The sequence below is a fragment of the Trichechus manatus genome, unplaced genomic scaffold (assembly GCF_000243295.1).
Source record: "Trichechus manatus latirostris isolate Lorelei unplaced genomic scaffold, TriManLat1.0 scaffold00001, whole genome shotgun sequence".
NCBI classification, from domain to species: domain Eukaryota; kingdom Metazoa; phylum Chordata; class Mammalia; order Sirenia; family Trichechidae; genus Trichechus; species Trichechus manatus.
Genome location: NW_004443937.1, coordinates 29,391,084 through 29,452,144, shown reverse-complemented (window position 1 = coordinate 29,452,144; position 61,061 = coordinate 29,391,084). Strand labels below are relative to the sequence as shown.

General features: G+C 54.3%; 2 protein-coding genes across 4 annotated transcripts; one reads left to right on the top strand and one right to left on the bottom strand.

Annotated features, from left to right (window-relative positions):
* Positions 1–9,137: 9,137 nt before the first annotated feature.
* Positions 9,138–42,633, bottom strand: MAPKAPK3 (MAPK activated protein kinase 3). 2 transcript variants are annotated; one of them, XM_004368575.3, is made up of 11 exons: positions 42,501–42,633; positions 41,957–42,233; positions 17,576–17,715; positions 16,882–16,946; positions 16,370–16,449; positions 14,513–14,636; positions 13,264–13,339; positions 12,813–12,937; positions 11,778–11,863; positions 11,415–11,495; positions 9,139–10,748 (listed from the first exon to the last, which is right to left on the bottom strand). In XM_004368575.3, exons 2-11 carry the CDS (start codon positions 42,179–42,181, stop codon positions 10,596–10,598), a joined length of 1,155 nt encoding a protein of 384 aa, XP_004368632.1. In that variant the 5' UTR covers positions 42,182–42,233; positions 42,501–42,633; the 3' UTR covers positions 9,139–10,595. The 2 variants fall into 2 exon arrangements, with proteins under 2 accessions (XP_023582830.1, XP_004368632.1); XM_023727062.1 differs by lacking the exons at positions 12,813–12,937; positions 13,264–13,339 and having other exon boundaries at positions 9,138–10,748.
* A 5,903-nt stretch (positions 42,634–48,536) lies between these two features.
* On the top strand, positions 48,537–53,262 carry CISH (cytokine inducible SH2 containing protein). Of its 2 annotated transcripts, XM_004368574.2 has the most exons (3): positions 48,537–48,637; positions 52,193–52,416; positions 52,624–53,262. In XM_004368574.2, the coding sequence occupies exons 1-3, from the start codon at positions 48,618–48,620 to the stop codon at positions 53,154–53,156; spliced, it is 777 nt and encodes a 258-aa protein (XP_004368631.1). In that variant the 5' UTR covers positions 48,537–48,617; the 3' UTR covers positions 53,157–53,262. The 2 variants fall into 2 exon arrangements, with proteins under 2 accessions (XP_004368631.1, XP_004368630.1); XM_004368573.2 differs by lacking the exon at positions 48,537–48,637 and having other exon boundaries at positions 52,155–52,416.
* The last annotated feature ends 7,799 nt before the right edge of the window (positions 53,263–61,061 follow it).

Here is a 61,061-nt window from a genome sequence, read left to right as displayed (position 1 = left end):
GGACTTTGGGCCCTTGTCAAAGATCAGGTGACCGTAGGTGGATGGATTTACATCTGGGTTCTCAATTCTGTTCCATTGGTCAATGTATCTGTCGTTGTACTCAACTGATTTTTTATAACGGTGCCATGGCAATTCATTGTGGAAAGAAAGGCTTATTTTTCTTTAAGAATGGTGCTGGAACTACCAGATATCCACATGTAAAAATATGAACCTCAACACTGTACTTTTGCCATACACAAAAATCAATTACTTTTCTGGAGATCACCTTTCAGCCTAATTATTAAAAAGCCTATAAAATAAACAATAACACTCATGAGGAAAGTGCTCTTTAGAACAATCATGTATATGAGATCAAAAGAGAAACATGTGTCCAAAAGCAAAGATGGGCAAGCAGGAAGGGGCAGGAAAACTGGACATATGGAAATGCGGAACTCAGGGTGGTAATGGGGAGAGTGCTGATACATTGCGGGGATTGCAACCAATGTCACAGAACTATTTGTGTATAAACTATTGAATGGGAAACTAATTTGCTCTATAACCTTCCTCCTAAAGTACAATAAAAAGAAAAAAAAAATTACAGATGGATCATGACCCTAAATGTGAAAGCTAAAATTATACAGATCCTAGGGGAAAAAAAAAATAGAAGGATATCTTTGTGCTCTTGGAATAAGTAAAAATTCCTTAGAGAGGATGTAGGAAGTACTAACCATAAAAGAAAAAAATTATAAATTAGAGATCATAAAAACTCCTGCTCATCAAAAGCATCATCAGGAAAATGAACAGACAAGCCACAGCGTAAGAGAAAATATTTGCGATACATATCTATGGTGATGCATGTGTATACAGAATATATAAAGAACTCCCACAATTCAATAACAAAAAGGCAAAGGGCTCAATTTTTTAAAATGGGCTAAGGACTTGAACAGAGACATGAATGGCTAATAATCATGTGAAAAACTGCCCAGCCTCATTAGTCATCCACTACAATGAGATACCGCTACACAACATTAACAATTAGAATCAGAATGGCTAAAATAAAAAAGACTGACAACATCAAGTGTTGGTGAGGATGTGGAGCAAGCAGAAGCCTCATAAATTGCTGGTAGGAATGTAAAATGGTACAATCACTTTTAAAATCCAGCAGTTTTTAAATAAATTAAACATATCCTTAATGTATGTCCCAGCAATTTCACCTCTAGGTATTTAATAGCTATTTCACGCCTAGGCATTTACCCAAAAGAAGTGAAAGTATATGTCTACAGAAGCATTTGTACATGAATGTTCATAGCAGTTTTATTTATGATACCCAAAAACTGGGAACCCAATAACCATCAAATTGTGGTATATTCATAAAATAGAATGCTACTCAGCACTGGAAAAGGGACAATAAAAAAGGAAAGAACTACTAATAACCATAACAACCTGCGTGAATCTCAAAAGGAAGCAAAAGAAGCCAAACACAAAAGGCTACGTACTTCCATACTATACAATTCCATTTACCTGAACTTCTAGCACAGGTATAACATACCTATAGTAATAGAAATCAGATCAGTGGTTGTTACAGTGCAGGTGATTGCGGAGCAGCATGAGAAAACTTTCTGAGGTGATGGAAATGTTCTATGTCCTGATTGGGATCCTGCTTATGTAGGTATATCCATTAGTTAAAGATTGCCTAACTCCACGCTTAAGATTTCACTTCATGTAAATTATACCTCAAAAACAAAGTTTGGAAGCTACTTGTTTGACCGTAATAGTGGTCAATGGACAAATCTGTGGGCTATTCCTAGAACAGATCCAGACTGCTGAATGCTGTCCCCTGTGGGAGCTGAAACATGGATGTTTCTGGAGTAACCTCCAGGCTCTGCAGGCTCCCATGGCTCAGCAGCCCCAGCCCCAGCCTCCCTCAGCCTGCCCTTCTCTCCATGCCATGGCAGAGCCCTTTTGCCTGCTCCCAGTGCCAACCACTGACATTTTTCTTACCCCAAGGCCTGTGGAAAGGAAGCCCAGAGACCTAGTTAAGAGCCACAGAGGCCCCAAGCACAGTCTTCAATAAAGTCCTGCTTGGGAAAAAGCAAAAATGGAAAACAGCTCTGCAGAAGGAGAAGGAGGATCTCAGAGGGAACCCTGAGGTCAGGGAAGGGAAGGCAGGCAAACCAGCAGAGAGGCTGCATATGTGGGCAGAGGCAGTCTAGGCTAAGAGGCTAGCTTGTGAGTCTTAGTTTTCTCATTTGTAAAATGGGAATTAAATGTAATAAGGCACTTTCCAGCTCTGACCTTCTTGGATTCTATCTAGAACCATCCATCCATTACAGCTCTCAAGGCCATATCTGGACCATGCCTGTGTCAACTCGATCCACTCCCATCCTTGAAGGGCTGGGTTTCAACAGTCCAGGACAAAACATATAGAAGCAAGAAAGGGCAGAAGCCCAGGAGGCACCACTTTTTCCTCTAGGTAATTGGACTCTGAGGAGGAATCATCAGAAGCCCTGAAGCTGGAACCCACAAGCTCTCCTAGGCCCTTCCGGTTCTGATGTCCTACCTACCCCCAAATGTACGGCCATCTCCAGACAGCCTTCTCTTTTTCACAGCACCAGCTACTAACCTTCTGTGTGCCTTGGACAAGTCAACTGACCTCTGACCACCTTCCTCCAAGAAGGCAGAACAAGATGATATGTGTACCTGGCAGAGTCCCCAGCAAGTGTGAACCAGCCAGGCCGGTTCCCAGCCCCAGCCTGGGCACTCAGGTCAGGCTGGCCTGGCTGCCTGCTCTTCTTCTGAGTCCCTTCCCACCCACTGCATCCTTCCCTCCTCCAGGCAGCCCTCCTAGCCTCAGGTGGTCAGAATTTATTCCATAGAACTGGTTCTCTGAGGAAACCCTCTTGAGTTCCAGAGCAGCAAGGGGAGATCCTTCTGAAAGGCAGGCATGGGAGGAGGGGTGCCTGTCCTGGGAGGAACACCTTGGTGTCCCCTCATTCCTTGGCATTGCAACCAGCCCGGGCACCTGGCCTGCATTGACCCATGGGCTACAGAGAGGAGGGTCTGGGCCTTGTCTTCTGCTGGCTCATTCCCACTCCAGAGTCTCCCACCCAAGCATTCACATAACTCCAGTAAGATCAAACTCCAGTTACAGGAGTTCACTCAGAGGAACCATTTCCTTCCCTCCCGGGCCCAGAGGGCAGGGTCTTGTCTCCACAGAATTTGTCTCCTGAGGTGAGTTATATCTTATTGCATCTTCTCAGTGTGGAAATAGACACGGGGCACTGGCTTTGCTGATGTTAACAGCCCCAGAGAGCTTCATATCCACGATTTAGTGGGTTCAATTTATTGCCAACGATTAGCTATCAAAGCCATTTTAGGAGCTGCTGTTCCATCTGTAGAATCGAGGGCCAGGTGAGGGCTGATCCACACCTGGCCAAGTCATTCCAAGTCCTGGGCCAGACCCTGCTTTGGGTGGTCAGTGGCAGAGCCTGGAGAAAGGCACCTCCAAACAGCCCAACTTCCTGGGGCCCTGTAAGGCTGCCCACACGCTCACCTTGTCCAGGGGAGGCTGGACTAGACCACCTCTCCCTGTACATATTGGCCTCATTTTTGTTCCTCAGATACTCTGAGGTCTTCTAAGCCCCAAACCTTTTGCATTTGCTGTTCTCTCTGCCTAGGATGCCCTTCATCTTGCTCTCCATATAGCCACTCCTTCTTGTCATTCATTCTCAGCTGAAGTAGCCCCTCCTCAAAGGCCCTCCCTGACACCTCTGCCCCACTGTCATTCCACTTCGGCTATGGGCTCTGCCGTTGGAGAAGGAGTCCCATCTGCTTGGCCCACTGCAGCCAACAGCCCAGGGAGATCTGCACATAGTAGTCCAGCCCATCCCCTCATCCAGCTGGTGCAGTGCCCAGCCTTTGCCCCACAGTCCCCGGCTCCCTTCATGACCCTGCGAAGAAGGCTTCTCTGGACCTGCCTGGCTGGCGTTGGGCAGAGCCTCCTCAGCCTTGCCTGCCTTTCCCAGCAGCCAGCTAGCCCCACTGCCCAGCCCATAAACCCTGGCCTGGCAGGGACCTGCAGGGAGAGGTCCTAAGGGCAGGTGAGCAGCTCAGTCAGACAAGAGCTCTGACTGCAGCCTCTCCCAGGAAGACAACCTCCTTCCTGAGGGCTTTTAACCTGCGACTCAACACTTCCCTGCACGCCATTATGCCCCACACAGTCTCTTGTGGGAGGTGACATTTTTTGGGAGCTATAGGATTGCTATGAGTCAGGAACAACTCGACAGCAATGGGTTTTTTTGTTTGTTTGTTTGTTTTTGTTTACAGGGCCGCTGTGAGTTGGAATCGATTCGACAGCAATGAGTTTGCCTCACAGCCCAAAGGGAATACATTGCTGTCCACGTGTTCTAATGAAGAAACAGGGTTCAGAGAGGTTAAGGGAGTTATCCAAGGTCAGAGAGCAGAACTGGGAGGGGATGCTGGGCTGCATGACCTGGGCCCAATGTCTGTCTCGTCCGCAGGGAAGTGCCCTGACTTTAAACCATTCTGAGAGGTGCCCAGCACTCTTGCCCAGGCTCAGGGACCGGAGGGCCTGGGAGGTTGCCCCAAGAGCCCTTCCTCCATCTGCCAGGGGCACAGAAGAGCAGGGCAAGCCAGGGGCAGATTTGTGATGCATCCAGCAAGGTTAGGTCAGGGCAGGGGTCTGATGGGGTTGGGACTCATTAAAGCAGGGACAATGTTCCTATTATGCAGGGGATTGCGGAACCCCAGGCTCCAGACCCTGGCTGTGCCATGCACCATCTGTACAAACCTGGGTACTTTACCTACTTGGTGCCATTTGAGCCTTGGTGCCTTCGTCTGCAATATGGGCATAACCCCTGCCTAGGAGGGCTATTGGAAGAACAGAAATGTAAAAGAGGTCAAGTATGACATAAGTCTGACGTACAGCAGGTACAGAACCTGATGGTGCTGAGGGGACTGTCTGTCCTAGAGGCTCCAAGGGGCAGTTGGGGCAGGCCAGGCCCAGAGTTAAGTAGCCCAGCCCCTCACTTACATGGCTTTTCTTTGATGGGCCCTGTGGCTCAAGAAATAGAACCCTGATCGGACTTACTGGTCTAACAGACTGGAGAAACTCCGAGAGTATGGCCCCCAAACACCCTTTTAACTCAGTACTGAAGTCTCTCCTGAGGTTCACCCTTCAGCCAAAGATTAGACAGGCCCATAAAACAAAATGGGAATTAACGGGCATACCAGACCAGGGACAAGGACGAGCAGGCATGAGGAGACAGAAAAGCTGGTAATAGGGAATCCAAGGTCAAGAAAGGGAGACTGTTGACATGTCATGGGGTTGGCAACCGATGTTACAAAACAATATATGCATTAATTGTTTAATGAGAAACTAATTTGCTCTGTAAACCTTTATCTAAAGCACAACAAAAAAAGAAATAACAATCTGGTCACCTGTGTACAGAAAAACTGGCTGTGCTGGATTATTCACACACACCATCCACTGCTAAAAAAAAAAAAAAGAACCCTAACGGCCTCCAAGGGATGCTTCCATTCAGCCCCAGCAGCCTAGGTGGGGAGACATGGCCCCTGAGTCAAGGTCCCATCACCTGGAAGTGAGGCTAGGCTGGGGAGGGTCTCTGTACCGGAAGGCTGCTCTACAGGGTATCTGAAAGGGCCTGCCTCATTTCTGCATGGACAGTCCCTGCCAGATCTGAGGACTGATTGCTCCTTGGCTTGCTGTGAACACAGATGAATGCTGGAGGTGGAGGCATAATCTGCTTCATCCACATGGCCCCTGCAGCAGAAAACGAGACAACTTTTGCCCATGACCACCTCTCGTCTATTAAATAGACTTGTTCTCCGTTCGTACCTGTACATGCCATTCCTGCCTCCTCACCTGCCTCACCCTGTATCTGCTAGCTGGAATGCCCTTTCCCCAAATCTTTCTCTATCCAAATCTGGCTTTCCCTTTGTGTTCACAAGTCACCACCTCTGGGAAGCCTTCTATGATTGTCTCCAGCCAAAAATAGCATTTCCTTCCTCTGGCCTCCTCCAGCAGTGTCTAAGAGCTTGGGTCTCAGTTTCTCTGCCTGTAAGATGGGACTGTGAGGACTAAGGGAGATGATCCATGTGCAGTCCCAGAACAGTCCCAGTGCATAGCAGGCACTTAGCAAATGGCAGCTGTTCATTATGATGTTGCAGTCCTCTCCCCTCCTCCCGACCTCCCCCCAGGCAGGACCACAGCTTCCTCAGGCTCTGGCACATAGTTGGCGTCCACTGAATACTCACCCAGATGACCAACAGGCGGCCCCACACCCCAATTAACCTGCCCTGTCCTCCAACCCCTAGTTGCTCTGAGTCCCTTGAGTCGCCCACTGCCTTCTGGTCAGGGGAGATGGAGAAAGGACAGAACAGAGTCCTGGGCAGCTTGGCACACCACCTAACAGACACTTGGGTCTCGCTGGTGACCAAAGCCTTCAGGTCTGGCTGCCCCTCTTCCCTTCTCTACCCCAGCCCTGCCCCACCATTGTCAAGGTTACTCCTGTTTAACAGGTAAGAAAACTAAGGCCCAGGGAGGTGCATGATCTGCTTGAGACCACAGAGTGTCCCTTACAACCCATCAACCAGTGACGACACATCTGCTGAGGATGCTGGCAAGCATCTAGTCCTGATTGTCAGTGCCTTATTTCACTAATAGAGAACCTCAGAAAGGGAAACCATCTTGCCCAAGGCCTAGTGTTACCTGAAGCTCAGGTCTCCTGGCTCTAAACGACTCCATCCTACCCCACACATAGGATAGAAGATAAAATTCCCAGACCTTTCCCTGCCTGTCAGCCTCAATGGTTCCAAGGGGTGGGCATGCTGGCTGCCTAGCCAGACAAGAGAAAGAATTTGACACTGCTGGGCTTGGGGGCAGCTGTGAGGCCCCACCAGGGATGCAAAGGCTCAGCCCAAGGCAGTCAGGCCCAAAGACAGCCACCAGGGCCTGATGCCCCCTCCCCATGCCTGCCAGAGAGTTTCAAACAGGCCCAGAAGCACTGAGACCCCTGCAGAGGCTGCATTTTGAGGCTCAACTCTGACGCTGCACTGACGGTGCTGAATTGAGGGCTGCAAGGGGCTGGCATGGAATCGTAATGAGGCGGGCGGCTGAAAGCTGGCCAGCACCGGGTTCACAGGACAGGCAGGGTAGGAGAGCACCCCTGGGAAGAAACACCCCCCACCCCACACACACGTGCACTCACACACGCACATGTGTGCACTGCACACACTACTCAAGGGATTCCTTATTGAAAGCTCCCAGGGAAGCCACCCCAGAGCCAGTAAAAATGCCTGTGTGCCTGGACAGGCTGATGTGAACGTGTCACCACTTGGCTTAGCTTACCTGATTCCAGCTGCTTATCAAGGATTTGCTCCCATTTCACAGACAGCCACACTGAGGCCCAAGGAGGAGTGTGACTCGGTCAGGCATGCAGTCTCCCAGCCCTGGCGTGTGAGAGCTGCACTTGATTCTGGAGAGTGGGGGCCAGGCCCTGAGCTGGGCTTGTCTCTGCACCAGGTTCCTTACAGGCTCTTGGAGAAGACCAAGCAGACACGGGAGATAAGGAGGGCTGTTCTGCCATCCTCTCCTCTGCTAATTGTTGCTTGCTGCCCACTCCTACCCCCCAGTCACAGAAGGGGCATGCTCCTCCCTCCTATCCTCCAGGCTGCCTGCAATAGCAACAGGCTAAGTATGACCAATCAGAATCCTTCCCTGGGACCGGCATGCAGATACCTCAGCAGATGCCCTCCCAGCTGGGACTACTGCAGCCATGGCCTTACACATGCAGAAGGCCAGCGTGGGTGAAGGATCAAGGCCAACCACAGAGAGAAGCACTGACAAGCAGAGCTGAGGGGCAGATGGAGCCAAGCACTCTTCCCAGTCACTGGGGTGCATCAATTCCCCCTTTGGCTTATGCTGCCCCATGACACTCCTTCCCCCACGTCCTTCCTTCATAGACAGCATCAAGGTCGTGTTCAACATGTGTTTTGTGATGTTTTGTCCTTCTCTCTCATAAGTGTAAACTCCCTGACGTGAGGCCCATCTGAAGCTTTCACTGCTGTACCTCCCCTGCACCCAGCATGGGGCCTAGGGCACAGTGGGTGCTTGGTAGACAAATGAGGGAGTCCATCAGTGCCTCAGCAACTTTGTTGCTACATGGACTATATCTGCCTTTGCTTTTGGTGAAAAACAAGTATGCTAGGAGGGTTGGCCTGAACGGCAGGCCCCATGGGGCTGCCAGAATTCACGCAGGGAGCTCAAGGGCCCCTCAGAGGGGTGGACTGGCCTTCTTAACGCCCAAGATTGGAACTGAGGTCCAGGAGGCCCAAGGGATGCTGCTCTGGAGAGCAGGCCCTTGGGAGTTAAGACCCCATGGGCAGAGAAGGCCTGATTTCCTGGTAGGAAAGTCCCAGAGGTAGATTTGGAGCTGAGTAGCTTCTCCCTTGGACAACTCTAGGTACTTCTCCAAGGATGCAGGGGGGCGCTGATGGACGCTGCGCATGAGCACTCACCACAAACCCTACTGAGTACTTTACACACACCATCTGCCTGAATCCCCAGATGACTCTCCAAGGCGGGCATGCTTATCATCCCCACTATACAATCGAGGAAACTAGGACCAGAGAGGCTGGGGTAGTTGCCCAAGGTCACCAGGCTAGGAAGCAGCGGAACATTTCAGGAATACTCGCCTATCCCCCACCTGCTACCATCTTGGCACCCTCCCCCATGCCTTGAGGGAAAGGGGGCGGGGGAGGGAGTGCTGCGGTTGCCAGAAGAGCTCTTAGAAGACTGGAAGGTTTTGAGAGAGGAGCAGGGGAAAAATGCCACAGTCAGAGCCCCCTTGAGGCTGCCTGCGAGGGCCCCCGAGGGCTGAGGGTTCTCTGTTGCTGGAGTAGTCAAAAGAGTCTTCCAGCGTCCCGCCCCCTCCCCTCCCCGACACTCTCGCTGCCAAATGAAATCTGGCAGCTTCTGAAAATAGCTCAGTGCTGCAGCAGGCACTCCGCCCGCCCGGCCTTCAGCAGGCTGGCACGCAGCTGGGGGTGGCCGATGTGGGCAGACGCTGGTGCACACGGGGCCGGAGGTGGGTGTCACACACACAGTGCCTTGGGGGTGGTGCAGAGATGGTGGCATGCAGCTGCCATCCTGCAGCTCCTCTGACCTTTCCAAGCCTGTCTGGGCCACGGTGACCTTAGAGTCAGCCTGATGTGTTTACCAGGTCTGAGGCACCCTCTCCAGCCAGGACGAAATCCAGTGGGTGGGAGCAGCTGCCCTTGGGCCAGTTGTGTCGGCCCATTGAGAAAAACAGAAACCCAGGAACCAGTGGGAAGTGCCAAAATGGTATTTATTAATATCCAGATATAAAATCCAGCAGTGTTGTCCTATCTGACGTGGTCTGGAGTTTCCCAGCCATTAAGAGAGGGGCCAGGAAGCAGGCTGGGTGTCAGGCACTTGTCAGGCCCATATCAGGCACTTGGTACTCTGAGGCTGCTCTGGAAAGGGTGGGGCTCGGTAAACGGGGACCCAGAGGGAAGGTGCCTCTGCCCCAACGCGGGCCAAAGCCAGGACCAGACCTTCTGAGCATTGCTCAGCAGCCCTCCACCACCTCAGGCCTTATCCGGAGTGTAGAAAGAGACCTTGATTAAAGGGGAGTCTCTTGACCCTGCCCCCAGGCACCCACAGTCGTGAACACTCCCACGAGAGTACACCAAGAGGCAGCCCCTGCCATCTCCTAGGACAGGGCAGAGGATGAGCCCTCACATGGAGGTACCAAGAGGGGCTTGCCTGCCTGGGATCCGGTAAGCAAGTGGCTTCTGTCACAGTGGCATTTTCCAAAGTGGAAAAGGGTTAAAAGCACCCCACCCCACAATTCTCAGCTGAGATGAGAGATCACCCTTCAGGCAAGGGGCAGTGACAGGATGGCTGGGCCCGGAGACTCCATGGGGGGAGACCTCTGAGGGCCATCTGGAAGGGGAGTGCGGCAAGGCAGGGCTGGACTACCGAGGGATGCCAAAGAGGGGCGAGCCTAAGAGGGGAGACCCAGTGTGAAAGAGATCAGCCTCCCAAGAAGACAGGTACGGACCCTTGATTGCCCCTCTCCCTCCCTCCTTCACTCAGCATTCACAGACAGCAACACTATCCCCGGTCACCATGGCAACCAGTGGCCGATGCCCTTCCCAAGGCCAGGCAGGTCTACACACCCCTTGGGGGTACTCTATGGAATATGAGAGGCCTAGCCACAACTCCTAGTGGTCTAGAAGGCTGAGGTCATGCTCCAGGATGGGACAGAGCCAAGGTGCCACTAAGGCCACCCTGGCCAAAGGCACTGCAACTGCAGCAGGTGACTCTCCAGCCCCTAGGCTCTGGCCCTTTCCTAGGGCCTGGGCTGAGACTAGCGCTCTGAAGGAGGTTTGGGTCAGGGCCCCCACCCTGAAATTCCAAGTGAAAAATTACAACACAGCAAAATAGTCCTTTTTTTAAAAAAATAACCCTGGGCCCTCTGGCCAGGGCCTCAGCACGCTCCAGTTTGTCCCCCAGGCTGAGAGGCCTGGCTCTTCCATGACCTCGTGAGCTACTGGTTGTTGCAGCCCTGTGAGGCCAAGGAGCCGCCTGCCTGTTTTTTCCTCCGCTTGTTGAGGAGACGATTGTTAGAGGTCTTCAGGTCCTTGATCTTCACCTGGTCATAGTCCACCCGCATGGTGGCCAGGGCACTGGTCATCTCCTCCTAGGGACAGACAGGGAGCTCAGAGCTCAGGATATAATGGCCTCAAGAGCCACCACATTCCTGCAATGACAGCTTGCACTGTCCAAATGCCCAGTGTATGCCTGGCCCTGAGTCAAGCCCTTTGTATCACAGAATCCTCACAACGGTTCTTTGTGGTGGGCATGTGCTTATCCACTAAGGCACAGAAAGGAGAGTGACTCCCTGGGATCACACAGAGGGTAAGCAGGGCTGGGACCTGGGGGCGCCATCATGATAGGTACTCAGGGCACTGGGGCCTAGAGATTGTGCACTGGGTGCCCCAGGGCTCTGAGCTATTGCCCTATATAGTCAAACCCAGGCCTTGCTGGGTCTAAAACCAGGCTGACCACCCTCCCAAATGTTGGTTATAAAAGGAGGTATGGCAAAAGCTTGGGGTCAAAGCCCCTTCACAAAGACCCTAGTCCAAAGCCTCCCTTCATTGAGGGAGTGAGCCAGGAGCACCACCCTGAATGGGCAGTGTGACCCTGTGCTCTGAGAGCTGTGGTTGGGCCACTGGGCAGTCATAGACACCCTGTGCTCCAGGTACGGAGAGGAGCCAAAAGCCCAGACACTGGGTAGCCACTGCCTTGGAGTCTCTCTTCCAAAAGCCCTGGAACCTATGGGAAGACTGAGGCAGGGCCCACCTACCTTGACTTCATCCCAGTGGTCTTTGTCCTCCTGCAGCACTCGGGCTGTGTGAAGTGGGGTCTGAGGCACCACCATCGATTGCTGGAAAGAGTCCCGAGCCCAAGGGTTAGAACTTGGAGGCACTGGAGACAGTATGGGCCCCCCCTACCACCCACCTCTTCTCCTCATCTCAGATAGGGAAACTGAGGCTCGAGGAGGTGAAGGGCAGTGGGACAGCCAGGTTGTAGGTGGGATGCTACTATACTTGCGTGCACACAGACTCATTCCAGCCCCATGCCAGGATCTCCAGGTCTGGACGTCAATGCCCTGGTAGCCCCACTCCTGCTCACCACCCTGCCCACTGCAGGACAAGGAAGCGCTCACATTGATCCAAGGATGGTTCATGAACTGTGTGATGGTCAGCCTCTCTGTGGGGTCTGTCTTCAGCAGAAGGCGAATCAGCTGCTTGGCTAGGGAGGCCAGGGAGGAGAGGGGAGAGATAAGGTTGCAGTATTCCTCAGAGCCAGTGGCCCGACCACAGGCTCTGTAGGGGCAGGAGCTGCATGTGCCTCATCTCACTACTGCATCCCCTGTGGCCAGCACATAACCGAGTAACTGGGAGCGAGTGGGGAAATGTGTAGGCAGAGATCAGAGAAGAATCCCAGGGAGGGGGAGGAATGTGATAGTTGACAGGCTGTCATAGGAAAGGAGGGCTGTGGTCATCAGCCTCCACGAAGGTCCCCAAAGATCCCCACCTCCTGGTATTCAGGCTTTGTGTAGTCCCATCCCATGTGACATTAGGGTTGGTCTGTGACCAACAGAGTATGGCAGAAGCAGTGGTACATTCCTCCTTGTTCTCCTTGGATTGCTGGCTCTAGGGAAAGCCAGCTGCCATGTTGTGAGGACACTCAACCAGCCTACTGGGCCATGGGAGTGAGTCACCTTGGCAGTGAATCCTCTAGCCCCCCCTCAAATCTTCAGACGTTTGCAGCACCAGCTGATACCTTGACTGCAATCTCACAAGAGACCCTGATTCGGAAACACCCAGCTAAGCTGCCCCCAAATTCCTGACCCAGAGAAACAGTGAGCTAACAGATGTTTATTGTTTTAAGCCACCAGTGTTCGGGGTAATTTGTTAAGCAGCAACAGATACTAACATGGGGCAGACCTGTCTGTGGTCCCCAGAGGGGAAAATATGAATGACAGATGAGAGTTAGAGGGGGTTTTGAGGAGGCAAGTTTTGTGTCCATTTGGCAGATATAGAAACTGAGGCTCAAAAGGTTAGATGACTTGCCTAGTCACACAGCTGGGAAGTAGGGAGCTAGGATTTGAACACAGGCCAGTTTGACGCCAAAATGGCGTCTCTCAGATTGGAGGCCAAGGGGGCCAGGTGGGCAGACTGGGCAGAGGTTTACTCACCATCGTCAGAGACCTCCGACCACTCAGGGTTGGGAAAGCTGTACTGACCCAGGCGGATTCTCCTTTTCATCCCTGGGGAGATGGCCTGGCCCGTGTTGGAATAGAAGGGCGGGAAGCCGCACAGGCTAGGGGAAGGTGGAGGTCGTTTGGCACAGTAGAGGGGAACAGTGCCAGGGCAGACCCTTTCTCCTCCCCAAGCCCTTGACCAGGGAGACAGGCAGACGGACACCCTGGCAATAATCCCAGCTCTTGGGACTCCCAGACACATCCCAGAAACACCATCTGCCTTTAGCAGGGGGAGCCCCTTGATAGGCAGCCTGAAAGGGGGGGTCCTGTGACCAGAGAAGGGTAGGCAAAACAAGGAATGACTCACTCAAGCCCCTCACCAAGAGTGTGTGGGGGCAGGTACTGAGGGTGTAGGGTGGGGGGGTGGGGCAGGGGTGGCACTCACAGAATGTACATGATGACCCCCAGGGACCACATGTCGCATGACTTGTCGTACTTCTCTGGACCCAGGACCTCAGGGGCTGCCAGAGCAGGGGGCAGAGAAAGGTTCTCAGTCCCAGGGGTCCTGGAGCCCAGGCAGAAGCCTGAGGCCTGGGCAAGGTAGGGAGCAGGTGCCCTGACTGGGGGATGGGGCCGAGCAGACTGGCGTCTGGCACCTTCTGGGAAGGCAGCATGTGTGTGAAGTGGAGGGAGGAAAAACAGCTCCCGCAAAAAACGAGCCCGCTTCCAGGCTAGGCTGTAAGGAGTGACAGCCCCCTAGCTCCTTTGGGCCCTCAGCTCCCCTGCCAGTCTCAGCCTTGTCACAGGAGGAGAGGAGGAGGCCACTCCAGGGTAAAGGTGGGGTCCTGCCAGAGGTGAGAAGGCAGCAGCCTAACAGCTGCCCCACCCTTGCTTCCCTGGGTCTCAAGAATGGAAGGGCAGGGGGCGGGGCTCCGAATTCCACTACAGAGCCACGAGGCCTTGGTCTTCCCATCTGAGCAATGAGCTGGGTAGGCTAGAAGATTTCTAAGTTAAAATACTACAAAATACACCCTGGCAAGCAAGATGCCATCTGAGCTGCCTCAGAGGCCTTCCTGCCCAATAAACAATCCTCAGGGAAGGCTTCCCCTGCAGGAGAAGAGTCCTCTGTAAAGCAAGTCATGGCCCCCGCCCCCCTAGGTAAGGGCACTTTCAGCAAGGACTTTTCCAGATCTGGGGGCTGCCCACTCGCAGGGGAGCAGGGAGCTTTTCCAGGAAGCGTGAGTATGTGCACACCCCAGACCCCATTCGTGTCCTGGCCTAAGGGACCCTGTCCCACAGGGCAGGTGGCTGGTGCCCTGTGTCCCTCTGATGTAGCAGGAAAGGCCTGCCCGCTTCCTGAATATGAATCCCAGGAAGATAAAAGCCAGAGAAAAACAACCGCAGTTGGGCTCCGTCCGAGCTGATGGCAGCCTTTTATCACGTATATATTTAGAGCTGCTGTGATGTCATTCAGCACACAGGCCACAGCCAGAATTTTCCTGGATCTATTTTCAAAAGCATAAGCTGAAGTTTGGGAGAATATTTTTGCAGCCTCCAGCCCCCCACCTCCGTGCAGAAAGAACTTCCCCCTCCCTCCTTGCTGGGCTTTAACCCTTTGGATTCTACAACCCACCAGCTGTCCCATACCACAGTGGTGTACAGCAGGGGTGGGGGAGTAGAAACCAAGGACTCACCCACATAATAGGGAGTGTAGCAGGGTGTCTGCAGGGCATTCTGGGTGGTTTCCTTGGCAAAGCCAAAGTCGGTGAGCTTGAGCACTGCGTCTGTCTCCTTGGATGTGTAGAGCAGGTTTTCGGGCTAGGCCAGGGAGAGAAAATGTTGGTTTGGAGTCAGGCACAGGGTGAAGGCAGAGGCCCAAGCTGATCTTCAGCTGGACTCCTCTACCACTGAATTCGGGAAGGTGCCAGGTTTATCTCTGGGGCTTGGCTGCCAACAGCGTGGGCCAAATATAGAAAAGACCACAGCGGCTAGGGGGTGATACCCCCATTCACAGAGGGGAAAGAAAGGCAGGTGTTCAGCCAAGGCTGTGCATGACTGAGTGCCACAGAGAGCCCAGGGGCAGGAACTTTTGATCCAGAGCTCATAAAGTTCCAGTGAAATGTCAGAATGAGGATGCTGGGAGAAGGCCAACTGCTCGTGAGCCTGTGTTGCCAAGCACATATCCTGCACCCAGCCCACGGATCTGCACGAGGTTGCTCGGGGAGAAGGCCTCCCTGCTCAAACTCCAGGAGCCATATAGAGCGGTTCTTCCTGGTCGCAGAACACAGAGAGGCCTAGGCCAAGAGGGTAGTTGGGAGGGCTGCGTGGAGGAGGCAGCCTTTAATGAATGGGTAGGACCTAGGACAATGGAGAGGAGCAGGAGGGACCCCCAAGCAGAGCTGGGGCGATAGGACGGGCATTGGCGGGAGCTCTGGTTTAGAGCCAGTGGAAGGTATTTATCAGGTCCTGTTCGAGATGGTCTGACCTTGGATTGGGAGGAAAACAGGGAAGTGGGTTTAGTCTATATAAGGGTCTCTCCTCTGCAGAAGATTTTTCTCCCCTTGGAGAAAAAAAGCCAAGGCCAAGGTAAAGCAAGAGTTCCAAAGATGAGTGTCTGATATCAAAGGATAGTTATGCAGGTTGGCAGTACTCAGCCAGAGGAAGGGCCTGATGCAGCAGCTGGGCCCCCAGCTCCCCTCTGCCCAGGTCTCAGAAGGAAAGAAGCCAAGGTAGGCGATGCTCCAGGCCTGGGGCAAAGGGCCCGGGAGGAACAGATTCTGCTCTGATGGTAGCTCACACACACACATGTGCGTGCACGTGCATGTGTACATGTAGATGTGTGGGGCTATCTCGGTTTGCATTTTATCCACCTGATCCTGATGACCCCTAAGGCCCATCCTGCCAGGATATAAAATTTGGAGAGCTGAGCCATCAGAACATCCCAAAAGCCCATCCACTGGAAGGGCAATCAACCCAGCAACTGGAACTGCCTCTGTTCCTTCCTCCAGTGCCCAGCAAGTGTCTTCTTTCCCTTAAAATGCTGGTATTAGGGGGTCTAATCTGTCAAAACTATAGCTGCTACTTCACAGAAGCCCCATGAGTGTCAGGCCTGACAAGCGCATGTACACAAAAATCCTTGCTGAAAGAATGAACAAACGAATGAATGAATCCCATTACAGTGTCTTACTAGCTGCACAGTCTTGGGCAAGTCACTTCGTCTCTCCAATTCCTCACCTGTAAAATGGGTAATGGCACCTAGCTCACAGGACCGGGTGAGGGTTAAGTGAGGTGCTCATCAGGGCATCTATTGGCTTGAGGTAGGCACTCAGTTAATCTTATTGCTGTTGAGACTACACAGTGTTTGAAGGAAACAAAGAGACTCACTTGGCTAGAACAGAATGAGTCCGCTGGAACCATGGGAGATGCGACTGCGAAGAGTTGTCTGAGCCAGGGGGCAGAGGTCTTGAATGCCAACCAAGGAACCTGGCCTTCATCCAGTGGGTGCTGGGAGCCATTAAGGGTTTTGGAGTGGGATGGTGCCAGCACCTTACCTTGACATCCCGGTGGGCAATGTTCCGGCTGTGCAGGAACTGGATGGCGGTTCCGATGTCCCGCATGATCCCTGCAGCCTCTGCAGAGGTGAAGCAGGGAGGGGGTCAGTGAGGCCAGTCAAAGGTCCGGCAGCCTGGGGTCCCCACGCTCCTATCACCCACCTTGGGCACACACTAGTGGGCCAGCACAAGTGGTGACAGCATTCCTGTCATCCAGGACTCCTGTCCTAGACCCCTATCTCAGTCACCCCCGTTTCCTCCAGGGTTGCTTCCAGCCCACCCAGACCTCCTTCCTCAGACCTGGGCTAACTGATCAGCACCAAGAGGCTTTGAGGCCTCCATCTCAAGGGAGTCCATCTCTGACAGTGTCACAGGCACACAGAACCCTCTCTTGTTCAGATGGGGAGACTGAGCTACAGAGAAGGACAGGCCTTGCTCAGCATCACTCAGTAACTCTGGTCCATCCCCCTCACCCCAAATCCCCCCACCCCGGTCCAGCTGCATGCACATACCTCTCTCAGTGAAAGCCTGGTCACCACGCTCCTGGATCCTGCTGAACAACTCTCCGCCTTCCATGCTGTGACAGAAGGTGATGGCAAGTGAGCAGGGTGGGGAGGTATCAGATATCCCTCGGGGAAAAGCCACAATCACCTTCCCTGGGTCTTGCAGAGCCTGGCACATGGTGGGCCCTCAGCTTAGGTGCATTGAAGGAACTCTTAGAACTGGGGGAGGGTGGGTGGGTTCAGGTGTTGAGGAAGACCGGAACTGAGAGCCACAGTGGTAGTAAGAGAAGCCCAGGGAGGAGGAGACCAGGCTCCTGGCTCCAGCCTCCAATCACCCAGCATCTGGCAAGGCCTGGGAGTGCAGACCCAGGCAGGAAGGAGAGGGGCTGTGTTGTGTCCCACTCTTCCCCAAATCTCCCCATCCTCAACATTCAGGGCTTGGTGGCCTTCCCTGATGGCTCTTCCAGTCACTCTTCACTAAGTGGAGATCACACCCAGGGAGACCATACTAGAGCCCTTGAGGGAATGCCTGTGGTCGGACCTACCATCCCAAGGCAGACTTTGAGTCACCCCTCTGTGACCTCAGGGTCTGGAGTGGCACCCAGAGCTGCTATCTCAAGAATAGAGAAGGCCTCTAGAAGGATGCTGGGAGCCTGGGGCCGCAGGGGCACCATGGGCGCTGCGGCAGGGCAGGCTGGCATACCATTCCATGACGATGAGGAGACAGCGCTTGCCATGATGCATGTTCTCGTACACGTCCAGAATGCGCACGATGTGCGGGCCGCCCGACGCCTGCCAGTGGTGGTCCACCTCCTGCCGGGCTTTGGGGCTGTCATACAGGAGCTATGGGTGGGTGGGCACAGAGAGACTCAGGCCCACAGCCCACCTCCCTGGCAGCCACTCAGACAGGGCCACTGTCCTGATTTTGCAGACGAGGATGCAGAAGCTCAGAGAGGCCTGTAACCTGCCCAAGGTTACACGGCTTATGAGGGAAAGAATGAGGATTCGCATCCAGGTTCCCCTGACTCATGGTCCAAGGGGCCTCTGGACCTGAGGGTCAGCCCCGGGCTCAAGCAACTTAGCAAGGCTCAGGGAGGCCCTGGGACGGGGCTGACAGCCTAGAAGGGCTCAGAGATCAAAGAAGCCCCTGCCTCTCTTCTGGGGGGCAGCAAGTGAAGTGAAAATTGAGTGGGTTTTACAGTCAAATCACACATCAGCTGTGGGACCCCTGGCCAGGGGCTGCATCCCTTGAGTCTCAGTTTCCTCATCTTTACAACGGGATGACATGGTTGTGACCAATATTGGAAGTCATGTGTATAAAGTACACAGGATGGCACCTGGCATATAGCAGGTCCTCAGCACCTCCCCTGTTACCCTCATACAGCGCCTCTGTGTGAAACAAAGCGGGGGGTACCAGAAAAGGCTACGGAAAGGGGTGGGACGTGCTGATGTGGAAATCTGCCCTATAGACGTCCCACTGGGACAGGAGAGCCGGAGCCTCGGGGAAGGCTTCCGGCAGGAGGGGTTGAGGCCTGCTGGGCCGCCTGCCCTGTACCCCTCAGTTCATCCCTCAACAGCTCATGGCTTCGAGGAACCCAGCCCAGAGTGGAGACAGTGCCGGCTGCACCCCTGAAGGAGCAAGGGTAATTAAGACTTCAGATTCTCTGACAGGGAGTGCAGGAATGAAACCGCTGCTGTGGAGAGAAGTGCTTCTAAAATGAGTTGCTTGGTCGTCACCTCTTGTGAGGCCCAATTAGTCCCCGAACTCCAAGGCAACTCCGCAGCCTCCCTGGGAACCACTGTATAGAGCTGGAACAACAATGCCATGCTCACTGCCAGGTGACCCAGCTGCCCAGGCTTGGTCCTCTTCCCATGCCTGCAGACCCTGGCACGCAGGGTGTAGACCCAGAGGTAGGGTCTGGAAGCAGGGAAAACCCTGGTCTAAAGGAAGATCTGGGTTTGGAACTGAATTACTACAATGACTCGGTGAGAGCTCAGGCAAACCCCTACCCCCACCCAAGGCCCAGGCACATTCTGTTTGCCAGGCGAGGAGGGCTGAGGACCGGGGTTGATGGCCAAGACCAGGGCTCTGATTAGCCCCATGCTCTCAGTAGCCACGGGACCCTGGGTTGCCTCTGGCCTTGGGTTTCCTCCTCTTCAGGATGGGGAGAACTGAGCCACTTCACTCAGGGCGCTGTGTGAAACAGACTCTGGGACCAAGCTCTCTAGGCAAAGGTGAACTGGGATGGTGTCTAAGAGAGGGGAGAAGAAAGCATGGCTTCTCCATGTCTGCTGTCCCCAGCTTTTCCTCCATCTCTGAAGCTTCTCGCCTCAGCTCTAGCCCGGGAGTTGGGGAGTGCAGGGAGCCAGAGGCGAAGTGAGCCCCTCTACCAGCTCTGGGGCAGGCCCCTGCTCCATTACCCAGGCCAGGATGTAGGGTGTGTGAAGGCTACTATGAGCAGACACTCCCCGCCTGAACACCACAGAGCCCTTGCTCATGCTGCCCCTGCCTCCCAGAACGCCTTTCAGTTCCATGCCCACAAAGCTCTCCAGTACCACCAGCTGCTTGTCCCACAGTGCTGGGGCAGGGGGCTCAGTCACCCTACTCAGCCCACCCAGACAACGTCCCAAGGTGGCTCTAGCCAGGAGTGCCCTAGTCCTCAGCCCACAAGACCCGAAGATACACCCTCCTCCCTCCCTGCTCTGCCTTCTCTGCACCCCTTCCCTGCTTTGCCTCCTAGGTCTCCCCCCACCTTCACTACCTCCGCCCCAGCCTGACCTGACCATCTCCTGTCAGGGCCCCAGCTGGCTCCTGGAGCGCCCCCATCCTACAGCCCCTGGTGTCTCACCCCCATGCCAGCATCCTCTCTCTTGTCTCATAAAACCCCAAGCACGTAGCCAGAATGCTTTTAGTGGTGTCCTCAGCCCCCACCTCTCCCGCTCTGAGCCTCATCCAGGTACGGCCACAGACCACCCCCTCCCCGACTCGGAAGATCTCCCCACTATCTTCCAGATAAAGGCCACCTCCACCTCCCTGGGCTAGAGGCCTGTCTTCCTCTCTCGCCTCATTTCCAACTACTCCTGGCCCCCAAAACCTTTTCATTCTGGCCAGAATGATCTACCTGTTATTCCCAAACAGGCCTTGTTCTCACAAGACCCTTTGCCAAGGCCTGTGCTTGTCTCTCTGCCACATGCACTCTTGTCCCGAATCTCTGGGCTCAGTTCAAATGTCTCCTCCTCTGGAAAGTCCTCCCAGCACCTCCTCCAAGTCGGCTTTCGTCTCTGTCCCTCCCACCAGGCTGGGAGCATCGCAAAGCAGGTGGAGCTGACCTGAGTTGGAGCCTCTCGCTGCCTCCCGCCCCAATCAGCCCATATTTAGGAACTCATTTTCCACAGAGATTAAAATAGTCCTTCCCCAAGTGCCAAGGCCCTAAAATAGGCAGAGGGGCAGGGAGAGGGCTGTCCCCAGAAAACAAGATAAATGTCCCACTGACCTCACTGCAGGGGAGACCACAGGGGCCAGAGCCCAGCTAAGGAGCAAGATCCCCAACCTTGCCCTGGCCTAGCTGCCAAGGAAATGCCCTGGGCCATCACCCCTGACTCCTAAGGTTAACCTCGGATATAGCCCCAAACCTGTCAGAGCCTCAGTTTCCTCATCCTTCTTCCCAGTGGCTATAGCCTTCTCATCCTCCAGGACTCCCCTCGATGTTACCTCCTCTCAAAGCCTTCCCAGACCACCCATCTAAAGTGGACCTCAGGGGTCCCTCGCTCACCCCCCTTTATTCTTCCTTATCTGCATGCTTTGTCTACTGAGGTATAATTTACATACAGTAAAATGCACAGGTCTCAAGAGTCCAGTTCAATGGGTATTGACAACCACACCCACCCCGTGACAACCCACACCCCCATCAAGACCCAGAACGTTTCCAGCTCCCCAAAGCTCCCCTGTCATCTCCCTTTTTACATCCTATGCAGCACTTGCTTACAACCTACAATTAGCTTGTTCCTTTGATAACTCTTAGAACAGACACACCCACGGCTACTGCACTTACAGTGTGCCCAGCTCCGTTCTCAGCACTTTACAACTATCGGGAGGAAGGGAATTCATTATTGCCATTTTTCAGATGACAAACCGAGGCACAGAGAGGGAAGTAACTGGCCCCCGACCCAAGAGCAGATTATCCAGTAGCCAAGGTAAGCACGGTGCTTACCTTGCTTACCAGATCATCTGCAGTGAACAATTTCACATTTTTTCTCCACATCAAAGATTCTGCTTCTAGGTATGGCTGGCATCTGCCTCTCTTCTAATCCCATAGCACCTTCCTACAGAATCAAACTCTTTTCAAATCTGCAACCCCTGACAGGGGCGGACGACTCAGTAACCAAGGTAAGCACGGGTTTACCTTGCTTACTGGGTAATCCAACCCTGCCCAGACCACACAGCTGTTCTCCAGCCAGGCCAGCACCACGCTGTCTCCCTTATCAGACTGTGGGCCCACCAGGGCAGGGCCAAGTCTCCCTGGTCACTGCTGGGTCCCAGTGTCTACACGGGGCCTGGCACAGAGCACTGGCTCGGTGATATTTACAGATTTAATGAACAAATCTATAAAGTGGGGGTGAGGGGAAGAACTCTCCATAAGTCATTATGAGGACAAAATAAGATTAAATTGAAGAGGCCCCAAAGAGGCTCAACAAATGGAAGGCATGACAACCTGGCCAAACTTGCTCCCCACTGCCCAGGGGCAGACTGCACCTTACCCACCCTCTGTGGTGAACCAGATTTTACCTCCTCTTCCAGGAAGCCCATCCTGACTGCTCCAGCCATGAGGCTACTGCTACAAGCTGGCCTAACTCATGTAGGTACATGACACTTGACACTACACTGTGTCCCCTGAACATGAGCCCCATCTTCCCAGGCATGGGAATGAGCACAGGGTCAGGAGGCAGGAGGCCCAGATTCTAATCTCATTCTCAGTACAACCTTGGGCCAGTCCCTTTGCCTTTCTGGGCCTCTGTTTCCCGAAGGTTAAGCTTCAGGTCGTGGGCTAGAAGGAGGCAGGCACATAACCGGGACCCCTGGACAGGGGCTCCTTGCTCCTAGCCCCACTCCCACATTACCTCCCTACAAGAAGAAGCCAATGGGTCTCCACGAACCTGCATCTGCATGCCTGTGCCCACTGGGGGCTACTTGGAATGGGCAATGGTGTCTCAGTCCCCAGTAACAGCTGAGAGGATAGGGAGATGGGGGGGCCTTCTGCCAACCCAACAGACCCCCACCCTTGCTTCATTTCCATCCTGTGTTCTCTTGGCCCCCCTAAGGTCCACCAAAGCTGAAGGGTCTGTGATGGCACTTGGGCAGCTCCACGGCTCCAGCCTATGCCTAACAGATACCCCCCCCAACACACACATCCATGGGGTGGGACTCTGGCCCTTGTGAGAGGGGCTCCCGGCTATACTTAAGGTGTGGGGCCCAACTGAAGCTCAACAAGCACGGAATTTGAGATGACATTTCCTTGAACAAACGACTCTTCTTTGGCCTCAGGCTTTGTTGGGGTGGTTTCCACCTCTCCCTTCTCCCCTCACTGTCCTTTGTCAAATTCCCCTAGAGCCAGCAACTAGACGGCTAAGGCTCGTGCTGATTCCACCAGCCAGTGAGCCCCAGCAAAGGCTGAGGGTGGAGGGGCCTGTACCCCTCACAGATACCTGCACGGGACCCTCCAGCATCACCAGGTGGAATGGAGGCCTCAAACCAAACCAGATCTCCCTGGCCACCTCCATGCTGTGTCCCTTCTGTCCCAGGCTTTGTCCCTCAGGTGTAAACCCAAGGACAGGGTTTCCACGTGGGTGGAGGAATTCTTAGTTCCAGAGTTGGGAAAACAATGAAAGCATCTGCTTATATGGAAAACAATTTGCTGTTTACAAAACACTCTCCTCTTCCTTATCTCATGGGAATGCTAGGTGCCACCCTGTGAGGCAAGCAGGGCAGGACCATCAGCGCCAATTTACAGATGAGGAAACAGAGGCTCAAGGGGATGAAGTCATTGCCCTGGGGCAACGGGCTAGAGTATGGCAAGGCTGGTACAGAGAGAAGAACCGGGGTTTTGAGAGAACAACCAGACAACCCCTCCATGAGGGGAAGTGAGAAGCGGGCTGGCCCCAAGCCAGAAAGGCGCTGGCCAAAACCACAGCTTACACAAGACTCGGGAAACTTGTTCTGAAATAAATGTGTGCATGGGTGCATGGGTGCGTGCATGTGAAGAGATATGTGGGTGTGGGAGGGTGTAGGGGTGTGGGGATGTGTAGGAGTGCATGGGAGTGTGCACGGATGTGGGGGTGGGGAATAAAGGTGAAGGACTGGGGGAGAGGTGGGCACATGGGTGTGCACGTGTCTAAAGTCTCTATGATATGGACTCTGAACTCGCAGAGAACGGGACCCATCCATCTATCTATTCATTCATTCAATAGTTCTTATTTCTCCAACATGCCTAGTAGAAAGCTAGGAACAGAGACATGCCCAAGAAAGACTGAAGGCTTGCTGCCACAACTCAACCTGTGATAGCCTTGGCCAAGCAGGGGACCAAGCCTGGACACTTCCTCTCCCACTGAGGCCTCATCTCTGCTGCAGGGCCCAACACCTCTCATTGCCCAGAGCTGGAAATGCATTCTGTCTTCATTCCTAGAGCACCACACAGGGCTGGGATGTCTGCAGAGACTCTGTAAAGACACAGCCTTAGGAACCAGCCCCAGTACCCTTTTCCAGCCACCTCCCAGTCCAAAAAAGGCCACCTATCCAGGCTGTATGCCCACCCACACATCCAGGGTCCATGTCTAGGCTCTTCTCAAGTAAGTGTTCACAGGATCCCCTATCTGTCTCTCGCACACAGGAGGGACAAAGGTCACCAGCCTGGACAAGCAGCCTTCCCCAGTGCCATTCTCCTGCCCTTCCTCCCAGCTCTGGCCAAGCTGCTCTGTGGCCTCAGCCGGAACACCCACTCATTCCGGGGAAAGAGAACTGGCTTGCAATCTCTCCCATCAGTGAGGCAGTAGCAAATTAAGAAGCTGAAATTCTGGATTTCATGGCCACTCACAAACCCCAGAGGCATTAGCCCTACAGGAAAGGGAACCTCCTGGAAGCCAGGAATCCACTTCTTCCCACCACCCCTGTGGGGCACACCAAGTGCCATTGTTTCCACATGCCCTGCTATTGACAACAGGATTTCAAGTATTTTATAATTCCAAGGTATGACAGAAACCAAATAAAACAAAAACATCAGATTCTCATAGAATGAAGAGAAAAATAAAATGTACCAGAACCCATGTGAATTCATAACTAGAAATGAGGACAAATTTTCATTCTGAGCTTCCTGGCAGTATTGGCAAAGAAGGAAACCATGTAGGCTCTGCTGCTTTTATCACCCCGTGAAGAGAAGCACAGACGTTCCTTGAACCTTTCCAAGACCAAATTCTAAAAAAAAATTAGCATCACATCCTATACGAAGGGAAAGTGTAAGCTTTTGGTAACACATTCAACAGTAGTTTTGTAAAAGATACAGAAAGATTCAAATGAATATATCTAAATGGATTCCCACATAAAGACTGAGGCTAGTTTGTGGTCAGCCGGGACTGCTAAGATAACTTCACCAGGCCCTTTGCTTTTTGGGGATTCTAGCTTTGTTTCATGCCAGAGGATGGAGAGGAGAGAGTCAGGAAGGGCTAAGTCCCTCCAACATCTTCTCACCCACCTCAAGGATCTCACCCCAGCCTCAGGTAAGGATGAGCTGGAATGCTGACGAGCTGCCATTTCCGGGCTGTAGATTAAACTGCGGTGCACACGCTCGAGGCCGAACACTCAGGCAGCAGAAACGAACAAAATGTTATAGGAAAATTTAGGTTTCCACTCATGTATTTTCAAGGTGGGGCCCCCTCTGTTCTCTACAGAGAAAGGCTAGGGGTAGGAAAAAGCATTTTGAACCTACCATACACCCCTCCTTGACAAGAGGTTTCTACTCAGCCATCTCCAAGATGCCTCCTGGCACTCAGTTCTGTGATATTGAGGGCTGTTTTGCCATGGGGACACATTTCTAGTTTTTAAGTGATGGGAAGAGCAGGATTCATTGAACAGGTGGTGAGAACACCCTGCCTTGTGCTGTCAGCACCTGTGAGCGTTATTAACACGCTTTGCCCTGGCCAGCCAGTGTGACCCTGGCTCTGCCCACTTACAGCTTGGGCTGCAGCCTCAGCCTCTGCTTTCGGGGTAGATGTCTGGAGCAGGATGGTGTGGACTGACCCTGAGTTCAGGGTTCAGGAGCTGGTATTTGTTTCTCAAGGTCTCAGCGTCCTTCCTTATAAAGTTAGAGTCCCCCCCTGCCCCCTTGCTCTCCTCCCTGCGAAGGCACCAGTGCTATTTGGAGAGCTGCCGGTGGTGTCAAATCTAACTTTTTAGCCACAGGTTCAAATTAGAGACTCAGACACGTGCCATTATTCTCTCCCACACTCATTTCCCCAGCTTTCATAGCTCATTAAGAAAGCTAATGGAACCAACTTTGCAGCTATGGCTTAGTTGGCCTCACGCCAGATCAGAGCTCGCTTCATTAAGTCCTGACTGTGTCCTGTCCTCCGTCTCACCCTGCCCATGTACCTCTCCTCTGAGGCTCAGTTCCAGGGAGGTCGGTTCATGTGAAGCCACTGATCCCAATGCCGGGCCCCAGCTGCATGCTCAGGGACTGATGGAGTCAGGTCAGTGATGGAGCCACCCCTTCATAACAACCATCTCTCTCTCCCTGTGCTCAGCCACTGCTGTGCCAGCCTCGGAGCTTGGTCACAGATGACACCTCATACAGTGCGTGCCACATCCCGAGAAGAACCAGCATCATCCTTTTCACTATGGGAAAATTGTAGCTCTGAGAGGTTAAGTGGCTTGCCCATCGTCACACAGCTAGGTGGTGAAAGCTGAGACTTGAATCCTGAGACCTGAACCTGTCAGCTCCTAGGCAGTGGGGACCATGCAGACAGCTAGTGTCATGGATTGAATTGTGTCCCCCAAAAATATCTGTCAACTTAGCTGGGTCATGATTCCCAGTATTGTATGACTGTGTACCATTTTGTAATCTGATGTGATTTCCTTACTATGATTGTAGTAAGATGGATTAGCGGCGGTTATACTGATGAGGTCTACAAGATGAGATAGTATATCTTAAGCCAATCTCTACTGAGATATAAAGGAGAGAAGTGAGTAGAGACACAGGGGGATGTCATAACACCAAGAAAGCAGTGCTGGGAGCAGAGTGCATCCTTTGGACCTGAGGTTCCTGTGCTGAGATGCTCCCAGACCAACGGAAGACTGATGTATCACAAGGACCTTCCTCCAGAGCCAACAGAGAGAGAGCCTTCCTCTGGAGCTGATGCCTTGAATGTGGACTTACAGCCTACCAGACTGTGAAAGAATAAATTTCTCTTTGTTAAAAGCCATCCACTTGTGGTATTTCTGTTGTAGCAGCACTAGATTACTAAGACAGCTACTTTGCCCCTTTTCCACACAGCCGTGCAGCTCGGTGGTGGATGCTCACTCCCACAACACTGGCCTGGGGAAAACAAACTGGGAAGGCAAAGCAGCTCCTCCCTGGAGCCTGACCCCAAACCCTTGGTTGTTACTGTAACAATGGTGGATACTCAGAGCCCCTGCCGTGCGGTGTGCCAAGTATGTGAGTCCCATTAGCTCTTACCCTTCAACAACCACATCATCAAGTGCCATTTTCAGCTAAGGACACTGAGGCTCAGGGAGATTTTGTGGCTTCCCAAGGTCACATGGTTTACACATGGCTACCTCCGAGTCTGGGAGTCCTTTGGGAGCCAGAATTCAAGCCTCGTCTCCACGGAGTCCTGCCTATTTTACAGATCTCTTCCCAACTCTGCCCAAGGGCCACGACCAGGGCTGGGGCTGGAAGTGTTGCCACAGGGACTCTGCCCACAAGGATTATGGGATCTATGGATGAGTTACTGCCAGTTGGGACACCTGACGGGAATGCAGGCCTCGGGTAACTGGTCCTGACTCCTTTCCTTCCCTTCTTTCCAGAGCCGGAACCTGGCAGAGCAGACAAAATGGGGACGGGCAGTCCCTCCCAGGGGAACCCACATGCATGGAGGACTTCCAAACAGTTGCTACCCTTCCAGGCCAAGACCAAGGGCGCCCAACGGGGATAGCTGACAGGCTGGGAACCTCTCCAACCACCTCCCGCTAGCGTCCTGGGAGGGGAGGGAATGGCTGAGTCTCTAAGCTCGACATTATCCCAGGAAGTTCCGCCGACAGGACGGTCATCACACATTTTGAACTTGTCAAGTCTCAGGAAAACAAGAATCCTCCAGCTCATGAAATTTTGATGGCCTCAGTTTGTCTGCTTCCCACCAGTAGTCAACAACCTGAAAACAAAGGCAGAAGTACCTGGCCTGGGGGTGGGGGCGTCCAGAAGAAGGGAGCTGAGCTGGGCCCCAAGGCAGGAAAGTGGAGGGACAGCAGGAACAGGAATGCTAAGTGGGGCAGGTCATGAGGAGGTCATGACGATGAAATGAGAACATGCATGTAGAGCTCATGTTAGCACAGCTTCGAGCACATACTGTGCCCTTAGCAGGGACTGCTGCTTCACAGGTGGAAACGGGCTTCAAGGTTTGCTTGGGGATTCCTAGCTCCAGATTCCACTGGGTCTTGCCCTGAGGTTGCCTTACACTCTTCCTCTCCTTGCTCTCCAGAACTCAGGGATATCCAGGTGCAGCCTCTGGGACCTGGGGGCAGACATCCTCCAACCCAGGTGGTCACAAGGAATCGTCTCAGATCCTGAGAGGGGCCAGGCCGGCTTCTCAAAGGTGGACTGAGAATCAAGAGTCTATGGATTTTTAGATGGTAGACACTTGTTATTTTTGGTGATGGGAAAAGTAACACCAAATGTAGGTGAAATGGGCAAGGTAAATGATGTCACTAAGAAGTACACGCACATACATACATATACAAAAGGATATTTTTTGGTAAATGCTAGAACATATATAATTTTGTAGCAACAACCAAAAAATATATGTGTGGTTACATCTGCATCTACATATGCGTATACGTGTATATGTATGTATATGTGTGCATATACACCTGCATATATATATATGGAAGGAGAGATATTGTTGCTGATATCAGATGGATCTTGGCTGAAAGCAGAGAATACCAGAAAGGTGTTTACTTGTGTTTTATTGACTATGCAAAGGCATTCGACTGTGTGGATCATAACAAATTATGGATAACATTGTGAAGAACGGGAATTCCAGAACACTTGATTGTTCTCATGAGGAACCTATATATAGATCAAGAGGCAGTTGTTCAAATAAAACTAGGGGATACTACATGGTTTAAAATCAGGAAACGTGTGCATCAGGGTTGTATCCTTTCACCATACTTATTCAATCTGCATGCTGAGCAAATAATCCGAGAAACCGGACTATATGAAGAAAGAATAACATGGCATCAAGACTGGAGGAAGACTCATTAACAACCTGCAATATACAGGTGACACAACCTTGTTTGCTGAAAGTGAAGAGGACTTAAAGCACTTACTGAAGAAGATCAAAGACTACAGCCTCCAGTATGAATTATACCTCAGCATAAAGAAAACAAAAATCCTCACAACGGGACCAATAAGCAACATCATGACAAATGGAGAAAAGTTTGAAGTTGTCAAGGATTTGATTTTTCTTGGATCCACAATCAACACTCATGGAAGCAGCAGTCAAGAAATCAAACAATGTATTGCATTGGCAAATCTGCTGCAAAAGACCTCTTTAAAGTGTTAAAAAGCAAAGATGTCACTCTGAGGACTAAGGTGCACCCGACCCAAGCCATAGTATTTTCAATCACCTCATGTGTATGCAAAAGCTGGACAATTAATAAGGAAGACTGAAGAAGAACTGATGCCTTTGAATTATGGTGTTGGCGAAGAATACTGAATATACCATGGACTGCCAGAAGAAGGAACAAATCTGTTTTGGAAGTAGTACAGCCAGAATGTTCCTTACAAGTGAGGATGGTGAGACTTCATCTTATATACTTTGGACATGTTATCAGGAGGAACCAGTCCCTGGAGAAGGACATCATGCTTGGTAAAGCAGACGGTTAGTGAAAAAGAGGAAGACCCTCAATGAGATGGATTGACACAGCAGCTGCAACAATGGGCTCAAACATAGCAACAATGGCGAGGATGGTGGAAGACTGGGCAGTGTTTCGTCCTGTTGTACATAGGGTTGCTATGAGTCAGCACTAACTCAACAGCACCTAACAACAACAACATATGTACATATATATAGATGTGTACGTATGTATGTATTTTCACATATACAATAAAGCACACAGGAGCACAGTTACAGGTATTTCTCAGACATAATCAAACATCTCGCAAGGTGGGTTTTCTGGGTTTGAAGCCCTAGGACCATAGTCTCTCGGACAACTCGGTCAACTGGCACAATATAGTTCGCAAAGTTTACGTTCTACACCCTAGTTTGGTGAGTAGTGTGTGGGGTCTTAAAAGCTTTTGAGAGGCCATCTAAGATACAACACCATTGGTCTCTTCTCATCTGGAGCAAAAGACAAAGAAGGAAACCAAAGACAAAGAGAAAATAACTAGTCTACACGACTAACAGTATACACAAACCACAGCCTCGTCTACCCTGAGACCAGAAGAACTAGATGGTGCCCGGGTACCACCAATGACCGTTCTAATCAGGGCCACAATAGATGGATCCTGATAGAAGGGGAGAAAAATGTGAAACAGAACTAAATTCTTAAAAAGTCCAGACTTACTGGACCAGTTGAGACTAGAAGATTCCCTGAAACTATCATCCTGAGATACTCCATAAACTTTGAACTGAAACTACCTCCTGAGGTCACCTTTTAGCTAAACAACAGATTGGCTTATAAAATAAAGACTGTTACCAGTGAGTACCATACACCTTCAAAAAATCGTCTATATGAGACCAAACAGCCAACAATTACTTTAAAGCAAAGATGAAAGGGTAAGGGGACAGGGAAACCAGATTACTGGAAGTGAAACATCCACAAGGAAATTTAAGAGAATGTTAACACATTGTGAACAATGTAACCAATGTCTCTGAACAATTTGTGTAGTAATTGTTAAATGGGAACCTAATTTGCTGTGTAAACTTTCACCAAAAACACAAAAAAATATTAGTTAAAAAATAACTAAATAAACGAGTCTATGGATCCTACTTTGCTGTGGAAGGCTCAGTGAGGAGGGGGCAGATCCTCCAGGGATGGGAGAGGGCAGCCTGAGAACTGTCGATCTCAGAGGGGTGGGAAGCAGGGCTGAAAGCTGGGGGCCCAAGCCAGGGAACGAACCCAGCTCTCAGCTTCGCCAGATGGGGGTGGTGCACATCCTCTACTTCTCCACGGCAGCCCCCGTTCCCCCAGGTGGCAGACATCATTTTCACCCCCTGAGTCCATGAATCCTTTGGAGCAGTGTCCTCTTCTGCAAGGTGTGTGACCCTGGGCTGGATGCTTAACCTCCCTAAGCCCCAGCTCTCCCCATCTGTGAAATGGGTGTGTGCTCTCTTTCCACATGGTGGGGGCGAGGGGGGGGCGGCTGGGACCATCAGCACTGTTTTACAGGGAGCTATCACCTCCCCCCTCTCCCCAGGATTATACGGCAAGTCAGTGGCAGGATCAGAACTCCCCTTTCCCCCATAGGTGCTAGATCCCAGCATCTCCCCCATCTGCTCACGCCTTCCTGCAGCGGGTGGGAGATGCCACACAGACCCCTTGTGAGCTCCCTGAGCGTGTAATCAGAGGGTCTGGGTTCTATTATCACCCCCGAACATCTCAGAGGGAAAAAAGATTTTTATGTCAAAAGCAGCTACATAATTTGTGAAACCTTACCCTGGTTCTACTTCTTCTATGACAGTATAAAAATAGGACACTTTCAACTCACAAAAAAAAGACCAGATTTACTGGCCTAAAGGAAACTGGAGAAACCTCAAGAGTATGGCCCCCAGACACCCTTTCAGCTCAGTGGTGAAGTTAACCTCCGAGGTTCACTGTTCAGCCTGGGAGTGGACAGCCCCGTAAAACCAAATGAGACTAACGAGGTACAGGAGTCCAGTGACAAGCGCCAGAAGGCAGAAGGGGACAAGGAAGCTGGTGATAGGGAACCCAAGGCTGAGTACGGATATTGTTGATGTGCTGTGAGATAGTTAACCATTGTCATAGGGCAACATTTGTAGTAACTGTTAAATGAGAAACTATTTTGTTCTGTAAGCCTTCATCTTAAGTGAGAAAAACAGCACAACTGGAAGAGCGCAGTCAATGTCACTGAACTGTGTACGTAGAAATTTTTGAAATCGTCTTATCTTTGGCTATGTGTATTTTCACCAAAAAAAAAAAGGTTGAGAAGTTAGAGGCTTAATATGTTGTGGGGTTGTTAACCAATGTCATAAAACAACATGTGTACTACTGTTTCATGAGAAACTATTTGTTCTGTAAACCTTCACCTGAAGTACAATAAAATACAAAAAGAAAAAGAAAAAAAATAGGACACTTTCATCATAACATTGGAAAATTTTAGGAAACACAAGTGCTTTGTTCTAATCTCAGAAATAGTGTCCCTTCAATGATTCCTCCTCATGCAGAGACCCCACCTCAGCCACAGCTCTTGCACCCCCCAACTTACCAGCTGTGCCAGAGTGGCACCTACGTAGCCGGCACAGGGCTACAGAGGGCAGTGACCACCCTCCCTGAGCAGGGGGTGACGGGGCAGGTGAGACCATGCCCAGGTTACCCTTGCTGAGGCACCCAGCACCCAGTGGGCCATGTCTGCAGCCAGCTCGGGAGAGACAGGACCCAGCACCCTCTAGCTCTCAGAAGAATGATAGAGCTGGTCTCCCCCCACCGCAGGAGATGTCACAGAGATAAGAGAGGAATAAGAAGGGGGGGTTGGGGGATGGGCTGGACCACCACCAGAGACACAGTGCAGATACCCTAGGGGAGGCCTTCCCCCCTCCTCCCCACAGGCCTGCCCTTCCGAGCCAACATCACGCCTGCTCAGCATCTCTCCAACTTTCGTCTGCTTCATGCACGTCTCTGCATCTCCCCACACTGGCCAGCCAAGCACAAGCAGCCCTCACTCCACTCAGGCTCCTCCCGGGGCTGCCTGGGGCACTGGCTCTCCAGGCTTCCAGCCTCCCTTGGCCCCTGGACTCTGTCTCCTTGTTTCTGTTCAGCCAGAGGGCTCCTGAGGCCCCGACACCCCACCAGCTGCTGGAAGACTTTCCTATCTCTGATCATGCCATAGTGCCATGGTCACAGGAAGAGCCAGGGCGGGGGGCGGGGAGCAGACCCAGGGTGGTGCTCCTGACAGCGCTGAGGGACACCCTGTTGTGGGAATGGTCTTCCTAGCGTGAGGACGCACCCTGGTACCAGCTTAGCCTGACTGAAGGATTTAACTGGGCCATGCATGGAGTAGGGTGGGAGGGGTCCTCAAACCTGAGCCATAACTCCAGAGCTCCTGTCCCTAGTGGAAAACAGACCCTGCTGGGGGCATCATCACGGCTGACTGCTCCCCTGGCAACACCATTCACTGGCTGGCCTGAGACAGGCATCTCGGGACACCCCCTGGCCAGTCTTCATCTACCTGCTTCCCTGGCACTGACCACCAAAATGGTCTTCATAGCCAGAAAGGAGGACTTATTACGCAGCGTGCCCAGCCCCTCATTTTACTGATGGGCAGATTGTGGCCTGAGAGAGAGGCCCAGCTCCTGATCCATGGCTGAGCCTGGCACACAAGGAAGGGTGGCTGTGGGCCAGGGCTTGGCCACCACCCAGGCCTGGTTTCCAGCCCAGCCTGGGCACGTCCCTGAGTAAGTGACTCTGTCTTTCTGAACCTCGGTCTCTGTATCATGGCATGGGGCGATAACACCCTGTTGTCAGATTCTCCTGTGTTTGTGCTTAACACATAGGAAACGTTCAGTAAGGAGGCGTGCCTGTCCCTGCCCCGCCACCTCGCTGCCTGCTGGAGAGCACCTGTCTGTCCCTCTGCTACGTCCTATGTTGGGGGAGCATCTCTGGAGCAAGCCATCCACCCCTCATGGAGGCTGACGCCTTAGGAATGGGGCAACAGGTGTGACAAGTCACGGCCCTGGCCCCTCACACCCCTGAAAATTGTCTCTGAGCGGTACTGAGGTGAGGAGGTCAGGCGCGGAGTCTGGTGCAGGGTGCAGGGTGCAGGGTGCAAGCTAGAATCAGCTGTTCTCAGGTGCTCAACCCAGCCAGTGCAGGGGCAACTCACCCAAAATGGATGCAGCTTGCACCTCATGTCTAGAGCCCTCCCAGTCCCTCCACAGGCTCCTCTAGCTGGCTCTGCGGCTCCGGCTCAGTTCATACCCAGGCCCCTCCCCCTCGCCCGACCACAGCCAAGGAACCCTTGGGAGTCATAATGCCCCTGGTCCCACACTTATGTCCTAAGCAAACAGGCTACTGGGCCATAAAAGACGACTGAACAGCAGGGGCCAAAGCCCAAGACGACTTCCTACCCTCCACAGGGGGATGTCTTGGGTTACAGCTGGGCCCGGATGCACCTGACTCCTCTGTTCAGGCTGCCAAGGCCACCTGCGCCTGGTCAAGGCTGGCAGCAGGAGGGGAAACTGTGAGGTCTATGGGCACAGCCAGGCACTCCTGTCCCACCCCCACCCTACCCTCTGGGGGAAGCTTGCAGGCTGGCAAGGGTAAATCCTCAGCAGCTGACCTGGCCTTCGGCTGTCCTTGCCAGTCCTCAGCCTGCCCAGCTGCAGACAAGAGGCCCAGCAGTGCCTGGAACACATGGGACAGGCAGAGAGTGGCCAGGCCCGGGAGAGGAGGGACTAACAAAAGTGGGAGAACTAGCCTTGGGCAGGACGAAACGAGAGAAATAAGGCAGGTGAGAAAGATAGAAAGAGCGCCATGAAGAGAACGCAGCAAGGACAAAGCCCTAGTCTAAAGAAAAAGGCAACCCTAACACTAAACCCAGATCAGAGACAAAATCAATATTCGTGGTGTCTCTGGCCTGTCCACTGCTGAAAAGGCCTCCTGAGGCCCCTTGTTCCACCAAAGAGGTGCCTCGTATTCCCGCACTAAGTGCAACCCCCACTGTTCCCACACAACCGATTTTCATCATAATTACAAACGACTTAATCCACTTAGTTCCAAAAGGGTGGGAGGGTGGAGAAGGGTCCAGAACAGAGCTCCCTTCACATCACTCCCTCCTGGTCCACCAGGGCTTGCTTCCCCAGGCACAGGGTCCTGGACTTGGAGCCGCCTTGGGGGCCTGGCAGCCAAACCCTCTTTGAAATCCACCGTGGACCCACCTGGCCCAGCCAAGCCAGCATGGAGGTAACCACCTTGGATCTGAGGAGAAGTCAGGGAATGCTGGCTGAGATTTGCTCTCTGTCCTGGCCTCCTGCTGTGGTCCCCTGTGCTGGCAGTGGCGGTAGCTGCCAATGGCGATGGTAGCTGCATGTCAGACAAGCCCCAACCTACTGTCCAACCTCCCACCAACCCAAGTGAGGCCTTGTGGAGGCCAATAATGTGCCACAAACAACGCACCTAGGCCACCCCAAACCAGACCTCCCCCAAGCAGATGTCTGCTAGCCTGTGCTGTCTCACAGCATGAACAACAGGAGTAGTTACAGCCACCAAGGTCGAATCTTGCTCCCCATCATGTGCTCAAACCCGGGGTTCAACTGCCCCACAAAGATGATGATTTGCAAACGATTCTGAAACTGCCTCTTATCCACAGTCCAAAAAAAAAAAACAAAAACCCGTTGCTGTCCAGTCGATTCCTACCTATAATCACCCTACAGGACAGAGTAGAACTACCCGATAGGATTTCCAAGGAGTGGCTGGTGGATTCGAACTGCTGACCTTTTGGTTAGCAGCCGAGCTCTTAACCACTGTGCCACTGGGGCTCCTATCCAAGGTCACCTGGGGAGAAAGAAAGTGGCAGAATGGAATTCAGGCCCAGAATCCTGCTCCTCCCTCCACCCCAGGTAGCCTCTCATACGGGGCTACAAAAGGTCTCCAACAGAGGGAGCAAGGGCAGCAGAACCACTGTTTTCCTGGGAAAACACCAGTGCCCACGGGAGCTCGGTCTCGCCAACATGAAAGCAGAGAGCCACCTATCCAGGAGATGCATGGTCTGTGCTCTTACCAGACACAGGTGTGCTCGGAATGCCTCCCTCACCTGAAAATGACCACTGTCCTCAGCTCTTGCTGTGGCTGTGGCTATGGCTGTGGTTGGGGGGAGGCTGGGGGGTCACAGAGCCAGATGCTCCAACTGCTGCCCCACCTATAGATGTCCGATGATGATGTCCCAAGGAGAACTTAGGAGAGGAAAACCACTTCCTTAAGTGCAAACCTCAGGAGACACAACAGAGACCTCCGCTGTCATGGAGACTAGGCCCTTCCGACACAGCCTGACCAACAGGCCAGGTGACCCAGAAACCCCTATAGCCCCTGGCAATGGTGCGCCACCAGACTCCTCGTGACACTAGGAGAGAAAGCAATGGGGAAGGCGGGAGGGTTTCTGTCCCATACAGTGAGACCCATTGCCATCGAGTCAGGCACCAAAGACAGATGAGACCTCTGGTGGGGTGAGGGTTGAGAGCTGGGGGAAAACGGAGAGAGTCACCATCATTCTTTTTTCTCATCCTTCAAAGCCCTACACAAATACTTCCTCCACAAAGCCCTCCAGTCCTTCCACAGCTTCCCATGACACCAGCCCCAGTGAGTGCAGTCACATGCTGCAGGACACACCACCACAAGTGGGGAAGTGGTAGCCCACAGCAAGTGCCAAGCTGGCCAAACCAGGCATGTGGTCATACCTCTACCATCTGCATCCTTCTCAGACTCTATAGCCATGGCCGTCAAGTCGATTCCAGCTCATAGCGACCAAATAGGACAGAGCAGAACTGCCCCATAAAGTTCCCAAGGAGCACCTGGTGGATCTGAACTGCTGACCTTTTGGTCAGCAGTCATAGCTGTTAACCACTACACCACCAGGGTTTCCTCTTCTCAGACTAGGACTGGATTAAAGCTGGCAACCTCTTCCAGGAAGCCTCCCGAGGCTGGCACAGTCCAGACATGGTTTCCTCTCACCCACCTGCCAGTCTGACTTCCTGTCTGTGGTGCTCTGGGCTCTGCTGGGTCAGGCTTGCCGGAAACTCAAAAGGCCTAAGACAAGCCACGCAACCTTGCTGAGGTGGTCCAGAGGCCATTGTGGTCCTCATGTGCTGGCCTTGTGGGATGCCACCTGTCCATTCACAGGCACAGGGCCTTGTACAGTGAGGAGGACTGGGCAGATGTGGGTAAACACTACTAGCAGCATCTCTTGGGGCCCAGCTGGGGTTGCTGGGGTCCCAGTTACTCTGACCTATGGAGGAGAATGCTGTCATCCTTCCAGGAGCCAAGTCTCAGTGACCCTGCTATGTCCACACAGATTTACACAAGGTATGGGGTGAGTTGGATACTAAGAGTCTGGTGTCAGACTGCCTAGGCTCACATCCTAGGCCTGCCACTCACCACCCGTGCAAGTCGTTTACCTCTCCAAACCTCATTGTTCTCATCCATAAAATGGGAATGACAGGAATTAGGTAAGATAACACACGTCATACGTTGGGCACAGGGCCTGCCAGGCAGAACTCACTGGAAAACTGTTAGCCATGTATGGTAATATTAGAATCCATAGCACCAAGGCCTGGAGCCCGGAGAGCTGGCATCAGCTCCTGGATAGGGCAGGAAAAAGACCCCAGAAGCCCCAGCAGAGGGGATCCTGACAATATTCTGGGAACACAGTTTCTAAATCCATGAACAAGGCCAGCTGGGCATGTGGTGTGAATCATCTCAAAACAATCAACTCCTGCCCAAAATTCCACCATTGGAATTGCTTTTCTTAGAGTTTCTTAGGGTTTGATGCCCTCTCCAGGATCCTCATTTAAAAAGCAAACGGCCCAGCCTCAGCAGTTCAGAAAGAAGCCCTGGTGGCACAGTGGTTAAACATTCAGCTGCTAACCAAAAGGTCGGTGGTTCAGAGGAAGATGTAGCAGTCTGCTTCTGTAAAGATTACAGCACTGGAAACCCTATGGGGCAGTTCTACTCTGTCCTACAGGGTCACTACGAGCCAGAATCAACTCAGTGGCAATGGGTCGGGCAGCTCAGAAGGCTCCACCAGTGCGGTGGCACATGAGCGCCTCAGATTCTTTCCTGCCAGGTAAGGGGCAGCCTGAGGACAACCTCAGGTACAGTGAAACCACTTTCGGAGACTCCATGGTGCAGGGCCACCAGTCCTGCACACGGCTCCTGATTTGTTGACTGGGTAACAAGTGGCCCTGTGGAGGCTGATCTGACTGGTCTGGAGATGGCAGGTGAGGGGGTGGTGGTCACCAAATGGGAAAATACCCAGCCTGCCTGGCTGCCCCACCCAGCCTCAAATCTAGCTCAGCAGCACCATCCCCAACAGGCCAGCCCCACCCATGGAGCAATGAGCACTGTCCCCTCAAGGTAGGGTGAGGCATCTGGGGCACTGGGCTCCAGGCCTACTGTCCCCCAGTGTCTGCATCCAACTCACATTTTACCTTCCTCCTGGCATTTTGGTTGGAGAGAGCCTCTCTGCCCACTTCTCAGAGGTGGAGCTAACACAACAGACAGGAAAGAAATGGTCTCAGCAACAGGCATTTCCTTGCGGCCCAGGCCTTCGCTGCTGGATCCATTTGTGAATGCCCAGACCTTAGCACAGGTGAAATGGAGAATATTTGTGGCTTATCTCTGAGAAGCAGTCAGAGACTCTCTCTCCCGTGGGGAAACCAGGGAAAAGTCCGGCTCCCAGTGCTTCTTCCAAAGTAGGGGCATTAATGAGCCCCTACTGGTGTCCCTGGGTGGCACAAACATTTAAGCGCTCAACTACTAGCCACAAGGTTGGCGGTTTGAACCCGAGGCAACTCGGAAGGTGCACCAGAGGCCTGATGATCTGCCTTGAAAACCCTGTGGAGCACAGTTCTACTCTGCACACGCGGGTGGTTATGAGTTGAAATCGGGCTTCAGGGCAACTAACAACAACCCTGTACACCAGGGCCCGGCTGGGAGTGGGGCAGGGACGTGAGCCCTGCTCAGTGTCCAGGTATGTGCCTTCTACCACCCAGAACAGCCCAGATGCCACAAGGTAGCCTTGAGCCAAGGGGGATATTACCACTATGGGACCAAAAGAGTTCCATTGCCCCAAAGCCAGGGGCTCTGGACAGCTTCTGGGGAGAGGGAGCAGTGGGGCTGAGCCTTGATGGGCAGAAAGGGATTCTCTAGTGCGGGAGAGGGAAAGATGTCACCCAGGACATGAAAGGCAAGTGGGCTGGACTGTGAAGGCCACAAATGCCAACCTTAGACGCTTGAAATGTATAAAGTCAAATACTCAAATCCCTCCTCAAATCCCTGTGTGACCGCAGGCAAAGACTCCTGGTTTCCAGAACTTAGTTTCCCATCTGCTAGGATAAGTGTACCCTCTTCCGCGTTGTGCTGTTGGGTGCACAGAGCAAAGCCTGGTTCCCAGCAGGCAAATGGCACCAGCACTGTCACCAAGGGGAGAAGTGTCCTGAGCAAGGTAGCCCCAGCAAGCTCCCCAGATCCTGGGGCTCAGAAGGAGGACACTCTCTGCAGGGTCTTGGCACAGAGGTCTCCCAGGCATGTGGATCCACCACCCCACGAGTCCAGTTTCCTTGGTGGAGAAGGGAACAAGAGGCCCCAGACCTCCGGCATGCTCCAGAGGGCAGAGGGGGAAGGGAACCTAGTCCCAGGGCCCAGAGGGAAGAAGCAGGAGAGAAGAGGCTACCTCTCCACCCACATGCAGACCCTGTAGCTCCTCCAGGCCTTTCATTGCTTTTATTTGGAGGTACTCAGTGCCTTGGCCACTTCTGCCTGCCAGGAAGCCAAGAACCACAAGCAGTCTGGGCAGGAAATCAGGAGTGGAGGGAATTCTGGTCGCTGCTGGGAGTCTTCCTCTTAACCGAGCCATGTGACTTCTGACTATTCGCTGTGGTTCCAACTTCCACATACGTGATAAGGTTTGAGGCGCTGGGTCTTGGACGTGGTGGGATCACTGAGTGAAAGGGACCTGCAGGGCTATGTCTAGTTAGGGGTGAAACTGAGTGGTGCCAACTAGCCAGTTAGGCCTGGGAGGGGGCACAGGCAAGAGGTTAGCAGAAGGCAGTCCCCTACCCCTATAAGCCCTCTCCCGCAGCAGACAGCTCCAACACCGCTCAGTACTCTAGTTCCTGCCAACGGGACAGCAGTGAGTACTCAGGGTGGGATGGAGGGTGGAACGACTATGGCAGAAGCTGGCCTCGGGAGGGAGCAGCTAAGTATGAGTGAGGCCTGAGTGGACCAAGTTGGCAATCACGGGCTGAGGCAAAGGGGAAGAGGCCCAGGTTCCTGGGAGGAGGGGCCTGCTCCTCCAGGGCCCACACAGAACAGTGAAAGCTACAGGGTCAGTGACCACAGCTCTTCCTATTTTATGAGTGTCTGTTGCGTTGCAGGTTCCGTACTAAGCACTAGCTGCCATCTTGGGCAACAGGGCTGAGGGGACGGTCACGGAGAGAGGTCAGGGCACCGGCCTGGACCACCAGGAAGGGCAGCGCATCCTGGGCTGAAGACTAGACAGGCAACGCGATGAGGACAGGCCAACCTGGAGACCTGGGGGATAGCCCTGGGAAGGAAGGACAACAAACAGAGTGCATGGCGTCCACCCAGCCTGAGCTGGGGCAGCTGAGGAGAGGGCCGGGACCTGTTTGTGGTCAAACTCCCTGGGCCCAGGCTGGCCCACATGCGGAGAATCCAGATCCTGGCCAGGGGCACTTGCGCAGCACTAGGCGAAGGGCAGAGGCTATGAAGCAAGGAAATGCCATCTCTCTCCTCACGGCCACAGTCATTTCAAGTAAGGTACAGTGACTGTGCCAGGCTGGTCCCCAAATCGGGCCCAGAGTCTCCCAGCAACCCAGGGTTGTATCAGCCCTGCTTTGAGAGGTGGGAAGGGCCTGGCCTAGCTGGGTGGGGCCTTCCAGGCTTGGTCAGTGGAGGAGCGGAAGGGAGAAAACAGAAGGTGCCAGGGTGGGAGCCACATCTAATCCATGCCCCCTTTGAGGACCAACTTGGGGTTCGTACCTCCAGCCACATTTACCCCTAAAGCCTAAAGGAGGAGAGAGAGGAACCTGCTCTAGGCCTGTCCCAGTTCCCGGTCTGGAACAGGGAGAGCACTGAGGCCCTAAATTCAAGAGGAGGTGCTCTGGAAGTTGCTACAGTCAGAAAACAGAGGCTTGCCCATGTAGTCACTCACCAGATGAACAGATGGACACACACCTGTGGAGAAGGCGCTAGGCTCAGCCCTGCTTAAAGTCAGTGTTGCCTGGGTCCAAAGACTCTAGCCTCCTACCCCTTCGCCATCTCACTCGCACCATCTGGAGCAGCATAGGAGCTGGGCGAAGCTCAGCCTTGGCTCACAGGACCAAAGTCTTGGTGTTGAGAAGCAGTTTCCTGGCCTGAGCTGGTCCCTCGAACACCCAGGCAGCCCCCTGATCTCAGCACAGGAGAAGGGGCTAAGATGGTGCCAAGAGAGAGGGTGTAGACTCCCAATACCCACTGCCTTATCTCCATAGCCCCTCAGAGGAGCCACCTTTTTCCTGAAGGATTCAAAGAATCCCCTGCCTGGGACTCCAAAAAGTCCCCCACACTGTACCACTGCTGGGTTAGTGGTTCTGGGGCCTGCCCCACCAACGTAGCCCTGAGCCTCCCCCTGGACCCATCCTCAGATGCCCTCCAAGGCTCCTCTGGAGAAATGAGTCCTCCATCAGTCTTAGACACCAAGTGCTAGGCCAAGGCCCATGTTCAGAGACTGGCAGACCACATGCCCTAAACAAGGCCCGTGGCCTCTAGGCCTGTGCCAGGCCCAATACCAAGAACTCTGCCCTTACCATCTCATTTCAAGCTCAGATCAACCCCTTATGTTTCCCCCTGAATAGAGGAGGCAAGCTGGCTTCAAGAGTCCAGGACATTGCCCTGGCAAATGCAGGGCGAGATTAGAGCCTTATCTGTAGGACTCTGTGCTCGGGCTCACAACCACAACTTAGATCCTCTGCGGTACTTGTAACCTCCAGCAGCCACTCTGCCTGCCTTGTTCCACCCATCCAGGTGGCCACTGGCACAAGCTGCAGATGAGCAAAGTTCTCAGCTGATGACAGATTCAAGGAATTCTGGGTATGGGGTGGGGTCCTGGGCACAGAACTGTGTGACTTAAATCAGAACCACATGGCTAGATCAGCCACCCCCAGGTCCCCCTGATTCCACCTGTATCAGCAAGGCCTGGGCCAGGCCTCCAGTATGCCTGTATTGTGTTGTGGCTAGATGGCTGGCCTGCCCTCTGCCCAGGAGCCAGGGTGGATCAGGCTGGGATCAGGTCCTGCCCCTTTCAACAGGGGGCCCAGTGACTCAGCAGGAGCCCAACAGCAGCCTCCTGCTCACAGGTGTGATAGGCATCAGCCCTGCCCTCTGTTCAGCCCTAGGAGGCTCCTAGCCCTGGCAGGCAGGGGACCACAGGGAGGGAGCAGTCCCATCCCAAGGCCTGCCAGGGCTCGGCCTCAGGCAGAGGGAAACTCAGACACATCACAGTCAGAGGAGCTGATCACCAAAGGCGCAGCCAAACTGAGTGAGGGCCCCCTGGGGCCTGAACACACATAGGCCCAGCGAGAATCCCAGAGAGAGGAGCCACTCCTTCCCTGCTTCCGGGTACACAGGCCCTACCCATACTTACTTCACCCCTTGCTCACTGGGACACCCAGAGCTTAGCTACACTAAGCCGCAGTTTCTCCATCTGTAAAGCAGGGAGGGCCACAGTCCTGACCTCACAGCGGATTATGAGGATGAAACATGACGCTGAACATAGGAAGCTTAGCAGGGACCCTGGCGATAGCCTGTACCCACAGATCTCTGCTGTCGGGCCCTCCGGGACATTCCAAGCCCTGGCGAGGAGTCACTGACCTTCAGGGCGCACTTCTGCCCCGTGCGCCGGTGGAAGCACTCGAGCACCTTGCCGTTCACACCCAGGCCCAGCACCTGCTTGGACAACTGATAGTCGTCTGTCACCGCATACTTCTTGGGCTCCCGCCGCCCCCCGAGGGCCGGATCGCCTCCGGAGCCGGGTCCGCCGGGTGCACCAGGCGGGGGCGCGGGGTCCCCCTGCTCCGCTGCTATTTCGCCATCCATGGCCCCCGCGGGGCACTCAGAGGTGGCCCCAGCCTGGCGCTTCCAGGACCACCTGAGGGAGAGAGGAAGAGTGAGTCCCGCCCAGACTCCTCTAACACACCCCAGTCCTGGAGCCCAGAGTTGGGCTCGCCTGTGGGCGGGACAAGGCGGGAATGCGGGGCGAATCTCCTGAGTACCGCCGCGCGGCAACAGGCGGTGGTCGCGCAGCTGGACACGAGAGAGTTCGGCCCGGGCACGTGTCAGGAAGGGAAGAGGCCGGGCGCCGAGGGGCCGCGAGATCCCGAGCGCGGGCCGCGGAGCGGACCCAGCGAGGGCTTACCTAGTGGCCCTGCACCTGGCAGCGACGCGGGCGAGGGGCAGGGGCGGCGGTCGCAGGAGCCGAGAACCGCGGAGCGCCCTGGGCCGAGAGTCGTAAGGCCGGCGGCCCACGTGACCGCCCCCTCCCACCCCCACCCCCGCGCGTCATCCTGACTTGGGGCCCCGCTCCGCGAGCCTTAAAGGGCCAGGCTGGCCCGAGCAGGGCAGGGCGGGAGCCCCTGGCTGGCCCCGCCCCGAAGCCTGGGCAGAAGTAAGGGAGGGCGTGGCTTTCTGAGGGGCGGTAACCTCCCTTGCTCTGTGGGCCGTCCCTGCGCCAACACACTCCAGTCCCTAGCGGTCCGTGCGAGTCCCAAATTTTATGGGCGACCTAGGAGGTGTCAGAGCAGGACGTCTTGTTTCTCTTGGAGCCTCAGGTATCCACCTGAATCAGGTTGTTTTCTCTGCAGGCGGCCAGGGGACCCTCCAGTCGGCCTGGCAAGACTGAAGCCTGCCGACTTCCCTACTTGTGGCCAACCGCCAGCATACCCAACTTCAGAATGTTTGCCAACATGCTGGGCAAAGTGGCATCTCGTTGGTGTTTGATTTGCAATTCTCTCCTCGGTAACTCGGAGTCTCTGCTGCACTGGAAGCCCGTCTGTTTCTGTGCACCTCCTGCTCATATCCTTGGCTCTTTTTTTCCCTTGAGATACAAGCGTCCTTGGACCAGAAATCCTGAGCTTCCATTTGGTCAGATCCATCACTTTTTTCACCTTACGGTTTGGGCTTTTGGTGTTGTGTTTTAAAAGTCGCCCCCTTCCAGTGACACAAATATTCTCTATTTGCTTTATGGTTTTCGCTTCCACATTTAGGTCTCCATGTCATTCTGAGCCTACCTACTAAGGTAACCCCTTATATATTTGGAGCCAGTTTTCCCAATACAGACTACTAAACAATCCTCATTTTACAGATGAGGAAACTAATGCTCCCAGAGAGGAAACAACTTATCTAGAGACACAGGGTGGGTGGGGGCTGTCCCCTGGGACACTTCTGCCCTACTCCTGCAAATCCTCCACCCTTGCTTTGTACCGGGAAGGTGCAGCGCTGGGCAGGCCTCTGCTGCGGACCTCTGCTGCCATCTACAGACTACCGGAAGAACTGCAGGCACCAGCCTCGGTCCCACCAAAGGCTTCACACACGCACAAGCACATGCACATACACACACACTCGCACGCACGTGGACACCAGGACGGCTGGAACAGGCTCATCTCCTGAGGGCAGGCATTTGTGCCCTTCTCCCCCGCGCAGTCGCCTCTGCCAGCCCTAGGAGGCTCCCAGCCTGATGATCATCATTCTGTGAGTGAACGAGTGAGTGAAGCAGTGCTACAACTATTGGTGGGTACCTGCAGTGTGCAGGCGTTGAGTGGGGCCGAGGATGCGGGGACTCTCTCCGTCTCCTGGAGGCAACCTTCAGAGGCAACCTAGCAGAGTTCAGTGAAGCAGGTGTCTCGGAGGATAATCTCAGCGGGTCGTACTGAATCCTTTTTTCAAGGCAGATGCTGGGTAAGGTGCCTTCCCCCAGAAGCCCCTTGATCTTCTCACTGCCACCAGAGGAGGGAGGGCTGTGCTCATTCCCCAGCACCACAGACAAGCCCAGAGAGGTCAAGAGCCCTGCCTGAGGTCAGCAGCTATCATGGCAGAGCCCCCATCCCAACCTGGAAACACAGCTCCAGGGCCCAGCTCCTACTTTTGAACTGTGCTCTCCTCTCATGTGTTTCCCCATACCCCCAGACACATGCATGAGCACAAACACAAGCTCACATATATTCACACATGTACACACATATGCACACTCGTGTGTTTGCACATGTGCACATACACAGAGAGACACACAGACACATATGCTTGCATGGGCATGCACACTTTCAAGACACAGGCACACACTCACTTATGCCCAGTTGAATCCAGGAATCCTGAGCCCCACCTGAGAATCTGATTCAAGATCTCCAAGTCTTGGAGGAAGCCCTGTAATCTGGGAACTTCTGCTGCTTAGAGGCTGGAGAAGGAACTGCCCTTTGGAGATTGTTGGTTTAGGCTGGGCAAAGCCAAGGTTGAGCAAGGTCTCATTTTGGACAGGCAGCTGCCCGTGTAAGGAGAGGGCTAGACAGCGGAGGGTGGAGACACTCCTTGGCCCAGCCCAGGGCATCTGTGCGTGTTGTGGTCTCCATGAAGATGTCTTCTTTTTCGAAAATGGAGTTAAGATTACAGTTGTTAAGATTATAATTGTATTTTTTAAGTTGGTCTATTTTTTATCAAAATTTTTTAATTTCATAAGTACAACTTGCTTGTTGTAACCAATTCAAACCATACAGAAGTGTAGAGTAAGCAATGGTGACGCCTCTCCTCCCGCAGGCCCTGTAACTGCTGCCCATGCTGACATAGGCACACACATTCCCCACATAGGCCCAGCATACACAGATGTTCTGCAACTGTTCATTTAACTCAAGACAGTCAGGACATAGTTTGCCCCCACTGCTTGTGTCCCATGGTCTAGAAGGGCCATTATTCATTAGCCCAGCAGCTGTACGCCACGTCCACCTTCACACTGACAGGAGGATTCAGGATGTGGGATGGCTGGGCCTGGGTGGGGGCAGGTTCATGGTGGCTGACTCTGCCATGTGGCCCTCAAGGATAGCTGTGTATCTAAGGAGAAAGCAGTCTGAGGCCTTGGCAACAGTTCAAAGTGGCCAAGGTGTCCAGTGAGGACCTGGGTGAGGGGGGCTAAATACCTGTCCCCACCTGGACTGTATGGGGTGGGGGGAGCAAAGATGGGGGAGAGGGCTTGCACATGTGACAGTCTGGAGACCAAATGAGCCAGACTTTGGGGTAGGCACTGCTATGGATTCTTGAGGCCCATACTGTGACTGTTCTGGGTGTGAAGGGATAGGAGGATCCTGCAGCAAGGCCAATCTCTGGGGTGCAGGGAAAGGGTTCTCATGGAAGGGAACATCTGTAGAGCGGGTGAGTGAGGCCATGAGAGGGAGGGCCGCTGGGTGGCAGTGTGGGCCCAGCAGTCAGAACAGGGAGCAGCCAGGGCAGATGGCCTGAGGAACCTACAACGCCTGGGGTGGGCCGGCACTAGAAGGGCACACCAATGCTCCCAGTATGCAGGTGAGGTGCACAGTGCTGTCAGATTCCCAAAGGGTGGTCGGTAAGGCCAAAATCCTTAGGACCTTTTGGGTTACATGCAGAACTGCCCCCATCACTGACCTCTGTAGGGGACACTTTCAAGGGGACACCCATGGTGCTCTAACATTAACTGGCCTAGGGGCAGTGAAGCTTCACTGAGGGCCTTCAAGCTGGGTCCTGAAGGATGCCTAGGAGTTGGCAGGTCATAGGTGCCTGGGGGAGGGAGGGTGGGCTCCAGCTCTGAAGCCCCATTCCACCACTTGCCAGTTGTGGAGATCTGGGATACATTGTGCAACTGGGTAACTTCTGTGCCTCAGTTTCCTTGCCTGTAAAGAAGGGGAAATGTCTGATAGTTGTGACAATGAAAGGAGTCAATGCATGGAAATCTCTGAGAGCAGTTGGCACATAATAGGCACTCAATAAGTTGCCAAAGTTAGAGGGAAGGGGTAGAGTCTGGGGATAGAGAGTTTGGGCTTTGGCAACATACAGACCCGGGTTCAAATCCCAGTCTCATCTGCGTGGCAGCTGCAGGAGTCTCTTTGTCTTCTTAGTAATGGTGCCGTAGACATTTCCTGAGGTCCCTTGGTGGTACAAATGGTTAATGTGTTTGGGTGCTAACCAAAAGATTGACAGTTTGGGTCCACCCAGAAGTGCCTCAGAAGAAAGTCCTGGTGATCTACTTCCAAAAAAGCAGGCACTGCAAACCCTATGGAGCACACAGTTCAGCTCTGACACACATGAGGTCGCTATGAGTTGGAATCAACTGGATGGCAAATGGACCAGCTGGACATTTCCTACTGGAGAGACAGCAACCCACTCAAGCGCCCCATGCTGGTTCTCTGGGTGCCTGCCTGTGCCCTCCTCCACAAAGACGATAATTCAATCTCTGCCCCTCCCCTGTCTGAAGAAACCAGCTTCCTGCCACACATCCTCAGGAGGGGGCTCAGTAGGGCTACACCAAAGCCCAGCTTCCCTTCAGGAAACTTATGGAGAAGTGGGTCTTCTGAAACCATGTCTCATCTTAACCAACTACCTTTTCCTGTTTTGCAAGGTTTTGCTTTCCAGGATCCTCCATTTCTCACCCCTGCCTGGGCAGGATAAGCTGAGCCCCATCTGCCCTCTGTAAGGCCTGGGCATTCTCATTCAGGGCTCTGGACACTGCCAGGGGTTGGCATCCCTGTCTGGGGAACCCGAGGGCACGTGCTGGGCAGGTAGGGGCAGCGGGAGGGTGGACTCCAGCACCCAGCAAAGGTCCACCCCCCCCCCCGGCTTTCTGGTCCAAGGGCCTGGAGGAGGTGCACACAGCCCCTACAGCCCTACGAAGGGTGAGTCCAGTGAACTGGGAGAAGGTGGAGGGGGCTCAAGGGTAGGAGCATGGGCTTGATTCAGAGCTGGAATCAAATCCCCACCCTGCCATTTCCTAGAAAGGCATTTCGTTTCCTGGGGCTCAGTCTTCTTGCCTACATAATGGGGCAGGGACAGCTGTTGAAGATCAAACATAGCAGTGCTCTGTGTAGATGGGAGTGGGTGTCACTCGTCCACTTCCGCCCACTTCCATCACCCCACCCTCATATTATCTCTGTATTTGGAAATCCAGGTCTCTCTCCCCACATTTTTTTAGGGTATACCAACCCAGCTACTAGACTGTCTCGGGACTGACCAGCCCAGCCTCCCAAGTGACTAGTCACTTCTTCCCTGGAAGCGCTGGCCAAGATTGATGCCCTTGCGTGGAGTCCCTGGGTAGTGCAACTATTAACGAACTTGGCCGCTAACCAAAAGGTTGGCGGTTCCAGTCCACCCAGAGGCATTGCCAGAGAAAGGCCTGGCAATCTACTTTTGAAAAATCAGCCCTTGAAAACCCTGTGGAGCACACTTCTACTCTGACACACATGAGGTCGCCATGAGTGGAGATGGCAACTGGTTGGTTGGTTGGCACACCCCGAGGGCCAAAGGCCTGGTGCAAAATGCTGGGCCATGCTCTCTCCCCCACCTCTTTCACAAAGAAAACGTTCTTGCCTGATGCTTTTGGCTGCGGTGGCTGCAGGCTCGGCGCCCCCCGCCCCACGCCACCCATGTGGGCTTGCTGGGGTCTGGGGCCGCCTCTACATCTCTCCCCACCCTTCATGCCCCTCTCCAAACCCCACTCCACCTTCCCCAAACCCCATCTCACAGACGCCCCGGGGTCAGGCGCGGCGCATAGGGGGCGCTTGCATCCCCGAAAGACAGTCTTGAAGGAGCGGCTTGCTGGGAGGCCGGGCCCAGGGCGCCGCCCCCGCGCTGCCTCCGTTTCGTCGGCGAGATAAGGAGGCCGGTCCCCAATGAGCAGAGTGCCAGAGGGAAGTCTGGGCTCGGTTCGGCGAAGCCCCAGGCCCTCCCTAGCCTCTCGGTCTCCGAGTCTCCGCTCTAGTCTTTCCCTGAAAGTCTCCCAGTCCCGCCCCGCTGCGTCGTATTAACCCAGTGTCCGGGCGTTGCAATTGGCCCACCCCGGCCCCTCGGCTCCGCCCTCTGCACTGCGATTGGTCGGCGCGTGGGACCCCGCCCGTTTTCCTGGAAAGTTCTTGGAAATGTGTCAAAGGTGTTTCCTTTCTCTGCTCGGGGTCCTTGACGCGGTCCCCAGGTCCCCGCCCGCCCGCGCCCCCGCGCCCCTCCCCAGCCCTGCCGCGCAGCCTGCTGTTCTAGGAAGACGCGGCTTCCGGGAAAAACCGGGACGCGGCGGACAAAAGATTAGGCGGAGGCTCGCCCCGCCCCGCCCGCCAGGCCCGCCCCACGCGCCCTCCTCGGCCGCCCTCGCCGCTGCCTCTCAGTCGGTGCTTGCAGCCGTGCGCCCCGGGAGACCGCCCTGCGCCCGGGGAGACCGCCCTGCGCGCGCGCTTCGCGCCCACCGGCACCCTCCCGCCACCGTCTCCCGGCCGAGCCCCCGCTCCGCCACTGCCGCCGCCGCCGCCTCCGGGACATGGTCCTCTGCGTTCAGGGGTAACTGTGGCTCTTTGCCCCACCCAGCCTCTGCGCCGGACGCCTCGGGGAGCACGGGCCTCGTGCTCGCTGCTGGGCGTTGGGAGGGCTTACCGGGTCCGAGCTGGCCAAGTGGGAAGGATCTCGGGAGTGCAGGACCATGTGAGAAAGTGACACCACCCGTCCCCCTTGACCTCTACTCACTCTATGGGTGGGGAAACTGAGGGCTGGCCTGCAACGGGAGAACACAGGGTGGACTCAGCCACCAAGACGTGGCTCACCAGTCCAGATTCCCTTCTGGGGAAGGCAATGCCTCTACCCTAGCCAGCCGGCCACCCTGCCTACTGGTGACCTTGGGCCGGCCCCTGCCCCTCTCTGTCCCAGCGTCTTAGGTAGCAATTAGCCCCTTCTTTGGGAAGCCAGCCTGAGATCCTTGCCTCTCCCCTAGCCTGGCAACTGCTGACCAGCTCCTTGAGGTTAGCTCGGTCCTGCCTGGAGCACCCCCAATTTCACCTCACTCCCTCTTTCAGCCCAACCTGGGATCTCAGTGGGAGAAGGACATTGGCTACTGCCCTCTTCTCCAGGTTTTCCAAAGGCGGAGGGGGGACCGGCAGTGGGAGAATGCTGGTAAGACAGAGTCATGGCCTCAGCCCTGAGCCTCAGCATCCCCTTAACTAAGAGGGCTCATGCTCTCTCGACTGATCTGACAGAAGCTCTGGAGGCTCCAGGGAGAGAGGAAGGAGGTGTGAGTGGGTGCTACACTCCCAGGTAGAATCCATAGCTGCTGTTATCAGAACTGGTGTGATGCCAGGTGAGTGCAAGGGGGCGGTGAGGCTGATGTGCCCCTTGCTCTGAGTAGTCCTCACCCCAAAACACAAAACCAAACCCATTGCCATCGGGTTGATTCCAACTCATAGTGACCCTATAGGACAGAGTGGAACTGCCCCGTTGGGTTTCCAAGGAGCAGCTGGTGAATTCGAACTGCGGACCTTTTGGTTAACAGCCAAGCTCTTAACCACTGTGCTACAAGGGCTCCATCCTAAGTTCAGGAAGGAGAAACTTGAAGCTGCTTAGATTTGTTATGAGTTGCCATCCAGTTGATTCCAACTCATGGCAACCCCATGTGTTACAGAGTAGAATTGCTCTCTGGGGTTTTCTTGGCTGTAATCTTAACAGAAGCAGGTCTTTTCTTCCGCAGTGCCGCTGGGTGGATTTGAATCACCCATCTTTAGGTTAGCAGTTGAGTGCAAACTGTTTGGCCACCTAGGGGCTTAGAAGACTACTTCTCCCTGAGTGTCTCCAGTTCTCTCCTTCCTCCTCTCTGACTTTTGGCACTCCTGAACACCTCCCTGCCACTGCCTTTCTCTTCAGGACCCCCCTCCCCCATTCGGGGGTCCCACAGTCTCTTTCACTTTGGCTCAGCTGAGGGCCCCTGGGAACCTCAGGGCCAGTGTTAAATGTGGGAGAGCAAGGTTTTTAACAGACCCCCCCCCACACACACACGTACACGCATGCACACACACACAAACACACACACACCCATAGCCAGAGTCCAGCTGGTACCCTCCTAGAGTGGGCAGCAGAAATTCCCAGCTGTAGATTTGGGCTACCAGCTTTGCAGTACTCAGTTCTCCCCGACAACGTGTATCTAGGCAGGACCCACGGATTAGGCTCCACAGCAGGCACACACACATATAGGTCACCCACACCTGGAACGCACCAGCCACTACCCCCACCATGAAGATGACACAACTGTGGATACACCCTTGCCCAGAGCTTGGGGGGACTGACACAGCCATTCACACACACACACCACGCTGGCTCCAGAGGTGCCCATGCCCACTTACAGGACCTGTGCAGAGGCCCCGCTAAGCTTTCTGGTCATGGCCACGCCCGTAGGTTCTGGCCTGGCCAACCAGACGGCTACCATGCTCCTGGAAGGTGCCTGGGCCTGGGCCTCAGCCGAGCTCTGGGCCCCAGCGGGCAGTCCACCAGCCACTTCGTCAGAACTCAGCCTCCAACTTCCCAAGCAGGATTCCAGAGCTCCCATAGTGCGGCCAGGGAGGGTGTGGAAAAGTACTGGGCAGGCTGTGGTGTGCCAGGGTTACGTGGCTCCTTCTCCCTGTGGGTGGTTGTGGAGCCCTACTTTGTTAGACCCCTCTAAGGGTCACCTGTAACCTACACTGTCAGGGTGCCATTTGAGGCTCCTGCTCACCTTTCCCTGCCTCACAGTCCATACCTGGCACTGCTTCCAGGGCTTTGCCCATTCTGTCATCTCTACCTGGAGTGCTCTTCCTTCTACTCCTTCTTTAGGCCTGACCAGCTCAGCTCAGGAGACCGTGACGCTCCCATGATACCCTGTGCTTTTATGACTTTCGGTTATAATTATCCTCAGTGCTGGCTTCCCAAGCCAGTCTGGTTCACCTTGAGGGCAGGACCCAGCTTTCATTATCTGAGGCCCAGCAGGGGACCGGACCCAGAACTGAGGCCCAGGGAATATATTTTGTAAGAAATGATCCCTTCCCGGTAGTCCTTTCCCTGGTAAACAGGACCCACCAGCCCCTCACCACCCACTCCCAGAGAGGAAGCTCCAGGATGGCCATGCTGGATGGGCTTCCCCTAGAGGGAAGCTTCTGCTCAGAATAGGACTAGCTCAGCTCCCCCACCGTGGTCATCCAAGGATATGACGTTGCCAAACCCCTCGGTGTCTGAGTTGGTGGGACCTCTCAGTGGGGGCTGGGGAAACTGAGGCCCAGTGAGAAGCAGGGTTTGCACAGATCACAAGGCCTGGTATGGCAGGGCTGGCTTGCCAGGGTGGGGTCTGCAACATGTGATAAGTACCCTGGTCTTTAAGGGGAGCTCATGTTTATGGGAAGGTCAGACTGGCTAGTGCCTTCAGAGGCCATGGTCCACCCCAGAGCTCTTTGCTTCGAAATTCAGGGGCCAGGGTGGGAGTCAGAGTCTGACCTGTGGGGGTAGAGGATTGTTGCAGCTGCCAAGCCCAGGTCAGCGTGGGTGCAGGTCTCTCCACTAGATACTTCCATCCACAGGGGTGGTAGGTTGCCACCTCAGGCCTCCTACCATAATCTTGGGGCCTCTCTGGAAGACCCCAGACTGGCCCATCCCACCTGTCAACCAGAACCAGTGCCACTTAATCAGCCCACCTCAACCAGGAGGACACAAACATGAGGTTTCTTTGCACTGGATCCTGCTAGCGTGGCAGGGACTCTGACTAGCCACCATCAACTAGAAATGCCTCTAGGTAATTGTCTGTGTTTTTGGTTGACACAGAATGGAGAAAGAGATCAAGGACTGTTTAATAAATGCATCAGGTGGAAAGAATCTTTCAAAAGAGAGTTAACTTGTAGGTGAAGTGATCAAGGGGGCTTTTGTGGTGACAAAGCAGCGGGTGGGAGGGTGCTGGGCTCATTGAGCTCATGGGTGGGCAGAGGGGAAACTGAGGCTCATAGAGAAAGGGGCTGGCCAGAAGTCATGCAGCCAATTTGGGGTCTAGAGGATCTCTGGAAATGGGGGGAGAATGGGGCTTCCACTCACCACCCATCGATCCCCTTCCAGACTTTGTCCTTTGCTGGCTGAGGAGCGGATCAGGCAGCAGCCCCTGAAGGCCCGCTCCCGGGAGCTGCCTGAGTCAGCCATGCAGCCCTTGCCTGCGGGTGTCTTCCTGGAGGAGGTAGCAGAGGAGACCCCAGCCCAGCCAGAAAGTGAGCAGCTCAAGGTGCTGGACCCTGAGGAAGATCTGCTGTGCATTGCCAAGACCTTCTCCTACCTTCGGGAATCTGGTGAGTCTGAGAGGAGAGGAGAGGCAGGCCTTGTCCTAGGAAGTCTGATGGGGAAAGGCTTGGTTCTGCTCTGGTAAGTCTGAGTTGGGAGACATGGCCTGCCCAGCATTGTCTGATGGGGGAGGTATAGCCTTCCCTGCCCTGGGTTGGTACTCCCAGCTAATTTCCACTGTGACCAGTCTATTGGCCCCCTCTCTGCTTCCCTAGGCTGGTATTGGGGTTCCATTACAGCCAGCGAGGCCCGGCAACACCTGCAGAAAATGCCAGAGGGCACCTTCCTAGTACGTGACAGCACCCACCCCAGCTACCTGTTCACACTGTCTGTCAAGACCACCCGTGGTCCCACCAATGTGCGCATTGAGTATGCCGACTCCAGCTTCCGCTTGGACTCCAACTGCCTGTCCAGGCCGCGCATCCTCGCCTTCCCAGACGTAGTCAGCCTTGTGCAGCACTACGTGGCCTCCTGTGCTGCTGACACCCGAAGCAGCAGCCCTGACCCTGCCCCTGCCCCAGCCCTGCCTACCCCCAAGGAGGATGGAACCAGCAACCCAGTGCTGCCTGCCCCTGCGGCCACCGCTGTGCACCTGAAACTAGTGCAGCCCTTTGTACGCAGAAGCAGTGCCCGCAGCCTGCAGCACCTGTGCCGCCTTGTCATCAACCGGCTTGTGGCCGACGTGGACTGCCTGCCGCTGCCCCGGCGCTTGGCCGACTACCTCCGACAGTACCCCTTCCAGCTCTGACCCAGCCAGACATCTCGCCCAGCCACACCCTGGAGGGGACACTGGCCCCAGCTGCACTTGGGCTCCCATTATCTCTCCTTTGGTCATCCTAGCGCCTGTATGCCTCTGGCGGCTGGACCAGAAGAGCCAACAAGTGGAGGAGGGCTGTCTCACAACTTGGAAGTCAGCGCCCTCTTCCCCCATGTGGCTCCATCGTGGTGAGAGGTCTAAGAGGAAAGGGAGACAGGCAGGACCCCGTCTCACCCTGCGGGCTGGGCCCAGGCCTCCACTCAGTTGCCTACCTAGCCACCTGCGCTGTGTAGACTTCCCCAGCCCTAATTCCTCAATCCGCAGCATGGGGCGGGCCCCCTTCCTCCATTCAGCCTCCGCCTCAGGGAGGATGGCAGCCAGAGGAACTGAGGCCGACAAGGACAGTCCCCTGTCGGTGAGCGGGCCAAGCTGGCGGACTACACAGTTATACAGTATTTATTTATTTATTCTTCCTGGGGTTGGTCTCGGGAATGAGCTAACCCTGCGTCTCTGCCCCACGCCCTGGGTGGCCTGGAGTCCCCAGCTCTGCCTTGGCTGCTTTGGTTCGTCCCCGTGGAGAGCTGTATTCTGAGACGTGTTGCGGGACCCAAGCCCATCCTGGATGTCCTCGCGCTAACCCACCTGCGAGCCTCAACTTTCACCTGTGAACGTGTCCACCCTCCTGTGCCCCAGCCCTATCTTGGGAGAGTGGGCAAATGGACAAGCAAGCAGAGCCAAAGCTGCAGCCCCTGACAGAGCCTGACGCTTCCCGCCTCAGACAGAGCCGGATCTGCACAGGGCTGGTCTCCCGTGCCGCAGCCCCTGCCTGAGTGTGTGGCTGTGTTAGGAAGGGGGTGCTAGTTCAAGGGTTGCCACTCCGACCAGCTCTGCTGGGTCTGCGTCCTACACTTTCCCAGGACCCCATGAAGGTGCCTACACGTGAGAGAAATACACATCTGGTAAGACTTTATATAAAATAATTGTTATAACAAAAAATCCAGTTTGGTAGTCTTTTTCTTCCACTGATTTTTCAGTAATCGCAATAAAATTATACCTTTTATTTATGGAGCCCTCAGTGAGACCAGTGCTGAGTTCTGTACACAGTTTACCCCTTTTGATTTTATTATTAGCCCCCATCTTACAGAGAGACCAGCCAAGGCCCAGAGACCTTTTATGGCTGAGTGGCCAGCCCTGCTGGGGGGCTCATTGAAGAGTGGGGAAAACAGGAAGCAGCCTTTCTCCTCTCATTTCCCCTCACTCCCCTTGAGTGATGGGAGGCAGGAGATGAAGGCCAGTTGGACTGCCTACAGAGTCACTACCCAGGCCACTGCCAGAAGGCAGGTGGTAGCAGAGGAGTGCCATACCTGAGAGATGTGTAAACAGGAGGTGCCACTTCAGGATTGAAAGTGGAGAATACTGGGGTGGGGAAGGGTGCTGTGGACCACTCCTGAGTGGCCGTGCCTTTTCAGAGAGGAGGAGGCCAACAGTCAGAGAAGTCAGGGCCAATCATTCCAAGAAGGGACAGTGAGTGCAAGGGTCGTGTTCCTGCCCAGGGAGTTCCTGGGAAGGGCTCTTTCTGTGCAGTGGCGTGGGGCAGTTGAGTCAGGGTAGTGGCCAGTGAGCTGGCAGGATTTGGCCTGAGGTGGGGGCTGTTGGGATTTTGGTCCAGACCGGTTGGGTGGGGAACCCTCTCTTCTCACCCAAGGTCCTGCAACCAGAAGTGAGTGGAAGAACAGTTAAAATGAAAACACCCTCTGTTAGCAGGAGGTCTGATATTAGAACACTTCAGCTACTGGAACCTCCTGTGTCCTGAGAGTTTCTGCACCTTGCTCAAGGGCCTCACTCAGGAAGCTCCTCTGACCCTTGCTCATAGCTTTCTTACCCTTTGGAAACATTTCTAACCTTCCTGTTTTCTCAGCCCTCAGAAGATTAGATGCTGCAGATTAGAAGAGGCAGAGGGTGGTGGATTGAAAGCACGAAGGGGTAAGGAGTGACATGTTGATGACAAGGAAGAGGCAGGAAAAGGATAAAAAGAACTATAGGGGTCCAAGACCCTGGGGGCATGGAGGATAGTGGGGCCAAGAATGGGACTGACCTTGGGTGAGAGAGAGAGTGGGACTGACCTTGGGTGAGAGAGAGAGAGAGGTGAGCAAGGAGTGAGGACTGCCGTCCCTGGGGATGGTGCCCAGACCCAGGTATCCAGCCTGGTGCCTGCACTGTTGCTGGCAGTCACTTAGGCTCCTGACTGCCTCTGGTGCCCGATGGCATGCCTCTTCTCGGTCACCATGGCCCTTCCAGGGGTGTCTGGTTCCTCGTTCCTTCAGCCTGACCTCAGCCCCTTTACTGCTCCCAGAAAGGCTTGAGGTGACCCCTCCATCTGCTCCACTCCTAGATCTGAGTCATCCAGTGGGCGTGTGGTGGGATACAGAGGGGCTAGAGGCAGGCTATCCCCAACTCGGGCCACAGCCTGGACAGAAAGCTGCTGTGCAAGAAGAAGCACAGACAATTCCTCATTGTCCCTCGGTGCCCGCAAGGTGCCAGGCATTCGGTGTGGGCTTTGCAAGCAACACCTCGTGCAGTGCTCACCACAACCTTGGAAAACCCAAAACCAGACCTGCTGCCATCAAGTCAATTCTGACTCATGGCGACCCTGTAGGGCAGAGTAGAACTGCCCCCATAGGGTTTCCAAGGCTGTAATCTTTGTAGAAACAGACTCCCACATCTTTCTCCTGTGGAGTGGCTGGTGGGTTTGAACCACTGACCTTTTGGTGAGCAGCCAAATGCTTTAACCGCTGCGTCACCAGGGCTCCTTACAACCTTGGAAGTGGGTCCACATATTCTTCCAGAGGTAAGGAAACCAAGGTTCAGCGGGGGAAAGGGGCTGGCTGAGGCCACCCAGCAAGGGGGGTGCAGTGCAAAGTTAGCCCCTGGGTGTCCCAGCTGCCCACGTGTCCTCTAGACTGCTACATGAGAGGGGCAGGACAGACATATGGGGTGGTGGCTCCCGGGCAAGTTGCTCTTGGATGCTGGATTCTATGCCCTTGGCTCCCTGCCGGCTGAGCACTCTGGAGCCATTGGCCTGGCCAGTGGGGCCCTGCCCCCTGACCTCTGCCTCTGCTCCAGCCAGGGGCCGGCTCTTGCCCCGAAAGGGGCTGCCAGCTACTCCTGCCTCTCCCCCAAACATTTTCCTTACGTGTTTCCCTACCAGAGAGTGAGGGGTGCCTGCCCCGAGCAGGGACAGTGAAGGGTGAGTCTGTGGGCTCCAGACCCAAGTCAGAGACCCAGCCTAACAGATGCAGTCAGCTCTGGGTGGTGTGCTAGTGAAAGGGGCACCTCCTGCTGGCGCTGGTCTGGGAGAAAGAAGTGAGCCGTCTGATGGGCGCACAGAACCCTGCGCAACACACAGACAAGAAGTGATGGTCACCCTTTACCAATTAACTCCTTCACCAGCACAAACGCTCCTCCGGCACCAACTGGGCCAGACTCCATCTAGGCCCTGGGGACACAGCAGGGAACAAGACTGCCACAGTCCCATCTTCGTGGGGCTCATGGCCTGGTGGGAGAGATAGTCAACATGTGAACAAATGGTCACACAGGACAAGTTCAGAGAGCGTAAAGAGAATATGGCGGGGCCGGGGGACGGTGAGTGGCTTTGCATGTGGGTGTAGGGGCACTGCTTCAGCTCAGTGGGTCGGGGAGGCTCTGAAGCAGGCTGTGCAGACAACTTGGGGAAAGAGCGTCCCAGGTGGCAAGAACTGCCAGCGCAATGGTCCTGAGGCGGGAACAAACCTGGTATGATCAGGAGTATGGGTTCAGGGTACCTGTCCAAGACGGCTGGGGAGACGGAGGAGGGGTGGGAGCACAGAGCGGCACAATGTGGGCACCATGGATTTGATCCTGGTGTGGTGGGGCTCCTCTTCAGCAGGGCTTGGAGTGGGTTTATTCTGGCTCCAACCACTGCTGAGAATTTGCGTTTCGAGTAAGTTCCCTGCTGAGAATTCACATTTCCATCCCAGATATATACTGAATCAGAATCCATAGTTTAACAAGATCCCCAGGTGGTTCTTATAACTTTCTGGAAACTTGCTAGAAATGCAAATTCTCAGCAGGGAACTTGTCAGAAATTCAAGTTCTCAGTTGAGTTTCCATCAGACAAGCCAGTTTGAAGCCCTACGCTTCAGAGTTTAGCCAGGAAGTGCCATGAGCCAATGCTCGTTTCTAAGGGGTGCACTTGTCAGCTGGTGGGGCTGGTGCCAAAAGGACCTGGGGAGCAGGGGGGCCAGCCAGGAGGTTAAGCGGTATGGGATTTGGAGGGGTGGGGTGTGGTGGCAGAAGGAGGAGGCAAGAGTGGCAACTTGGCAACCCTGGGCCAGAATCCGTGCCCACTGAGCTCTTGCTGCAGCCCTGCACACCAACAGTGGTTGTCCCCATTTACAGCTGTAGAGGTTAGGTTCAGAGAGAGGTTGTGGCTTGCTCGAGGTCACACAGCTTGTGAGGGGCAGAGCCAGGGTTCAAACTCTGATTCCAGACCTTGTTTGTGTAACCACTGCTCCACCTTGCCTCTGAAGGGTGGCCTGCTAAAGCCTTGGTACCCACAAGGTGCTGAGGGCAGGCAGAAGGAGTGGGGAAATTTGGGAGGGCTTTCTGGAGGAGGGGCCTAGGGGATGGGCCCTGGAGGATTCCACCAGGCCACAGGGAGATGGGTTTGGAGATTGATCCTTCCCGGTGTCCCTCCCTGGACTCGAAACTCCCCCTTTGGGATGACTTTCGGACAAAAATGCCACTGGGCCACCCAGGTTTCTCTTCTTGGCAAAAGATTTAACTGGCCAGTGTCTTGCTAGTATGCTTCACTTATGATCACTGAGTATACCAGCATCCCCCGGGGTCCCTGAACCTGGACAAGGCTTTTAATCTGATGCTGAGCAAATCTTGCCAGGTCAAGGCTGGACTTGGGTCTGAATGGGGCTAGGCCATGGCCAAACCAGCCCCTCTCTCAGACAGGAGCCCTCTGGCCCTGCATGGCTGCCCACGGGGGAGTGTGTGTGTGTGTGTGTGTGTGTGTGTGTGTGTGTGTGTGTGTGTGTTTATGCGGAGGGGTGGGTCCCCTGTGCTGAAATAAGGCCTGGCCAAGAAGGCAGGGGGACTCAGGGTCTGTGCACAAGGCATCATAGCCCTCCGGGGGCCTCACAGGAGAAGTGGGGCCTGTGCAGGCCTGAGCAGCCCTTTCGGACCAACTTGTCAGACCAGTTTGAATATTGAGCAAGTGTGACTGTGCGAGAAATTCAACAACCTCTTCTGGCAAATGTGTCCTCCTCACTTACCACTGCAGGGGTTGGAGCCCCCTCTCAATTTAGGAGGGCCCCACACCAGCTGCCTAGAGGGTCACTTCAGTGGTCATTCTGGGGCAGCAGGCTGGAGCTCCCACATCCAGACAGAGGAGGGCCCTGGAAACTGAATTCTGGCTGGTTCGCTCCCCCCTACCCCCGACTTTGACCCGCATTCCACCCCCAGTCTAGATTCTGTAAGTGCACTCAGTTCTAGGGAGTTTCCCTCAAGCTTACTGAGCCTCACATTCCTCAGCTGTGAAATGGGGGGAGTTACAGCACCCCTGGGGGGTTATGAGGTGATGCCGAGGAAGGCTTGATAGTGTTTGCCCTGGCAGCTGCTGCACGGCATTATAATTATTCCTTGCCTATTGCTTTAATCCCATTTGAGAGGTGGGCAGGGCAAGTGCTGATGTTCCCCGAGGCCCCCATGGGAGGTACAGGGGAGCTGGGCTGGAGGTGCCTGGTGCTACGAGCTGCCCCTCACCCCATCAGCCCTGGTGCTGCCCTCCAAGCCCAGCCTTCCACCCTCAGGCATCATCTGCCATCCAAGGCCTTAGGTTCTAGTCTTGGTGAGCCAAAGGGCCCTTTTGTCTGATCTCTGCAATGACTAGGCAAGGCGAAGCATTCCAGCCTTCTAGCAACTTCTTCCCCAGTTCCAGTAGAAAGTAGGCCATCTGTCACCCTTGCCCCAGACCTGGGGGTGTGTCTCCCTCAGGCCTGCTACCCTCCCAGCCATCAGTAGTCGGTCTGCCCAGGGAGGTGAGTTGGGAAGATGCCTCTGGGTCTGCTTCATTTCAAAGATGGAAGCCCGAGACCCAGAGAGGCAAAGTCCCTTGTCCATGGTCACACAGGGAGGAAGTAGGCAGATGGAGTGAGGCCCAGGGCTTTGTATACCAGGTCAGAGGGCTTGTCCCCCCTCACCCTGGAACTCTTGAATGGGAGTCTGCTCCCTGTTGGCTGGCTCCCTGGACAGCCTGGTCCATGGACCCCCAGACTCCCAATGTCCAGACCTGGACTCCTTATTGCCCCCTAGATGTTCCCTATGCCCCTTCCATCTCAGAAACAACCCCCAGCCTATTGGTCTCCAAGTCTATCCACCTTGCCCTTTGTCCCTCCTAGGCTGCCCTCCTGCCATTCCCCATGGTCGCCTTGCCCAGATCCAACTTTATCCCCACTTGCTCACCTGGCTGGACCACCCTGATGAACTCCTCATTTGCCCCTCTCAGCCCACCACCATTACCAGAGTGAGATGCCTGCACACCCAGCCCTGCCCTGACTTCCTTCCTTAGTGATATTCGCAGGCTCCTCCCATATTCTGCCTGTGTCTCCACCCAGGCTCCAAGATATGGCTCCCAAAACTGCCAAGCTGTTCCACCCTGCTTCGCTCCAAATAGGTCACCACACTGTGTAATTCAGCCTGAAATGTCTTCTTCCTGGGCTCTGCCAGGGAAAACTCCTACTCACCCTTCAAAGCCCCACTCAAATGCCCCTTCTCTGAAAAGCTTTCCCTAACTGCCTCAGCATTTAGTCATGCCTGCTCTAGGATCCCACTGCATCCTGGGGAATCTCCCTAGAGTCTGGGTTTTTCAGGTCTCTCTGGTCTGGGAAGGAAAAAACACACTTCCTATAACAGATTCAAAAAAGCCACTCCTTGGCTTCGTCCTTGTGAAATTACACACTCACCCGAGCATGTGCACACAAGCGCGAGCGTGCGCGCATGTGCACGCGCACACACGCACACGGCCTGCTTCCCATGAAGGTCTGTGGGGGATGTCTTTGCAGAAGTGAGTCAGCCAAGTGGAAAGAACATAGGTAAGGTTCAAGTCTCAGCCCCTCCAAAATTGCTCTGGGACCCTCGAGAAACAGTTTAATCTCTGGGAGCCTTAGTTTCCCCATATGCCTAACAGAGATAGTGGGGCACCCATGGCACAAGGTGGCTGGGGAGTGGCTGGGCCTGGCTCTGAGGAAATGCCGAGTGAGTGGAAGCTGATACTCATCTATGAGCAGCAGGAGAGGTGGCAGGCCTGAGCAGGGAACTTTTTTGGTGTGGCTAAAACCCTCTGCTCAATGAAAAGACGGTTATTCCAATGACCTAGGCCAAGATGAAGCAGGTAGGGCCCAGAGTGTAAGAGGTGACCTCTGAGGGCTGACAGAGCTTGAGACTGCCACAACTCCTCCAGGGAGTCCTCCAGGACTGCTTCACTCACACAGTCCCCACTAGTGAGATGCTTACACTGGTGCCAATGGTGCCCTGATAGTGTGGCTGGAGCAGGGGATTGGTACCCAGCAAATGTACCAGGGGCAGGGCCCTGCTCCAAGGGCTCCTCCATGGCCTCTCCCCACTCCCAGCACCAATGAGCCAGACTCGGCCCTTAGGGTCACCAGAGCTGAGCTCCTCCTCCACCAGAGGCCAGGATCTTACTCACAGTCTGGGTTGGGCCAAAGCTTTTTTCTCAAAAGTGCCTCTGAGCCTCAGCCTCCTCCCAGAAACCACTTCACTGCTCCCACCCCCACCAGCTCCACCTCTGAACGCCATGGCTGTGTGTGTGTGTGTGTGTGTGTGTGTGTG

Excerpts from the sequence above, each read along its gene's own strand:
- MAPKAPK3 (XM_004368575.3), bottom strand. The coding sequence starts at position 42,181 with ATGGATGGCGAAATAGCAGCGGAGCAGGGGGACCCCGCGCCCCCGCCT. Across the intron at positions 17,716-41,956 it reads GGCAGAAGTGCGCCCTGAAG|CTCCTGTATGACAGCCCCAA; the intron begins GTCAGTGACTCC and ends ACCCACCCATAG. Across the intron at positions 11,496-11,777 it reads TGAACCATCCTTGGATCAAT|CAATCGATGGTGGTGCCTCA; the intron begins GTGAGCGCTTCC and ends GACTCTTTCCAG.
- CISH (XM_004368573.2), top strand. The coding sequence starts at position 52,155 with ATGGGGCTTCCACTCACCACCCATCGATCCCCTTCCAGACTTTGTCCT. Across the intron at positions 52,417-52,623 it reads CTCCTACCTTCGGGAATCTG|GCTGGTATTGGGGTTCCATT; the intron begins GTGAGTCTGAGA and ends CTGCTTCCCTAG.